At 36.3% G+C, this 72,089-nt stretch overlaps 2 protein-coding genes across 2 annotated transcripts; one reads left to right on the forward strand and one right to left on the reverse strand.

Moving 5' to 3' along the window:
* Window positions 1–31,031: 31,031 nt before the first annotated feature.
* Window positions 31,032–32,402, reverse strand: LOC127129207 (protein LURP-one-related 15). Its single transcript, XM_051058476.1, has 3 exons — window positions 31,962–32,402; window positions 31,638–31,865; window positions 31,032–31,562 (listed from the first exon to the last, which is right to left on the reverse strand). The coding sequence occupies exons 1-3, from the start codon at window positions 32,181–32,183 to the stop codon at window positions 31,419–31,421; spliced, it is 594 nt and encodes a 197-aa protein (XP_050914433.1). The 5' UTR covers window positions 32,184–32,402; the 3' UTR covers window positions 31,032–31,418.
* Window positions 32,403–70,077: 37,675 nt separating this feature from the next.
* Window positions 70,078–71,866, forward strand: LOC127127362 (pentatricopeptide repeat-containing protein At2g38420, mitochondrial). Its single transcript, XM_051056523.1, has one exon. The coding sequence runs from the start codon at window positions 70,084–70,086 to the stop codon at window positions 71,707–71,709; it is 1,626 nt and encodes a 541-aa protein (XP_050912480.1). The 5' UTR covers window positions 70,078–70,083; the 3' UTR covers window positions 71,710–71,866.
* Window positions 71,867–72,089: the final 223 nt, after the last annotated feature.

Consider the following 72,089-nt stretch of genomic DNA (forward strand, 5'->3'; position numbering starts at 1 on the left):
AGAGCAACAGAGTTAGGCTACAGACAAGAAGACCGGAACAAAACCTACTTATGCGCATGATGCATGCAATGCTTGCGCATATGTTTTGTTTTTATATTTCAAAGGAACTTTTAGGGTATTATTTGCAAGTTTTGAAATATTAAACATTTTGATCGCATATGGAAAATATCTCATCAAATATATTTGAGAAAAGAAGCACAGCATTGTCAATCATATTACAAGAGAAAAGGAACATAAACATCCTATGGATCCCTAGAAGCTCGGGATGTAGGAAGATAAGCTGCACAAAGCCTCTTCACTTCTCTCTCGTAGGCTGCTTCCATATCCTCTTTTTCTTTGGCTAGTCGATCATACTTCCTCTTCCAGAATTTGGAAGACTAAGGAAGTAGAGAAGTCTAGGCATCATCAGGATCATCAATGACTTGATGCTCGAGGAACTCAATCAGAGCATCCTTCTTCTTGATCTGTTGCAGCAACTCTTCCCTTTCACGGATCCAAGCACGTGAACGGTCTTCATCTCTCAACTCCTTTACTCCTTGATTAGGGAAGGTTGAAGGCCCAGCCATAATCATAGGTGTAGGTCTCGGATAGTCATAAAGCATGAGATACTCAAATGCTCTCTTCCTTACCCAAGTAGTATACGGTTCCAAAGCAATGCAGTTCTTCGGACCTAACTCATTCCTACCCTTCTTGTGGATCTTGCGCCAAGCGCGAACCATCCTGGCTTTCAAGCCTTGGGGATCTTTACCCTCCTGAAAGAACACACCTTCTAACAGAATGTTATTAGGTTTATCCTTTAGGGGGAACCCAAGCTGACGACGTGCTAACACAGGGTTGTAGTTAATCCCACCACATGTACCAAGAAGAGGTACATTGGGGAATTCACCACAAGAATCAATGATCTGGACACCGTCATGTGCACGATTATACCAAGAGATATCATCATTAGTGAGAGACATAAGTCTCGTAGACCACCGTAGACATCCCTTGTTCTCCTTGAAAGCGACCGTCTGAGGTAAGTGAGAAATAAACCACTTATACAATAGAGGCAAACAGCACACAATAGCGCCACCACCCTTTGCATTTGTAACACGGTGGGAGAACTGACTTTAGTTAAATGTTGCGGATAGCAAGAGTCGCCACCGACTTTTATTTTATCCAAAAGGAAAGGACATAAAAGAACAGGAAAGACCTTAAAAAGATTTTGAGTTCGGGGGGTAGGTTATACAAAGGGAAGGTATTAGCACCCTTTATATCCATGGGCTCTTAGTTACTTAGCTCACTTTGTTTGTTTGCAAGAGTGTAGTGTGTGATTAGAAAAATTTCTTTAATTACTTTGTAATGACCCTCGTATGGGTGTATACAAAGCCTAGTTTAGAAATTGTGAGGTGTAAAAGTAATTTTGAAAAGTGGGAGCAAGTAACTATGAGATACCTACCCTAGATTAAGTCTTTCGTGTTCTCGTATATTCTTTCAATGGTAAGACTGTCCCTATTATTAAGGAATAGGTAGTCATTACCTTGGATGTGTTTAAGGGACGGGCGTAGGGTCATCGTATGGTCAATGAAGGCAACATAAGGGGTGTCTTTAGCAACTCGTAGGGACTATCATCATATTTACCGAAGGGACAAGATCATTATATCGTAGGCAACCTCGTAGGGACTTGATCTTTTAAGTTTATAGGGACTTGATGATTTTTTTGTTTGAAGGGACTTCGCTTAAGACACCCCTATTTTCGAGGGACTTGACCATTTAAAGAAGGCAACCAAGAGGAATACCCTAGGAAGTACAGATGGCGATCAAAGATCGACTTACGTGTGTGAGTGTTATTTTTCAGATATTTGTCTTGAATTTAATTTTCTAAGTTCAATTATTTACAGTTAGTTTTTTTGCACTCCCTAAATTACTAACCACGCATTAAATATTTACAAAAATAAAAGCAAGAAAAATAAATTCCTAAACTATTACATGGCTATGGAACAGATACATAATAATCAGGCGAGAAAGAATAAATTTACAACTTATACATTTGTTCCTAATATTATAAATAAAACAAAATTAAAATAAGGAAAATAATGAAGCAAAAATAGAATAGATAAAAGCAAATAATAATAAAATAATAAATAAACAATGATAATAAAGCAATAATAAAATAACAATAATAATAAAGTGATAATAAAAAGGTTAGAATTTTAAAAGAAATTATTTTAAGTTAAACAAGTTAGATTTTTTTAGAAGTTATTAGAAAATATGAGTTTAAAATAAATTAGTAATAATAAAAGAATTTAAAATATATTAATGTACAAATTATAAAATAAAAGAGTTATATGAAAAATATTAAGTTAGTTATTTACAAAATAAATAAAGATTATAGAAAATATCAAATTATTAGATTAATAGGTTTATTATTATTATTCAATTAGAAAAATCGTCAATTAGATTTTATTTACAAAATATATAAGGATTTATTATTATAAGTAAGTAATAAAAAAAAGTTATTAAAATAGTTAGTATTTATTATTTATTTACAAAAAATATAAAGGTTATAGAAAAATATTAAATAATTAATTTAGTAGGTTTTCACGCCCTACATTACTAAACCACGCAGTTAATATAGGATCAATGGCAGGAATTTAAATGGCAGAAAAATAAAATCCTAATTATTACAACGCTTTGGTGCAGTTACATAATAAAGATGGCGAAAAGTAAAACTGAAAATATTACAAGTTAAAACTTAAAATATTACAAGGGCGAAGCAGTTACAGTGTATGAATAACATAAATATGAGCGAAAACAGGAAATAATAATAAGGTTTGTTAAGGTTTAAGAAAAGGTTTATGGTTTAGAGGAAACAACACGGTTAAAGTTTTAGGTTTGAAATTTAGAGTTTGTGGCGAAATTGTCAGGGTTTAGGAAAAATCAGGGTAGTTAGTTATGAAAACAAAATGTGCAGATCTAAATATATGTATATATAAAAAAAAAATGAATTAAAAAAAACAACGGCGTTGCTAGCGCAAAATTGCGATCATCGCAACTGGATCGGATAACACAAATGTCACGCCTCATACACGTATATGTGAAAACGGCGTATTGACACGATCCGATCCGAAAACATAATCAAATTATAACATAAAATAGAAATATATATATATATTTAACACACTAGTTACATATATGAACATGTATTTGAAACACAGTAACAAATATATCAACAAAATAGATAAAGTATATATCATATATAAACTATTACCAAACTGTGTGTACGATAGTATAGATCAACCACTCTCAGTTTCTCTTTTTTGTTCTGTCTTTCGGCCTCCCTCTATCAGTCATGATAGTAAATATATATAGGAACAAATTAGGTTAATGATAATGGGCCTAAGTTTATTTTGAAACCCAATATTAAATTAAAAACTGAATAAAGTTAAATAATTAAAATAGTTAAAATTAAAATAAAAACTAATTAACCTATTTATTTATTCTAGACCCAATATAAAAATAAATAGACTCAAAAAAAATAAAAGTCGGGCACCAAAATGCTCGAAAAAATAAAATGAACACGTCAAAACAATCAGCGCGAAATAAGTGACTCGGAAAAATACAGCGTTTGGTCGGATTTTGAAATAAAAATTATGACCGTTTAAACCGCTCAGACTGATCAACATATGACCAAGAGTAGTCGTGAAAATATTTTTAGCATGTCAAATTAAACCACGTGAACCGCAGATTAATGTTACCGACATTTGCAAACTTAAACTTGACATTTTTTCGTTGACTAATTTTAGGCACAGTTAAAAAGTTAATTTGACCAGTCTGTTTGTAAATTCCGAGAAATTATTCCGGCTAATATTAAGACAGAAAAAAATGTTATGCTATGAAGATGATGCAAATGAATGTGAAACAAAAAATTGGTTAGAGTTAAAAATAGAGGGCAAATTTTGGGGTGCAACAGCTGCCCCTGTTCAATTTTCTGAAACCTGAGGAGTTAGATTGGCCTGTGTGCCATTCGTGACTTGGAAGGTTGAAGGGGATTGAACACAAAAGCCCAAAAATTTGCACTCGCCGGTGCGTAAAGTAACACTGATGACTGATTGTATATGCTTAAGTGGGCTTGAAGATGCCACTTGGAAGAACTGGAAATGGGCTTATAGATGCCATCCATAATATCAGGAGGTGATAATATCTTGATGTTGATACTGGATATCAGTACTAGGTCTTCGTATAGGCCGTCTCTGAATCGTATCTAAGAACATACTTTTAATTTAAGTGTCAGAACCAAATCTTCGTGGCGATTTCTTTCTGAATTAAGTATCAGCACTAGACCTTCGTATAGATCGTCTCTGAACTGTTTTGAATTGTTGAATAAACCAGTAGAAATAAATCTTCGTGATGATTATCTCTTCTGGAAATATCCTGGATTAGGGAATAGATCTTCGTATAGACCGTTTGCCTAATATCCAAGAACAAAAGAGTGTCAGGATGAAATTTCCTGAAAATATCCTGGACTAGGGAATAAATCTTCGTATAGACCGTTTGCCTACTATCCAAGAACAAAAGAATATCAGGATGAAATCTCCTGAAAATATCATGGACTAGGGAATAGATCTTCGTATAGACCGTTTGCCTACTATCCAAGGACACCTTGAGTAATGATTAAGTATCAACACTAGATCTTCGTATAGATCGTTTCTGACCTGTTGTGAATTGTTGATAGTATTTTATCTGTATATAACCATCCTGCAAGGAAAAGGTTAGTTTATGCAATATGTATGCATGCATGGCATGGTGCATCTAAGTAAATGTATTATGCACTTATGGATATGCCATGGTATGATGTAAGTGATGTATGTATGAATCATGCGGCCTGAAGCGTCCGGATATCTTTGTATAACAACTGCTGGCTAGGGAAAATAAATCCCGATTCGTTGCTGAAGAGTATGAGGAACTCGTTCCCGTCTTGTTTGATAGTATAGTATTTGTCACTTCCCGTATTCGTTCATCGTACTTCTATTGAAGGAATAAGTTCCTGAGTATCCCGACTGAGGATAAAAGAGATGGACATAAATTCAAGGGGAGACGTAATTCGAAGCATCTATAAAGATAGATTTGCTCTACTGGGGATTTGTAGTGGGGATGAATCGGCGAAGCTTCGTTGAACTACTACCCTCGTTCGTCCTTAGTAAATACTATTACTGCATTTTATGCATTTCTGGTAGACATCAATCGTATTCAAAAGCATACATACATTCAAACACAACCAATGGACGTTTTCGCTTATGTAAATAGAGTAAACGTAAATCTGGATTCAAAGATGAAATTTTATTTATATCACAAAGTGACCTATAGATAGGCAAGTTTGTACAAGGAGACAGAAATCCTAGTAAGAGGAATTCGTCGTAAATTTTTTATAAAACAAAGAAAACAGCTATGTGAAAAATGATCCTATTGAGTTTCAATTCTACTATTGCCATTATCTTCAAATATCTCATCTTCTGCTGTTGAGACAGAAACGATTGGATTGATCTTTATCTATTTGAACTTGATTTAGGTAGCACCATCAGTTGAAGTTACATGAGTGATCCAAACGAGACATAATCATACGCTTTAATCCCTAACTTTTGCCTGGATTGCCCTTTCAGGTTTTCAATCCACCGGGATACCCTTTTTTGCCCAAGCCGCCTTTTCAGGTTTTCGACTTGCCGGGTGTACATTTTTTTTTATATATATCCCTAATTTTTGCCCGAACCCTTTTGGTTTGCCGGGATGCCCTTATTTTTTCCTAGGCCAGTCAACCTAGCGGGTCTCTTTTTATGCGTAGTATTTTTTAACTATGTCTGCGTTTACAGGCTGTGGAAAGTCTTCACCATCCATAGTAGTAAGCATCATGGCACCTCCTGAGATTACTCTTTTGACCACAAATGGTCCTTCATATGTAGGAGTCCACTTGCCCCTAGGATCACCCTGTGGTAGTATGATACGCTTGATTACCAAGTCACCAGCCTGATATACCTTTTGCTTAACCTTCTTATTGAAAGCTTTGATCATCCGTTTCTGGTACATCTGACCATGACAAACAGCTGCCAACCTCTTCTCATCAATCAAATTTATCTGGTCGAGTCGAGTCTGAATCCATTCATCCTCGTCTAAACCTGCCTCTTTCATGATTCTTAAGGAAGGGATCTGAACTTCAATGGGCAGAACTGCTTCCATACCATAGACTAAGGAGAATGGGGTTGCCCCTGTTGAAGTACGTATTGTAGTACGATAACCATGAAGAGCAAAGGGTAACATCTCATGCCAGTCTTTGTATGTTACTGTCATCTTTTGTATGATCTTCTTAATATTCTTATTAGCAGCCTCCACGGCGCCATTCATCTTTGGCCGGTACGGAGAAGAGTTATGGTGTTTTATTTTGAACTGCGTGCAGAGTTCAGCAATCATCTTGTTGTTCTTCCGGAGAGAGCAGGTTTCTCAGATGTATATTTGATAAGATCCATCTTAGAAATCAATAAAGTGGTATGATTCAACATATACTGTCTTAGTCGGCGAGCAGCCTAAGCCAAAGCGTAGCAAGCTTTCTCGAGCTGGGAGTATCTTGTTTCATAGTCGGTACCTTTTGCTAAGGTAGTATATTGCATGCTCTTTTCGACCAGACTCGTCATGTTGCCCCAACACACACCCTATTGAATTTTCTAACACGGTCAAATACATGATTAGAGGTCTTCCTTCAACTGGTGGCATCAGATTTATAGGTTCTTGGAGATACTTCTTGATTTTGTCAAAAGCTTCTTGACATTCATCATTCCATATCATCTCTTGATTTTTCAAGCGAAAACCTCTACATAGTCACGTAACATCCGACTCAATCTTTCTTTGACACTGTTTTCCAAGCCTGCTCCTATTTTGACTTCTTTCTTGTCTACTTCAGTACCCAGATTTACAACCTCAATTGATTCCTCATGCGACTGTGTAACTTTCTCTTCTTGTTGTAATAACCTAGCAAGCTCTACAGGTACTTCACAATCTTCATCCTTTCCATCTTCAGCTTGATAGATCGGATTCTCGAAATTATAATTGGCAATAGTAGAACTGTTATCAACAGGATCCAGAGTGGATGAGGATCTGCATTTTAGTGATGTGGGTGTGTGTAAGAACACATAGCTGATGAAAATAAAATAAAAGAAAAACAAAGAGCCCAATATTTACGAAAATGAAACGTCCATTGATTTTTATTGAATGAAGTATGCAAATGAAATGACATCCCGAAACAAGCATACCATTGTGCCCCGGGTAAGGCACAAGGCTTAAAAATAACAACACAGTAATAGTATTTACTCCTGACTAAAGGAGATAGGAATAACGTCTTCAGTCTTCCAATTGTTGAGCCCATCACCCACAATAGGAAAAATCCAGTTATCCAGATTGTAGTCTTCACTATAGTCACCCACAGCATTGATTTGATCTTTCATGTTCCCTGGATTGGTGATACGAACAGCACGAGCACGACGAACAGCCTTCTGGGACTCTGCAGTGAAACCCAGACCAAACTTGTCAGACTTGTAAGGAATGTCGGGAAGCTGACCCCAAATAGTACAACCACCTTCTTCAACCACAGCTCTAGCATCTTTGAGGAAAGCCATTGTAGGAGGTACTCTGGTAACCATAGGAACTCTTTTAACCACAGGAGGAGCTTCAGTAGCGGGAACGACCCAAGGAACTACTTCAAATGTCTGGCAAGGAGTCTCAACATATTCACTTTCCACTTCAACACACTTAAATGTATTCACATGACTGACCATATATTCTTCCTCTCCATAAAAAGTTACGATCTTTCCCTTCAATGGATATCTCAACTTCTGATGTAGAGTGGAGGTCACAGCACCTGCCCCGTGGATCCAGGGGCGCCCAAGCAAACAAGAGTACGCAGGACGAATATCCATTACATAGAAGGTAGAATCGAAGACTTGAGAGCCTACTTTGATCGGGAGATCTATTTCTCCATGCACCACTCTTCTTGAACCATCAAAGGCTCTCACCACTATATTACTTGGTCTTAACACAGCATCTTCAGGAATGAGCTTGTTCAGAACCTCTTTGGGAAGTACATTCAATGAAGAGCCATTGTCTATCAACACATGAGACAAGGTAGTGCCCCTACATTCAATGGAGATATGTAAAGCTCTGTTATGGTTTCTTTTGGCAGGAGTCAAGTCAGCATCAGAAAAACCTAACCCATTATCATAAGTCAGATGTGCAACACAATTTTCAATTTGATCCACAGAAATTTCATTTGGTACATGAGCAGTCCTTAAGAATTTGATCAAGGCTTTAGCATGAGCCTTAGAACACAGCAACAAAGACAACATGGAAATTTTGGAGGGAGTATGCCCCAACTGGTCAACAATATCATAATCACTCTTACGAATGATCTTCAGCACTTCTTCCATCTGTTTAGAGAGATTTTCAGCAGTCGGTGCTTCAGCTTGCACAGGTTCAACCACGGGACCTTTGCCTCGAGCATCAGTACTTGGCTCAGAAGTGGAGGTAGTAGTCGGAAGAACTGTATTTTTTGAGGTAGCTGGAGGAGAGAAAATTCTTCCACTTCTGGTGATCTTACTAGATCCAGCAATATTATCAACATCAAGGTTATCATCAGTAACAGGTGTATCAGTCAAAGGTTCCTGCTTAACACCATGGATATAAATATCAGAACCGTAATTCCAGGGTATAACTTTATCAGAAGTGTAAGGAATAGGGCCAGGAGTGGTAATAATCATGGGAGGCACTCTAACTTCAGCAACAGTCTTCACCAGGCCTTCAACAGTAATTTTGATAGGACCCGTGGAAGTGATCTGGACAGTCTGTTCAAGAGCCATTTCTGCTGAAATAAACAGCGAGAAGATAAGATACCTGTTCATAAGAAACCTGTGATGCAATAATATGGTATGTAGATGCTTATGCAATGTTTTCAAGGACCGTAGGATTTAAATTTGTTTAAACCACCAAAAAGTAAACTTTTATTAGTAATAAACTTGTTTGCCCCTTGGGCTTACAATAAAAATGAAATGAATACAAAAAATGGGGTTTTAAGTCTCCCATGGACGTTTCCTCTTTGTGTTGAGGTATGAGTTGAGATTCCGCTCCTCGTGAAGTTGTTTTGTTAGCTCCAGGATTCTTTCCTGACTTGCCTTGTAATGAGTCTCAAAAGTATCTCTTTGCTCCTTCAACTGGATCCAGGACCTCTGTAACTCTTCCATGTCAGTGGGCATGTCTGGATGAAGAATGATGTAAGAAGTATCTCCTTCAGCAACAGGCTCCATGGTAACTGGCAGGATATCAGGATATGGCATCATAAGAGTCTGAGCACGAGATCGTACCCATCTGAGATATGGTTCCATAGGAATAGTGTACTTGGGTTCCAGAGTCTTGCTGTCAACCTTGTTCACTTTACCCCATGCTCGTATGAACCTTTGACGGTAACCTTGAAGATCGTTGTCGTAGTCGAACACAATACCCTGAATAAGCATGTCATGAGGACCATCAGTTCGAGCATAACCAAACTGACGTAGAGCTAAAGAAGGGTTGTAGGTAATGCCCCCTCTTATGCCAAGGAGTGGCATATTAGGGAACTCCCCACAACGGTGAATGATGGTAACATTCTCCATAGATCTAGAGCACCAATGAATATCTGAATGAGAAAGTGACATAATCCTCTTGGACCACCTGAACCCTTGTTCATTCTTCATCACTGATCGAGGAAGGTGAGAAATAAACCACCTAGATAATAGAGGTATGCAACACATCAGAGTTCCTCGTGCCTTCGTAGTACGGGTATGAAGAGAGTGTAAGATGTCTCCAAGTAATGTAGGCACTGGATTGCGAGTCAGAAATATGTTTATGGCGTGTACGTCTATGAACTGGTCTGGATTGGGGAACAGTACTAAGCCATAAATCGATAGGGCTAAGATCTCCTCAAAAGCATCATAACTCATAGCCTTCAGGAATACTTGAGCTTTCTCCATCAATACCTTAGCAAGAATACCCTTAACTCCACTCCCTGTTTCTAGGACAATGTCTGATTTCTTTAAATGTAAGGCTGCAGCAATGACTTCAGGTTTAGGCTCTTTTTCCAAGCCTGTGAAGGGTTTCTGATCAAGAATAGGTATACCCAGAAGCTTGGAGCACTCTTCCATTGTAGGAACCAGCTGATAGTCGGGAAATATGAAGCAATGATGTTTAGGGTCAAAGAACTGAAACAGGACACTCATCATGTCTTCATTGAACCCTGAAGTGACTAGATCCAGTAGGTGACCATGCCTCTTGATGAACTGGGAGTTTTCAGAAACTTGAGAGACCAATTCCTTAAGCTTAGGAGGTATTCCTACAAAGTTGATCCGGATAGTATTCCTACGAGCAGAAGCCATGACTTGCAACAAAGAACAAAGATAAATCCTTTGGTCCTTGAAATGGTTAGCGAAAATGCTATGCTTATGATGCATGATGATGCTATGATGTTATGCTCAATCACAAACATGTGGCACACACAAACAAGTCACACAATAGCCCTAGGTTTGAAGGCTTGCATGAGGTTTAAAGGTAAGTACCCTCCCCTGAAGTTTAGTTGGTTCATCCTGTCCTACAAAAGTAACCAGGTTCTAAGGGATCTCAAAATCATTGATCCTTCACAAGGGTGGTTGTTCAGTAGGCAACTTACTTGCCAACCAAAACCCTCCAAGTTTAGGATCTCAATGAGTGTAGTATCGAGTATCAACCAACTTCAGTCTTCACCAAAGCCGGTTATCTCACTACTTTCTAAAGGCCAAGATGGGATGACTAGGGTTCTAAAAGTCAGTTAGTGTATTGACAACATATGGCAGCCTCATATTATCCTCAACTTGCTTAAGGAACATAAGCACCAACCAAGAAGTCACACTAACTATGGCCATCAGATCAACCATATCGATATACGCCGTACAGTTTCCTTGGTCTATTGCCATTTACCTAAGGTACACTAGATCCGGGTTAGGGTCTTTCACACATAAGAGCACCCAACAGATAAGTATAAAGCAAACGAGGCAAACAATTTTAAAGTGATCTAATTCCTAAGGGTACCCCTCTTTTATTAAATCCCCAGCAGAGTCGCCAGTTCTGTAACACGGTGGGAGAACTGACTTTAGTTAAATGTTGCGGATAGCAAGAGTCGCCACCGACTTTTATTTTATCCAAAAGGAAAGGACATAAAAGAACAGGAAAGACCTTAAAAAGATTTTGAGTTCGGGGGGTAGGTTATACAAAGGGAAGGTATTAGCACCCTTTATATCCATGGGCTCTTAGTTACTTAGCTCACTTTGTTTGTTTGCAAGAGTGTAGTGTGTGATTAGAAAAATTTCTTTAATTACTTTGTAATGACCCTCGTATGGGTGTATACAAAGCCTAGTTTAGAAATTGTGAGGTGTAAAAGTAATTTTGAAAAGTGGGAGCAAGTAACTATGAGATACCTACCCTAGATTAAGTCTTTCGTGTTCTCGTATATTCTTTCAATGGTAAGACTGTCCCTATTATTAAGGAATAGGTAGTCATTACCTTGGATGTGTTTAAGGGACGGGCGTAGGGTCATCGTATGGTCAATGAAGGCAACATAAGGGATGTCTTTAGCAACTCGTAGGGACTATCATCATATTTACCGAAGGGACAAGATCATTATATCGTAGGCAACCTCGTAGGGACTTGATCTTTTAAGTTTATAGGGACTTGATGATTTTTCTGTTTGAAGGGACTTCGCTTAAGACACCCCTATTTTCGAGGGACTTGACCATTTAAAGAAGGCAACCAAGAGGAATACCCTAGGAAGTACAAATGGCGATCAAAGATCGACTTACGTGTGTGAGTGTTATTTTTCAGATATTTGTCTTGAATTTAATTTTCTAAGTTCAATTATTTACAGTTAGTTTTTTTGCACTCCCTAAATTACTAACCACGCATTAAATATTTACAAAAATAAAAGCAAGAAAAATAAATTCCTAAACTATTACATGGCTATGGAACAGATACATAATAATCAGGCGAGAAAGAATAAATTTACAACTTATACATTTGTTCCTAATATTATAAATAAAACAAAATTAAAATAAGGAAAATAATGAAGCAAAAATAGAATAGATAAAAGCAAATAATAATAAAATAATAAATAAACAATGATAATAAAGCAATAATAAAATAACAATAATAATAAAGTGATAATAAAAAGGTTAGAATTTTAAAAGAAATTATTTTAAGTTAAACAAGTTAGATTTTTTTAGAAGTTATTAGAAAAATATGAGTTTAAAATAAATTAGTAATAATAAAAGAATTTAAAATATATTAATGTACAAATTATAAAATAAAAGAGTTATATGAAAAATATTAAGTTAGTTATTTACAAAATAAATAAAGATTATAGAAAATATCAAATTATTAGATTAATAGGTTTATTATTATTATTCAATTAGAAAAATCGTCAATTAGATTTTATTTACAAAATATATAAGGATTTATTATTATAAGTAAGTAATAAAAAAAAGTTATTAAAATAGTTAGTATTTATTATTTATTTACAAAAAATATAAAGATTATAGAAAAATATTAAATAATTAATTTAGTAGGTTTTCACGCCCTACATTACTAAACCACGCAGTTAATATAGGATCAATGGCAGGAATTTAAATGGCAGAAAAATAAAATCCTAATTATTACAACGCTTTGGTGCAGTTACATAATAAAGATGGCGAAAAGTAAAACTGAAAATATTACAAGTTAAAACTTAAAATATTACAAGGGCGAAGCAGTTACAGTGTATGAATAACATAAATATGAGCAAAAACAGGAAATAATAATAAGGTTTGTTAAGGTTTAAGAAAAGGTTTATGGTTTAGAGGAAACAACACGGTTAAAGTTTTAGGTTTGAAATTTAGAGTTTGTGACGAAATTGTCAGGGTTTAGGAAAAATCAGGGTAGTTAGTTATGAAAAAAAATGTGCAGATCTAAATATATGTATATATAAAAAAAAATGAATTAAAAAAAACAACGGCGTTGCTAGCGCAAAATTGCGATCATCGCAACTGGATCGGATAACACAAATGTCACGCCTCATACACGTATATGTGAAAACGGCGTATTGACACGATCCGATCCGAAAACATAATCAAATTATAACATAAAATAGAAATATATATATATATATATATATATATATATATATATATATATATATATATATATATATATATATATTTAACACACTAGTTACATATATGAACATGTATTTGAAACACAGTAACAAATATATCAACAAAATAGGTAAAGTATATATCATATATAAACTATTACCAAACTGTGTGTACGATAGTATAGATCAGCCACTCTCAGTTTCTCTTTTTTGTTCTGTCTTTCGGCCTCCCTCTATCAGTCATGCTAGTAAATATATATAGGAACAAATTAGGTTAATGATAATGGGCCTAAGTTTATTTTGAAATCCAATATTAAATTAAAAACTGAATAAAGTTAAATAATTAAAATAGTTAAAATTAAAATAAAAACTAATTAACCTATTTATTTATTCTAGACCCAATATAAAAATAAATAGACTCAAAAAAAATAAAAGTCGGGCACCAAAATGCTCGAAAAAATAAAATGAACACGTCAAAATAATCAGCACGAAATAAGTGACTCGAAAAAATACAGCGTTTGGTCGGATTTTGAAATAAAAATTATGACCGTTTAAACCGCTCAGACTGATCAACATATGACCAAAAGTAGTCGTAAAAATATTTTTAGCATGTCAAATTAAACCACGTGAACCGCAGATTAATGTTACCGACATTTGCAAACTTAAACTTGACATTTTTTCGTTGACTAATTTTAGGCATAGTTAAAAAGTTAATTTGACCAGTCTGTTTGTAAATTCCGAGAAATTATTCCGGCTAATATTAAGACAGAAAAAAATGTTATGCTATGAAGATGATGCAAATGAATGTGAAACAAAAAATTGGTTAGAGTTAAAAATAGAGGGCAAATTTTGGGGTGCAACAGCATTCCTCAGATGCAAAGAGAAATAGGTATCACCCAACAGAGTCGGAACGGGATTAAGAACAGAAAAGATCCTAATAGCGTTCACATCCACAAATTTGTCGATGTTGGGGAACAATACCAACCCATAGATGAGAAGAACAAATATGGCCTCAAAGGCATCCTCACTCATGGCCTTTGTAACACCCCGATAAAAATAAGATAATTATTTAATTTAAGTTAATATTATATTTATTAATTTAATTAAATAATTGGAATTATTGGATTATTATTAGTATTATTATTGGAATAATAATTATTGGAAAATATACATAAGTTGGAAATAAGAAAAAGAGTCCCATTTGATAAAGAAAGGGTTTCACGTGAAAAGCAGAGAAGCGGCTGAAAAGAGGAAAAAGGGCAAAGAGACAGAGCAAGAGGAAGAAGGTTGGAGAAGAGAAAAGCTTGAAGCTTAAAGATTCGCCGGATTAACTCAGGTAAGGGGGGTTTATCGTCGTTTAATGGGTATTATGGGTTAACATGTAATGGGTAGTGATAAACCGTTGAATTGACCCTAATTGGGATGTTGAATGCTGAAAAATTGTGTTAGATAAGTTGTGTTAAAGCTGTAATTGAATCTGTAATTGGATGGGTAGTGATTTTCCGAAAACGTAGCTTTTTACGGAATTGGAATCGGAGGTCCGGAAGTCCTCCAACAGCGGAAAATGCGGAGAATTCTGCATTCTGCTTCGTGTTAGCGCAGGAACAGCTTTCTGTCCTGCGTTAACCGGTTAACCCAGGGTGTTAACCGGTTAACACTGTTAGGAATTGTGAAGTATTGTTGTTTTGCTTGCGTTAACCGGTTAACCCAGGGCGTTAACCGGTTAACACTGTTGTGGGTTGTGAAAATATTGTTGTTCTGTCTGCGTTAACCGGTTAACCCAGGGCGTTAACCGGTTAACACTGTTGAGTTTTGCCAGAAAGCGTGTTCTGTGTTGCGTTAACCGGTTAACCCAGGGCGTTAATCGGTTAACACTGTTGGAAAAGTGAAAAATTAATATTTGAATAATGTGTGCATAATTGGTGTTTGGCCTATATTGGCGTATGATGTAATAGGGATTAATTTCCGCTGTTTTGAGCAGTATAGGTATTAGTGGAGTGTGCTAATACTGTGATTAATTATTTGACATGATATGATGTTTTGATACGTGTGTTGATGAATGTATGATGGTATGCATAATGCTGTGAATGTATATGTTATGTATGCAATTGTGGATGGACTGTTTATGGCTTAGAGTGTGAGCATATGTCCATTGTGGATTATTGTTGATGATTCTGCATTGCTAGGTGATTTAGCATGCATATTGTGGCCTTTATGGTGGTAGCTAATTCCCATGGTGAGGAATTAGTGAGTTAGTCATTATGGACTGTTGTTGATGTTTGCATGCTAGGTGAATTAGCGTGCATAGCATGGCCCTTGGGGTGGTAGCTAATTCCCGTGGTGAGGAATTAGTGAGTGAGTCACTAGGTCTCAAATGAGTGGGACTAGTGAGCTTGGTAGCCGTATCTGGGTTTGATCGGTGAGGTGAACTATATGTTCACGAATAGTCGGTACCGCATGCATGGAGTCTCATTTCATAATGTATGTATGGCGTATAATATGAATGGATGTATTCCAATATTATGCGTGTGTTTGTGTTGGCATTGAGTATGAGTATGAATTGTGTTGGTATTGAGTATGATATTTGAGTTGATGTGCCGTTACTGAATGTGTGATATGATTAGGGTGATTAATGTGTTATTTACTTAGCATTACGTGATATTTTATAATGCTTATTATATCATTTGAGGAACTCACCCTTACAACTATTTTTCAGGTAACGAGCAGTGATTGAGTAGGAGCTAGTGCTTGAAGTCTAGTGTAGTTCCTTAGTGGGTCATGCTCTGATAGATGTAACATCGGGACGGGATGTTTTACCTTGTTGAATAATTTTACATGTAATGTGTTACATGTTTTGCATGATTGATTTGATTTCTATCCGCTGCATATTGTGCAAATGCTTTATGTTTTGAATTAATAAAAGAGCATGACAGTTATTATGGTGAATGGTGTGAAATGATTGTGTGACACCCTTAATTGCATAATTACTCTGATTGATATATTGCTATTTTAATTAAATATTTGGGGTATTTTAGAAGGGTGTTACAGCCTTCCCATACACGGTAGCTTAAGCGATGAGGAACTCAGAAGGGAGACCTTGAATTCCACTTTTGGTAGTCATATGAGTTTCAATCAGGGATTCATCTATGTGCAACAAGTCAGCTATCTCTCGAGAAGTAGGAACACTCTCCAAGCCACTGAAAGGCAACTGATCCAGAATAGGAATTCCCACAAGATGAGCATACTCCTCAAGGGTAGGTAATAGCTGAAAGTACGGAAAAGTGAAGCAGTGATACAGAGGATCATAGAACTGCACCAAAGTACCCATCAACCCTTCATCAACCTGAGTAGTCAGAAGAGGCAGAAGCTTCCCGAAGCGAGCTTTGAAACCCAAGGGATCTAATACATAGGATGTCAGATTCCTTAACTCTATCAGATCGGGCTGTCTGAAGTTGTACTTCTTTGTATGCCTTTTTTGTCTTTCCATGTCTGAAAATTTTGCAAATAAACCCCTTAAGTTCCTTGAAAATTTTCTGATTTTTTGATGACATGGATGCAAATGGGTGCATGAATGCAACAATCACACTCAAGGATCAAGCAAAGCACACCAAACAAAGGTCATGGGAAAGCTCATAGCATCCTTAATATCAATCATCCATTTTGGTGGATTATGGTTTACACCTTATCAACACCCAAGTTCCACTGATATTAACGATACATGAACGGATCAACCATGAATCACGGGTTTGTTGCGAGTCACGAGCATGGAGTCTCGGTTAAGAACCACCCAAAATGGAGTGTACTAGGGTTTAAACATGCCGAACATGTTCTACCAGAGGTTCCCATAGTCATCATTCCATCTTTCGAATATTATCGGAGGAACGAATACTCGTATTCCAAAAATATTCTCAAGAGAGACTCTTATGAGTGTAGTATCGCGTAACAATCGCATCAAATCTTACATTTGAACGACTTCCGCACTACGTCCTAAAAATTGGCCAAGATGGGCTTGGTAAACTAAGGTCCTTGGCTTCTAAGGCACATATTGGAAAGATAATGCCTAACCACAAATAACTTGTGTGACATTATTATCCCAACATGACCTCCACCAAGTGAATGGACTCGCAAGTCAACTTGCTAAGGAATAACTCCACACAAGTCGACGAGACTATGCCTTCTCCTATCCTAATGTGCACTCGAGTTCGAGTATAGAACTCATCTCACAGAGATCACCAAGCAAACAAGCAATTGATATATCAAGCAATTCAATCATTACAAACAATACAGTAATCCCAAATAGCACCAAAAATATGTCATAAACAATAAACAAATATAATACAACAAAGTGTGAAAAGTAGGCAAACCCACCAGGAACAGTATTCCCCAGCAGAGTCGCCACTTTTCTGTAGCGGTGTATTCGTCACCATCGGAAATATTGACTAGATCCAAGGTAAATCATACAAAGTCGAGTCGCCACCGCACTTCTATTTATCCAAAGGAATGGCTAGAAAGCGAACAAAAGCCTATAAAGTTTTACAAACAAAACTAGTAAAAGAGGGTCAGAGATCTGGGTAAGGGGGTTGGTTATGTCATGGGAAGGTGTTAGGCACCCACAACATCCTAGGTACTCCTAGGGAGCCCTTTTCACAACTTGTTGTATTGTTATTGTTTATGAAATTATTTTGTGCAAACATGATTGAAGAGATGAGAAAAGAATATACAAGTTTATTATTTTTGTGTGTTTGGATGGATGAAACCCATTGCCTACGTACCTTTTCATGATAGATAAGGATCAAAACGGCGTAGTTCGGCTAAAAGATTTCCAAAAGATGAGTGGATTGATTTTAAACAAAAGCCTTAAGGTCTTTCGTTATCAAAGGGAGAAAACTCAACCTGAACAACCACAAGTCCACCATGTGAGAGCAGCTTCAACGTGCTAGTGAGGGGTTACCCTATAATAAGCAGGGAAGTTTTACAATTCAATCACTAAGGACAAAAGGTGAGATTCACATCAACCACTAAGATAACTCAGATCTATGGCTAATGCATGAAAATTTTGATTAAGAAGTGATCATTGAAATCACAAAAGAAGCACATTTGAGTGGGTTGAATTAACCAATTAGAAGTATTCACAAACATGTCAAAGTTGACTTAAAGTTCAGTTCAAAATAAGTATTATGAAAAGAAAGTTTGAAAATCAAAGGCATAAGGCCTAGGTTTCTAGTTTTGAAAACAAGTCAAAATGTTTGCACAATAGTTTTCTGGTTTTGGGTTAAGGATGAAAAACATGGATCAAGGTTAAGCATGCAAGAGGTGGGTTAAGGGATAAAGCCACAATAGGAGTTTCTTTCTCAAGATCATAGAAATGATCCAAGTAAGTTCCTTTTGAATAGTCAAGTACAGGGCAAAAGCAAGATAAAACATGTATCAGAGAAAACAAGCAAGAGGAAACAAGATGCCAATAGCTGGTCTTACACTCGACTCCAAGGAAATGGAATGCCAATCAATGGTCTTAAATCCAACTCCTAACAACACAAAGGAAACGAATGCCAATGGCTGGACTTACAATTGGCTCCTCAAAGGACAAGATAAATGTCACAAAGTATGAGCAATGATCATGGTAATGATATACAAGTAATGCTCAAAAATGAAAACAATGCACAAAGGCACACACAAACATCAATGCACAGATGAACAAACAATCACACGCTATACACAAACAAAAGGCTTTACACAACGGGTGGGCTTTAGTCAAGGGGTCATATCAACCTCGACAAACAAGCCAGCTGTATAAGTGTAAACAGAAGCTCTTAACCACTAACATTGAGAGTTAGGGTGAGCAGATGAAATGGGAAATGAGGATTAGACCTCATGGCTCTTAACCCTGGCCAGGGTGAGCTCAATACAATGAAAGTGTGGGGATCCAGAATGAGGAATCCTATTCCACATGACTGACTCATACAAGATTTTGGGTGTTTATTCAAAAGCATCAGCACGTAGTGCGAGCATAATGAAAGACTCAACTGAATAGCAGGGGATTGATTGCAAATCCCTTTTATCTGCCAATTGCCTCTTCACTTAGGAGGTCTTTACATGTAACCATGCCTCATTGAGGTCTTTAGCACAAAATTAAACAATCAAGAACATGGCCTCTTAAGGAGGGCTTCAGACAGGTGCCTGCCAAAAGATGGCAGGACTTCCAGACTACATGGAGAAGAGAATGGTTGCCTAGGTGGTATGCCAACCACAAGCAAAGCAAAGCTCAAGTAATGAGCTAAAGCGGCTAAAGTACCTGTACAAAAGGCTAGTCAATTAGTAACTCAGACAAACAAACAGAAAATAGACAAAACCAATCAACAGTGTTACACCAAGCAAAGTACAAAGTGCAAGCAACTCAAATTGTTTCATCATTCACATGACCTACAAAACAGCAAGGTTAGTTAACCAAAGTAACTTGCATCTCAAGTAATAAGATCACATCAATCATTATGGCTAATTGCTTGAACCTGAAATACAAAGCTCAAAAAGTGAGTACAAACCACTAGTACAAAGACTAGGGTCAAAGGCATAGCAAAAAGTCAAAACAGAAGTTGATATTCAACATGAAGCATATTTAATCAAACATGAACATGTCCTAAAAAGGACCAAATCAAAATCACAAGGCCAAGCCATCTAATGAGCATGATAAGGCAAAGGCAATTACAAAGCACACAATTGGACATCAAGAATCAAAATTCCATATTAAAACAGAAATGAATCAAACAATCATGAAAAATTTTATGTGCACACAACATGTTAAACACAAGCATCATGCAAAATATTAGAATCAGAAGAGATCAATTGACATATCAATGAAAATGAACAAGTATGACATCAAATTGTGTGACACACATTGTCGCACCATACATTCATGTGTCTAAAACAGAGATGAAAAATGATAAAAATACCAAACCAAGCCTCAAAAGTCAAGCAACATGTTAGGAATCAGCATACCAAATTTCAAATCAATTGGCCAATGTATGAGCATTTCACAATAGAATTGGTACAACATGTCACATTTGCATACATGTTCAAATAATCAAACACATTTAAAATTCCAGAAATGCACAAATTCAGAAATTCACATCACAAAATAAAAGACATTCAAATGAACATGTAGCAAAAAATTGGAAGTGATTTGGATTCATTTTCTAATTGTTATGATTTTTTGAAGTTGGATGAAATAAAATTGAAATGTCACATAAATGCATGTCAAAAAGTAGAGGGAAATGGAAATGATGCTGAAGTTTGAAAAAAGTGCTGCCAGAGGGAATCGAACCATGTAGCAAAAATAATCAAGCGCTGGGAAAAATAAAATTCCAAAACGTTGGAGCCAGGGATCGAACTAGGTATGGAAATTGGAAATGCGCTGAAGAATAAAAATCCACAAAAACTACACAGCCAGGAATCGAACCGCGTATACACTCGCTTTTGGAATCAAAACGTAGACGTTTCAATAATTGATGTGGCGCCTAGTCAGCAAGTCCAAGGCCACGCGAGCGAGTCAATGGAACGAGAGCCAATGGATTGGCCAACAGGCGCATGCTTGGATGCACACGCGGACAAAACCCTAGCGCCTCACACCAGTTGCAGACGGCGGAGGGAGCGGTGGTTTCCACCGTCTTCTTCGTAGAGACGGCGGAGCTACAGTGAAGATCAACAAAAAAAAATTCTAGAATCACATAAAATTCATACCAATCGAAAGCTTATCTCATGCACATTCCAAATCCAGGCTCAATTAACATTAATTCTTCCTAACCAGTGCAAATCGAAGAGAAACATAATTGCATTCAAAACTTCTACTCAGCATAACTCAATCAATACTCAACCATTTCAAATTCTAAAAGCATCAGGATAATCAGCATGAAAAGATCTACAATATCATGTGCATAAAATGAAGAAAGGTGATAATCGAATTTTAACCTCTTGAAGAGCAGAATGATGAAATCGTGGATTCAAGCTCTTAAAAGTGTCCAGATCTTCTCCTTTACTCTTGTTATGAAGCTTTATGCACCAAGAAGCGACTGAAAGCATTCAAATCCAACTCAATTTCAGAACTCCATCTTCATGTTCATGTGCTTGTATGGCTCGAAATCCAGCTCAAATGAACAGTCCAGATGATGATTCTTGCTCAGAATTACACAGGGGTCACGAATATGCAAAGAGATTGAAGGTTTGTGTCAAGAAATTTGGATTTTCGAAGAGAGAAAATTTGGAATAAATTTGGAAATTCTCAGATCTGAGTTCTGTTCTCCTCCAATGAAATTAGGGTTTTGCTTTTATATGGTGTGTTAATGATACTGAAACGAAAATTAAGCCAAAGCTAAACATGATTAGTGAAATAGGAGGTGTAGTGAAAAAAATGCAAGTGAGCTTAGCATGTACATGCTACACGTGAACAGTGCCATGCTGGGCCTTGAAATCACTTAAAATCAGCCAATAATCAACATGGAATTGGTATTTTGTATGCATGATCAACAAAATTCAACTTCTTGATTTTCCCTTCAAAATGTTCATGCATGGACAAATGATCATGTGAGCTAATTTCATGCAATGCAATGTTTGATTTTGAAAATATTGGTCATAAGGAGCATGTTGCAAAAAGAGTGGACCAATTTGGAGTTTTGGATCAAAAGTTATGCCATGTTGAACTTCCATGCACACTTGGCAATCATTTGATCATAATTCTTCAACCATTCATCAGATACTCATGATCTTGGACTTTTTGGAAATGGGAGAGAAAGATCTTCAACTTTCATGTTCAACAAAATTTCATTTTAAGCTTATTTCATGTTGGAAAGTTAAGTTGAATGTGGACTGAAAACTTGCCATTTTTGGAAATTTGAAATTATAGGTCACTTTCCATTTTGGGAAATTTTTAACTTGACCTCAAAATCTTCAATATGGATGTTTGAAATGTCAAATGAACCTTGTTTGAACATGAATGAAGTGTCTCAATCACCTCCCTAACCTCAAAGTCCTTAGTTGACTATGCAGTGGACTGTCTGGGTCTTCAGATGACCTGAAAATGCTTTGATGAATTTGAATCTCCAACACTTGGGAAGAATGCTCCAAAATGGAACCATAACTCATATAAGCTCATAAAAATGACCATATGGTCCACATCTCAAGAAAATACCATCATCTCTTGCACAAAGGATGCTTAGGAAGTGCTTGACCTGTGTTTGCTTAAGTTGCAAGTAACAAAGATTAATGATATATTTTTGTACTTTTTGTTAGTAAATGAAATGATAAAAGCAATGATATACAATGCAAGTATGCCTGGTGATCAAAACCACTCAAAAGAGATCCCTACCCAAAGGGGAAAGGAAGCCAAGATGCTCAAAGATCCTTGAGGCTATGCAATGCAATGCTTATGATGCCATGAGGGATCTTAGGGACAAAATTGGGGTCTTACAGTAGTAAAAATTAAAAAAAATTCAATGTTTTACTATGCAAAATAGCAAAATTATATTTTATCATGTAATGTGAGCGGCTTTTGATTTACCTTCTTTCCTCGTAATAACATTTTTTTTAAATACCACGTGGAAATTAAAAAATAAAAAATACAAAAATTATAGGGGTAAATCGAATCTCATTAACATTGCAGGGATATCGTATATTTAACCTTGTAATTAAATAAATAAAATAGTTACTATTATTTTAATCATTAAAATAATTCTAAATTACTTATATCAACTTTCAACTCTTCCTCTACTATCCACCAATACCTTCACGCCCCCATTCAACACATAAACACAACACTTATTTAATTAAAACACATAATAATTAAACAAATTATGTAAAAGTCACAAATAAATCAATTAAAGTAAATAAATTGAAAATAGAGTGTTACACGCTGCCCACTTGACTAAGGATATCATTGTAGATCAATTTGATGGTTTTGTTGCTAACATCACAGTTGGAAGCTACATAGGCTTCAAAGATGATGAGTTTCCGTCAAAAGGGATAACACATAGTAGAGCCCTACACATTTCAATGAAGTGTTTGGAGACAATCTTATCCAGGGTGTTGGTGGATACATGATCCTCATTGAATGACATGCCAAATACTACCTTAATGAAGTTGACTCTAGAAGGAGTGTCAATGAAGCCTATCGCTCTGGTTGTAAAAAAAATTGATGGCTCTAAGAGATCTGTGATTAGAGAAGTAGATCTTCCCATAAGGATCGGTCTACACACCTTCTCCATCATCTTTCAAGTTATGGACATTCATCCAGCGTACAATTGTTTACATGGAAGGCCTTAGATTCATGCTTCAGGGGAAGTTACCTCGACGCTGCACCAGAAGCCGGAGTTCATCACTAGTAACAAGATGATAATAGTGGGTGGAAAGGAGGACATCCTGGTGCGCCATCTGTCTTCATTTCACAACATTGATGTCAATGGAGAAACGATTGAAACTCCCTTCCAAGCTTTGAAAGTTGTAAGTTTTATGGCAACACTACCAGTGGAAGAGCCTAACAAACTTGATCGCTCAATGGCATATTGGAAAGGTGTCAAGGCTATTTTCGAGGATGGGAACTGTTTACTGTGAAAATTGGTAAACAATCTCTTGTCTCAAAAAAGGGTTTACTTTACAGGACCAACCAGTGAATCCTAGGACATGAGCTCTTGTTAAATTATATTTGAAAGTCTATGAACACTTCGACAATGCTCATAATTTGATAATGGTGTTTAAAGTTTAAAAGTAAAATGCAGAATATGTAAATAAAATGCAACAAAAGAGCTTCAAAGTAAATTGCAATGAGAAATAATAATTGATAAACTGCCAATAATTTCAATTAAAATGAAAAGATGGTGAATCATACGTACATTCTCAATAATCTCGTTTCTCAGATACACTTAGATACTTAGAGTAATTTATGAGTATTTGTATAATGATTGAACACACGGAAATCCTATACACTAAGACTCATATTTATACTAAGTCGAAAATAACCGCTATCAACTGTCTTTTCTCCAGAAAATGACACGTTTTGGTTGCATGTCCTCATTTCTCCGTAGCTTTACATGCGTCCTTCTCAGATAAATAGATAAGGGCAAAATATAGTTATCATCCTTATTCAAAATTCAAAATCTTTCGTCGAAGGCAATGTCAGTATTGGTTCTATCGAAATTATGGTCTACACCCAGAAATATTTCTAAGTTTTAAAACCAGCATCTCCCTCTTATACACAAGATCTCTTCGACAGGATTTCCCTCTTCGACAACATTTCCTTCTTTCCGTCAAAGTTGAAACAAACAAAATATTTCTTTTGTCCATCATACTTAATCCAACCTTGGTGTCAAAATCTCAGCTAACAAATTGCCCCCCAAAAATGTCATTTTCGACCAAACAGAGAAAAAGACATTTTTTGAAAGTCTCTTTCGACGCCACAAACTCTCCATCTTCTATGACGTCATGATCATCATGACACCTTTTCTTAAAAGTCTTCTCAAAAGCATGCGAGAATACTTTTTACAATCATCACTCCTAGCTCCTAGGGGATCGTGGGCTAGCTCAACTGCCACCATTCCATCACTTGTTCTCCGATTGGCACATGTCCCACTATCCTTTCAACCATTAATTCTTTGAAGTGAACCGCTTCTACTTCACTCATCTATAAATAACGAATATCACCCCTTTGTTAAAATTTTCCCATTCTGAAACCTCTCTTAACAAAGAAAAAGCTACTCTCAAACTCGTCATCTTCCACAAAACAAAAACCCAAATTTTCTTCAAATCCACTGCATCAATAGTGTCTTCTACCAAAACTACTAAAGATTCAACAAAGGCTACAAAAGAGTCCAGGAATTCATCTAGTCTCTCTCCAGCTCACAAAGTATTAGGACCAAAAGTTGTGGGTAATCAACAATACATACTTGAGCCTCCACTTGCTAAAGAAAAGAGAAAAATCTACCAATCGCATGTATTAATTCCTATTTCTGTTTATGGTAAAACACGTGATATGTTAGGACCCTTATCAGATACAAATTCTAATCCTGATAGCCTCAGGGAGTTTTTCCCAACATATCATTGTTACGAACCTATAGCTAATGGGAAGAAACCTAGGGCTAGCGATGAACCTAAAACTGCTGAAAACCCACACCCTAACAACCAAAGTATGCCTTCGATAGAAAAACCCATCGACCTAGACTATATGAATAATGGTTTTAGGGTATTTCTATCGTGTTCTTTATTCAAAGACCCCTCAAATTATCTAGGCTGGTTAAAATAGATAGAAAACAAGATATCCCAAGTCTGGAAAAACATGGGTATCTTAGACATGATTCAATTGTCGAAGGTTGGACCAGGATATTTCCAGTCTATGTTAGTTTCTTCTCTGTATTTTTGGGATAACACCCATAATAATTTTCATTTTCCCTGTGGTATGATGACACCCAGACTTTTCGACATTGTTGCCGTCACTGGGCTCAAACCAACTGGGAAAACTTACGATCCAAACCTTATGGCTGAGGATACTATTTTTTTCAACACCACCAAAGTTGTTTTCACTACCTATATAACATACTACCATGATAAAAACTCTGTCGAAGTATCTGACCAAGAACACATTGCCTCCCTCGCCCTCTGGCTATCTCGCTGCGTCTTTTGCTCCAAATCTCTTCAACTAGCAAAGAAATTCCTGACTATGGGAAACCAACTTCATGCTAGACATAACCTTTGTCTCAGTGAAATGATCTTGGCTAGCCTCTATGACTCCCTAGGGGAAGGCGTCATAACTCTCAAGAATATTCAACCCAAAGGAAACTTATTACTTTTTGGTCCTTTTTGGTTGCTGCAACTATGGTTAAATGCTACCTTTGAAGCATCTCTTCCCATTCAAAATCCCATAGATGCAGAGGTTGAAGAGATTAAAAATAGGAGGGTTGAAGGAACGCGCCTTGCTTTGCTGACTCCTAGTGATGAAGGAATGAATCTACAATAAACCTTCACATGCTATTTGATGATGTTCGCCAAACGCTATAACTTCACTCCATCCATGGATCCCTTCGCCCACAAGATGTATGGCCCTGAATGGTTCACGATAAAGTTCCTTTCTCCATCGGAAGACCAAGAAGCGGAATCCATTGCCATCTGGGAGGCATCTCTCACCCCCAGGCTACTGCTAACCAGACTCAAGAAATCGAGGAACCAATTCACTCTCTTGAGCTACCAACCCAATCTTGTCTCTCGACAATTTTGACTTATTCAAATTATGCCAAATCCACTCTTAGCCAAAAAGAACTCCCTTATCCTCTATAACATGATACACACAGATGCCCAAACGGACAAGCTCATAGCTCGATACTCTGGAAGAATACAATCCACTCATGTTGCATTCAAACCATACTTTCTCTGTACCCAAGAGCTTGATACTTAGTGAAGAAATTATTATACTGAAGAAGTCTTCGATGTTCCTGATTTTACTCAACATGTGACCAAAGTTTTCACCTTTGTGCAGGACAAAGCCAAGAAAGGTATTTCAACTCATGTCAATGAAATCCAAGCATTCCAAAAGTACTTTGAAACTACCTATAGACCTGATGATCTTATTCAAACCATCAGTGAAGTAGAAGTTACTCTAAAAGAGAATTTTTTCAAAGAAAATGGAGGATTTAAAACTACCTTCATTCGTTAAACCTGAACAACGATACGAACTAGCTTTTAACATGCATCCCCAAAAATTTCCTTGACTTTCCAGTGTTGAGTTCGGCGTGGCTTTTAGCCATCTGTTTCCAGATTGGTTTGTTTGTGGAGATTTTGTAAAAATTCTTTGGCAAGAATCACAAAAACGTGCCCAACGGATGGTTCCGACTAAGCATACTCTGGACAGTTTCAAAGGACATCTTCATATTAGCATAAAACATGTTTTCATAGAGTCTCCAATACACGAAGGTGGAATGGGAGGTTTTCCGTCTTCATTTATCAATTCCTTAATTTTCTCTTATTTATGATAATCGTCTTGGTTTTATTTCAGCCGTGAAAATACCTGCCAAGAAAACTAGTTCCGCGAACAAAGTCGTCGTTGAAGAGAAAGATGAAAGAAACACCAACAAAATAACAACAACAAATGTATACTTCAAATATTGTTATTATTTTTTCTTTATGTATTACCTTTATGTCTTTTTACTATTTTGAGACGTCTTTGCTTGCAGGCAATTCAAAAATCACCACCAACGCCCAAAAAACGAAAGCAAAAGGAACTCCAAGTTCAAATAACCGATTCAGACGATGGTGATATCTCCCCGGATACCATAAAACCAACCAAGAAAAAGAAGCAAATAAAGACCTCTGATGCTCTTTCTTACCCAAAAATAAAGGCTACCAACACCTCAGCGAAGAAAGCTTCTACTTCAAGGGTATCTTCTACTTATCTTGAACCACCAAGAAAAAAGACTGATAAACAACTCGAAAGCGACAATTCCAGCCCCGGGGCTAAAGGTCCTAAGGTAAAAACTTTACCTTAATTTCTCAAGTTATTAATTGCTTCTCTCGGCTTTCGACTCGTCCATGTTTGATTTGTTTTTCCAGGGGGTTGTAGATTGCACAGAGCAATCAAACATCAAACAAATAATCTCAGTAAGTAGTAGTGATCCTTCTCATCACCCCACAAGCACTCCCTTTTATCACCCCACCAGCACTCCCTCTTATCATCCAATATCTCCCAAAGATTTGACAAAAGAGACTACAGATGAAGTGGACAAGCCTATTGAAGAAATGCAAAAGGATCATACCAGTGGTTCTGAGCATGGGGATGAAAAAAAGGAAATTTCTCCTGTTGAAGGGAAAGTGGATGAGGAGATGCAGGATGTTGACGATGTCATCAAAGACATATCTGAAGATGGCTCTCCAATAATTGCAAACCCAAGCACTGATAGTCCAAATGAAAAAGAAGAAGAGGATCATTCTATGTTCAACCTTCACATGGATCCTGATGAGAAAGAAGATGAGGAACAAGATAATGAACCAGAGAATGAGCAAAATAAAGGCATGCCCAAGACCAAGCCAACTTTTGATGCTGCTAAAAGGACCATAACACCTTCCACCGGAAACACTACCACCCTCTCTTCAGAAGAGCTCAAAGCGCTGAAAAAGAGAAAACCAGTGGAATACCTTAAGGCCATCATCAGTGCAAGGGGTAGTTCGACTGAGAAAAGCCCTAGTACTACAACAATGTCAAGTGGTCAATCTACCAGCAAATCTGGTGATGAATTGCTCCTCAAAATAAAATAAAAGACCTTCGACATTGATCTGTTCCAACTCTTGGAGAATGACACTACTGCCTGCTTTGTGATCAAAGATCTCCTGAAATCGGTTGACATCTTGAACGCTTCCCCAGAAGTTGCAGATGTCATCATGGATCTAGGGTTGTTGATTTATCAAGTTATTGCGGAAATTAATCGTATAAGGGAAGCTTTGAACAAAATCCATAACAAATCAGAAACCCAAGCAGCGGAATGGGACGATGTCATTGAAGTTACTACAAAAATTGCAGAATTGGAGAAGGGCTCTGAGCAGAACCAAAAGGAGGTCGAAGCTTGTGAAAAAAACATCGAGGCTTGGGAGCAACAGATAAAGGAATTGCAAGCCAAGATTACCAAGGCCAAAGAGCATAAAGATGAACTCCAAAAGCTTGATCAAGAAGAATTGGCCAAGGAAATCCAAGTTAGCATGCATCATGTCAAAAGGGATCAGAAACTGGAAAAGGAAATTGACAACCTCATTTCAAACAAATATGTTTACGAACGGCACTTGAGACTTCAAAAGTCGAAGTACAACAAAATGAAGGCTTCTCTTTCCTTTTAGTTTTGTTGTAATTGTTGAATTTTGACTACGAAGGATTTTTTGTTTTTCATGTAATGACTTTAAGCCCTTCGTGGTATTTGTATAATGACTTAGCCTACTTGGCATTATTCTTTTCGACTTTCCATTTTGGCTTCCATTGTTGAGTATGAATTATTATGTCATTATTGTTGATGTATGTTGTTGTTGAGTTTACTATAATATATGTAGATTATTTGTTTCACTAACCCTTCATTGAACATGCATTCATTTAAAGTGATTTATAAAATAATAATTTGAAAGATAAGTTATCTTTGAAATACAATTTAGATCAAACATGTTTTTTCGAATTGCATCCATCTCGTAATTCATCTATATCGCTCTTTAACACGTAGAACTTGGTTTATTGCCCCCAAATTCTTCAAAGCAACAGTTCGTTCTCTATTAATTTATATTGCAAAACATAAAATTTGTTGAGAAATTAAATCATCTTCATCGCTTTCATCATAATAATATTCATCATTGATTAAAATAATGATGATGATAGCGATGATGATGATTCATAATTAGTCCACATATTGATGTTTTGCAAATAAACTAGGAATGAACGGTTGCTTTGAAGAATTTGGGGCATTGAATCAAATACTACATGTTAAATAAGAGATGAATTATGGTATGAATGCAATTTGAAAAACAGTGGTTCGTTTAAATTATTTTTCAAGAATAATTAAAATTTTCAAATTATCATATTCTACATCAATTTAATGGTTGTATATGTTTAGTGATGTGTAAGGAAAAACAAGCAATCTACATATTTTATAATAAACTCAGGGTACTTTTCACAACAATTATTTTCTGTAACCGTGGTGAAATGTTAATTATATTCCAAATAGATTTTTGTTGCTGTTGGGTTTCGAACCTATGACCTTAATATATATCACAACAATTGTTTAATATAACTATTGCGATAGGTAGCGCGCTACCTAACTTATAACCACAATCACGCGCCCGTTATGAAAACCATCATACATACAATCACACGCTACCTAAAAACACACTTGAAACCGTCATTGTATGTGTTTCACAACCGTCATTATATGTATTTTCCGTAGTAGTGATAAAAAATCCACAACTAGATACATTCTTATGTAGAAAGAAACACCAATCTCTCGATGTTCTAAGAAGGAAACAATTGTGGCACTCTCTTCTTGCAAGGCAGAGTACATTGCACGTCTATGTGTGTGTGTGTTAAACTGAATGATTGATGAATTTGATGAAGGACTTGTGCAACAAAGAGTATGAAGTTGTGACTTTGATGATAAATAATATTTATTTTATAAACCTTGCTAAGAATCTCATTGCACATGGGAGAAGCAAGCATATAAAGATGAGATTTCACTACTAGAGAGAGCCTGTAAGTGAAGAAAAATTGAAGTGAAGACCAAGTGAAGACCAAGTGACCGATTTGCTAATAAAATGAGTAACAATTGAAGTGATCAAAAGGATGAAGGAGCACCTGAGTATGGAAGACTTGGAGGACTTGAATTAATGTGGTCTCTTGAGAAAATAATATAATTCAAATTGGTGCAACAAATTGTAGTAAATGTGCAACATGTTACGGCCATTTCCTGCCGCATTCAATTTCAAGCAGAGATTTGGCACAATAGCTTGCAGTAAATGTGCAACAGATTGCACCCCTTCCAATTTTTGTATTTTTGAGGTAAAGATTTAGCGTAATGGGTTGCACTAGATATGCAACCGCTCGCACTAAATGTGGAATCTGTTGTTGCAGGAGTGAGAAGTTTGTTTTTCTCATTAGTTGGTTAACTTTATTGTTTTGTATGATGGTTTAAATGCCCATGTTTGATTATTAATGTTACAATGTCATATTTTCACCATAATTTTTTTTTAGTTCTCTCGTTTTCTCTATTATTCACCGTTGTTCTCGTGATTGAGATTTCACCATTATAAAACAAACTGACTAAGGCGAAGACGCAGATAGTCGTTACAAGGCGAAGACGCGGATAGTCGTTACACAGATGATATGGACCACATGTATATGGTGTTAAATTTTGCAAGCATTTACACTATTCGTTGAACTCTATACCCCTTGGTCACAACTCAAAATGACAACCTCTCCTTTACAAACATGTTCAAGACCTAGACACGTTTTTTTATAAAATTAACAACCATCATAAACATAGCTCATTTTAACGTAATTCTAACGTAATTGATATTGTCCGAACAAAAACAATATATAGCTTTTATCTGTAATTTGTAAACCCTTAGTTGATGACCTAAATATACCTTTAACTTACAGCAATTTTTATTGGTTATATTTGACAGAAATTTTAAATAACATGAATATAAAACACTAATATTATAATCAACCATTCTCTTCATCAGCGTTAATCTCGTCAAGAATCACGATTAACGACACTATGAAAGCGTAATCAACATTAGGATAAACTGTGACCATGAAATGGTCTTTACCAATCAAAATACTCTTAACAGTGTGCTTTTTGTGCATCTGCAATAACAAAAATTGATTTATTATTAGCACTACATACTTAAATAAAAATTAAAAATAAGGAAAAGTAATTACCTTAGCAACAATGTTGTTAGATTCACCAGCATAAACTTTGCAAGATCGTTTCAACCAACTACCTTTGATTTTAAAATCACAAACATGTTTTTTTGTGTTACTAGCTAAAAACACATCTAGTTTGGTCTTAAACTGGATTAGAGATGATCTCTTCAATGTAAATATAAGATTTTTAGCGTTTGTGCTTTCACCCCTATAAGCTTCCCACCGATCATGCATAGTTACTATCTGCACACATAAATCAGATCAGTTGGTAGCTGTGAAGACACATCAAATATAAGAGTACTAATTCGAACTGGAAAAAAATAGAGGATATAGCGGAACCTTGCGACGTAGGGTGGTGATGGGGTTACCGGCGGCATCAAGCAAGACACGGCGGTCACGGAGGGTTAAGAGAGATCCTTTAACTTTGAAGACAATGTTGCCGTTGACATCAGTGACGGCGAAGTTTCCGTCTGAAATTGTCATAACCTTTTTCACGACGGCGAGATCAAGCGGATACGGAGCACAGTATTGAGGGCCGATTATGGTGGTTTGGAATGCCATGATGATGATGCTGGCTCTTCAATTTTGCTTTTGTGATTAAATCAGAGTCCTTTTTGTTGTTTTGGTAAATATTTGTGAGAAGATTTGGAATTAAACTTTCTTACATAATAATTTGTTTTTATGACTTTAACCAATAACAAATACATTGTAGGTAGGAGGGAACAAGAAGAGTAGTACAAAGATGCTATTTTATGTTATGAAATATACCACGAAGGTGGTTTGATGTTATAGATATGCCGTGTGAAAGTTACAAGATGCTCTCTTTTTATATTTAACTAGATTGAGATTATAACTTTTGAAAATTTTAAAAGTCAAATTGATTTCTTTTCCTTCTTTCTAAAATAACAAATACATCAGTGTGTATTGTTGAAAATGATTTGTTGATTTTGTTTGAAAATTTTAAAAATCAAATTGGTTTTTTCTTTCTTTCTAAGATACCAAATACATCAATGTGTATTGTTGAAGACTTAATTTAGGACTTATTCTTCTTCTTTCTTTACTATTACAAAAAAAAAAATACATTTAATTTTGGTTACCTATGCAAGGTAATGAATGGCTTTTATCTCTTAATTTTAATATAATCGAGAGAAAAAACGTTGAACCTATAATGGATTCAATCTTAACAACTACATATTTGTATTTTTAAAAGACATCATTTTACTTCTCAATTATTTATATAACCGAGAATATATATATATATATATATATATATATATATATATATATATATATATATATATATATATATATATATATATATATATATATATATATATATATATATCATTTTTAACAAGTATTGTTAATATATAAAAGAAATATATATTTTATATTTTATTAATATACAAATTTATTTATTTTATATTTATTTTCGTTTCTCTCTACAAGTATAAAGTTTGATAAATTATGAATTCGAATCATCTTCACCACTCTAAATTTGGGGTGGCAAATACTGGTGTCCCTTTCCATTTGAAACTTGTGAAAGAACAAATGTTGAGTATTGCATGCATTTATTTCTGATATAAAATTAAAAAAAAAAGATTAAATAAATAAAATAAATTTGCAGTTACATGATAAGAGATTATGTTAGAAAACCAACCTTGAACCAAATTTTTTTTCCCGCTCTTGCAATCCATCACAAAAATCTTTGGCAAAGTAAATACATTATCACCAACCACATATTAAATAAACCTAATTTTTTCTGCTCTTGCAATCTATCACAGTTATACTTTTACTTTGTAAAATCTCATGGCGCTCTGATTAAACATAGAGGATTTCACAACAACGTTTGTGTTTCACAATAATGTTTGGGTTTCACAATGTAGCATCCTATATATACATGGGTGGTGTTCGCCTTTTGATTAGGCGTAGATGGTTTCTTGTGGACTGATGTGTTGGCAATATCTTGAGCGATGTTACTTTATAAATGGACGACAAATATATCTCGAGAGAAAACTGAAATTATTTTTTCCCTCCATTTTGTAATAAACTGAGGTCTAATATTATTTTTTTAAAAATTAAAAATAACCTAATGTAGGGACGTGTCCTCTCAGTTACTAAATAAACCAAGGTAATATAAGTAACTTTGTATATTAATAAAACATGAAAATATAACAATATTTCCTTTTACAAATTAAACATTAGCAAGAGGTAGAACAACAACAACAACAACAATAACAATAACAAAAACAAAAACAACAAAAATATTATGTGAGGTAGATAACAAGAGCAGAAACATGATTTGTTAAAGATGTGAAAAATACAAGAAGGGGGTTTGAATTGGGTTTTGAAAACAATTTTTTTTACCAACTCAAGAACACCACTTAAAAACTAAGAAGAATGAGATAAAAACACAAGTATTTTTATCATGGTTCGCTTGAAACTCAAAGTTATTTCAGTCCACCCGCCAAGGTGATTTTGCCTTATACACAAGGACTTAATCCACTATAATCAACTGATTATAATAATCACAAAGAATAACATTCTTTGTCTTGTCAAGGATCCAACTATACTCTGGTCTCCTTAAGGAATCACAAACAACAAGTTTGAATCAATGGTTTTGTGTTACAAGATGCTTTTACACAAGCAGATTTTACACAAATGAAATGCAAACACTTAAGGAAAAATGGTGTACAAAATTGATAGCTTTTCATGTAGAAACAGACTTGTCAAATAGTGTAGTCTCTTCAGCAGCGTTTCTTCAAGTCTCAAAGTCCCACTTATATAGCATAATAAAGAGACCGTTGGAGGGAAAATGGGGATACCAAATAGGGCGGTTGTCCACTGTTGGATTGGTGAAAGGAGTGATACAACGTACATCCCTTCGCCCATAAATTCAGTGACAAGTGTGATGTGTAACACCCTTCTAAAAATACCCCAAATATTTAATTAAAACCACAAAATATAATCAGAGTAGATATGCAATTAAGGGTGTCACACTTGACACTTCACACCATTCACCAAAATATCCTGTCATGCTCATTTATTTAATCAAAATAAAACATTTGCATAATTCGCAGCGGATAAAATCTAACAACAATGCAAAACATGTAACACATTACATGTAAACTTGTTCAACAATCAACAATGAAAAACAAGTAAAACATCCCGTCCCGATGTTACATCTACCAGAGCATGACCCACTAAGGAACTACACTAGACTCCAAGGACTAGCTTCTACTCAATCACTGCTCGTTACCTGAAAAATAGTTGTAAGGGTGAGTTCCTCAATCGATATAATAAGCATTATAAAATATCATGAAATGTTAAGTAAATTAACGCATTCAATCACCCTAATCAGATCACACAATCAGTAACGGCAATATCAACTCCAAAATCATACTCAACACAATCACCAAAACAACTCGTATAATATTCGAATACATCCATTCATATGATACGCCATACATACATACATTATGCAATGAGACTCCATGCATGCGGTACCGACTATTCGTGAACATATAGTTCAACCTCACCGATCAAATCCAGATACGGCTACCAAGCTCACTAGTCCCACTCATTTGAGACCTAGTGACTCACTCACTAATTCCTCACCATGGGAATTAGCTACCACCCCAAGGGCTATGATATGCACGCTAATCACCTAGCATGCAAACATCAACAACAATCCATAATACTCACTCACTAATTCCTCACCATGGGAATTAGCTACCACCATAAAGGCCACAATATGCAAGCTAAATCACTTAGTCATGCAAACATCAACAATCATCCACAATGGACATATGCTCACACTCTAAGCCATAAACAGTCCATTCATAATTTCATACATGATAGATACATTCACAACATTATGCATACTATCATACATCATCAACATATTTACCACATAATCATATCATGTCATACCACATAATCAATCACAGTATTAGCACACTCTACTAATACCTATACTGCTCAAAACAACGGGAAATGATCCCTACCCTATCATACATCAGCTAAATTACATTACTCAGCTGAACAACCAAAAACTGCACAACAACAGCACAGAAAAATCACAATCCTGCCCATACGCGTATTGCCTAGTCCCATACGCGTATGGCCCATTTCTCAGCCAATCCCATACGCGTATTGCCTGCCTCATACGCGTATGCTACGCGTACCACATCCTCATACGCGTACCAACAGAGACAAAACTACGTTAAAATCATCATCTTCTTCATCCATACGCGTATTGCCTAGTGCCATACGCGTACCAGACCATCTCATACGCGTATTGCCTAGTGCCATACGCGTATGACCAGAAACCAGAATTCCAGATCTGCTATGGTTTTCTCTGCTACGAGATTCTTCAGATCCAACCTCCCACAGTCCAATTTTACACAGTGTTCGATCATATTATCTAACACGAATCATACCCTATTCGATTTCACAAATTCTAACATTATTACATCTAATCCCTACGAATTTCCTTCAATTATAATCCAAATTTCGTTCATCCAATATTTCACCAATTTCAGCATACATCATTCTAATCAGGGACAAATCAATGGTTTATCACTACCCATTACATGTTATCCCATAATACCCATTAAACGATGACAAACCCCCCTTACCTGAGTTAATCCGGCAATCCTTCAGCTTCAAGCTCTTCCTCTCTTCAACCCTTGTTCTCTGGCTCTTTTTCCCTTTCTCCACTTTAGAGTCGTTTTTCTGTATTCACGTGAAAACTCTCTTTTACCAAATGGAACTCTTTATATATTTTCCAACTTATTATTCCAATAATAATAATCCCAATAATAATAATCCAATTATTTAATTAAATTAATAAATATATTATTAACTTATTTTAAATAATTATCTTATTTTTATCGGGGTGTTACATGATGTATAGTATTGTCCTTTTTCCCATGATATCAGGTAGTGGAAGGAATATTTGATTTGTACTATGTACTATTTATTTACGTATCCATTTGATCTTATCTTCAAACTCATTGGCTTCTGATGAAAGTTGATGAATCATGAAATGAAGAAACATACAACTGGATTTAGAAACTTCAGAATCTTCAATCAGAACCTTGACAGCGTCATCAATCTGGCTTGAGATCTTCAGTATCCTCAGAATCTTCAGTCAGAACCTTGATAACCTCAATGTATAGCTTGAGATCTTCAGAATCTTCAGCTAAGATGCAAAACTTCAAAAGCTTGCAATTTTTCAGAAGCTTGACGATCAGAGTCACGTCCAGAAGCAGAAGCGGAGAGAACGTTGCAGCAGTAACATAACGTCTCTTCAGAAACTTCTCAGGAGTGAATCAGCATAGAAGCAAAAAGAACATTGCAGCAGCAACTTGATATCTTTTAGAACTTCTCATGATTAGTGAAGAAGCGGAATTTGGAACACAATGTTCAGAAACTGATAATATTGCACGCCATATACTCAGAATCAGAACTGGATGTTAAAGCTACACAATAACGAACCATTAGGGTACCAAAAAAATTCTCACACAAAAACAATATTGTTATCATCAAAACTCAAGGCATAGATGCATAACCAAATCTTGTTCTAACAATTTCCCCCTTTTGATGATGACAAAAACATATATTTTGATGAATAATTTTGTCCAGGGTAATCACAAAAAGATACATATTACAAAAGCACAAAGCTCCCCCTGAGATGTATAATCCTAAAAAGATAAAATCAGAATGAAAGAGCACTTTCTTGATTAACCTTTTTGAAGTACCAGAATGATCTTCCATCAGAATCTGGGTTGTCTTCAGAAGTTGCTTGAACTTATCCAGCGCACTGGTTGTCAAACTCAACATTCGGATGAACTTCGCTTCAGAAGCTTGGTTGAACTCTTTTGAAGAAGCTTCAGAGACTCGTTCTCTTTGCAATTCTCTTTGACTCTTTGGAAAAGCTTTCAGAGCCTGGTTACGAATTCTTCTTAAAGAGCTTGATTTCCAAGTCTGATTACCATGGAATTTACAATTCCTCAGAACTTGATGCCAAATTTTCAATTCTTCAAAACTTGATGCCAAGTTCTGATTCTTGGTTGAAATCTTTCTCAAACAACAATGTTAAAGCTTCATACTCAAAGAGTAGACCATTTCAGAAACTGGTAACTTAAGTTATGATCTGAAAAACTTCAAGACCTTCTAATGTTTGAACCTATCCCTGCAAGACAATTAACAAACTATTCTTTAAAGTAGTTGTTATCAGAAACATTAAAAAATGTTAGGGTTCTGATTCAAGAATATAGGCATATCAAAATTAATTACGATTTTCCCCCTTAAATATGTTTCTCCCCCTTTGTCATCAATCAAAAAGATATAGACAAAAAATAATGGAAAGAAACAAACATGATTTCATTAAGTAGTGCCATAAGGAAGAAAAGAGTACAATCATGTTACAGAAATAGAAAAACATTTAAACAAAATTTAAAAAAACATAAAAAGTGAAAAAATATTTTGAAAAAGATCTAAGGGTTCTGCGGAGGAAGAGGCGGAAGTCTGGATAATATCAATTGAAACAACATTTCCTGCATGTCCAGACGTTCTTTAACCAGAGCATTCTCAGCTTGTATATCTGCATTGGTCTTTAGAAGCACTCCAGAAACAACCTTAGAAGAGGTTCCAGCAGACTGTTGATTATTAGAAACCTTAATCTATTGTTCTCCGAAGCAACCGGCTGAGCAGCAGCATCTTCCATGACAAATTTTGGATGAGCAAAATCTACCTCAGCTACCTGATATCTTTCAGAGTCAGATACTTTGGGTTCAGGTTCAAAATTAAACATGCCTTCAGGAGTACCTTTAGACACTTGGTTACCAGAATCTCTCGAAGAAGATAATTTTGATCTTGTTATATTTGGATTTTCGGTGTGGGGAGCAGAAACAGTTAGAGATGGAAGTGGAATGGGTGATGAAGGCAACTGTGAAGGAGGTGGTGTTTATGGTATCTTTTGTTGTTGATGATGTAATTGAGTTTCAGAAACTTTGAGTTTCTATAACAGGTTCTAAAATAGTTGTGTTTGTGGGAGGTGTTTGTGAAATAGGAATGCTTTGAGAAGAAGATGGAAATGATTATGTTGGTAAGACCCGTTCAGAAATTACAAAATAATAACAAAAAGATTTCTAGCCTTATGAAGCTTACTAGGAGTAAGTGTGTCAAAAGCTTTGGATGGCTGTTGGATAACACCAGAAGTGTCCTTCATAAGCATTGCTTTCTGGCACTCACTGAGAGACACCCCATCTTCATCCAGAAAAGTAGCACCTTTCTTCTTCTTCTTCTGAGGTCTTGAAGAACCTTCTTCACAAGACTTTTTCTTCCTCTTTTCATGCACTTCTGGGTAAGTCTTTGGTAAGTTAAATGGGTCAACCAATGGATTTATTCCATCTTTGAGAAAACTCTCAAGGTAATATTCTAGAACGTTAAGAGGATCAATCTTGGTGAAGATTGGAAAGTTATCAACCAGAATCCTCATCCCACAGATATTATCCTTTGAAGGAATGTGTGATACGGTGAACTGACTTTGTGTTTTTTCTTTGAAAAGCAATGTTGCAGATAGCAAGAGTCCCCACCGACTTTTCTTTTATCCAATAAGGAAAGGCGGAAAAGAACAGGAAAGACCTTGATTAGATTTTGAGTTCGGGAGGTACATTATACAAAGGGAAGGTGTTAGCACCCTTTGTATCCATGGTTATCCATGGGCTCTTAATTGCTTAACTCACTTATGTTTTCCTTGTTTGAGAAAGTGTTTGAGAAATGTGGTGTGTTTAGAAAATATTTTGAAAGGAGAGTTTAACTTTGTAATGGTTCTTGTACGAATGTATACCAAGTGTTTATCTTGTTTGATTTTGAAAGATGTTTAGAAAAATATAACTCGGCGATGATTCTGGTGCGAATGTATACCAAGTGGTGATTTTCTAAAAGATGTTTTAAAAAGTGTGAGGTGTGAAAAGTATTTTAAGCTGTGAGCAAGCATTCAAGAGTTATACCTAACCAAGGTCTTTATAGGTATTTCCTATCCTTAGAAGGGTAAAACTGTCCTTACTATTGAGAAGTAAGTAGTCTTATCCTTTGGATGTAAAGGGACATCGTGGGGTCGTCGATTGGTCATTGAAGGCAACATTTGTAAGGATACCTTAGCATTCGAAGAGACGATCATCATTTAATCGTAGGCTACAACGAAGGGTCATCGAGGGACAAAGTCATATATTCGAAGGCAACGTTCGAGGGACAAGGTCATATATTCGAAGGCAACATTCGACGGACTATGATTTATCTTGTAGGGACATTAACCTTTTGATCGAAGGGACTATGACTTATCTGTTTAGGGATGATGATGATTTAATCGAAAGAGTCTTTGCTAAGGGTATCCCCACATTCGCGAGACATGACCGTAATATCGTAAGGCAACAAAGAGAGGGTTACTCTAGAGGTGCAAGTGTGGAAATGATATATTATCTTGAATTAATTTATCTAAGTTTGATTATTTATCTTTCCATGCAATCCTATTAGCATACATCTAGACAGTTATATTCACAGTATGGAAAAATTAAAGTGCGGAAAATAAGACTACGCTATTACATGGCTTCGGGATGGGGGTACATAATTTAAAAGGGGATATAAAATATCTAAATCTTAATTAACGAGTACAAAATTAAAAGGGCATACAAAATAATAAAACCTAATTAAACTAAAAAGAAAGAAATAAAAAAAAATCCTAATTAAATCTATTACATAGAAAGTTCATGACAAATGAAATAAATAAACTAAATTTCAGAATGAATTAAGAATATTTTTAGTCTATAATAATAGAAACTTTTTTTTATGAATTTATGGAAAAACTTAGACTAAATTGATAGAAATTTTAAAAGAAAAGAGGGAAAAAAATATAATTAGATTTTTATTATTCAAAATAGTGGAAAGGGAGTAAACATAGTAAAACACTGAAAAGCTAAAAAATAGGTCCTGGAGGCTCAAACTCAGGACCTCTACGTTGCAATGAGGGGGGAGCTACCAACGAGCCATGTTGGTCCATTCGTTATTTATTCGCCTTCATTAAAATATATATTAATTCTACATGGATTTTTCCATTTTGACACAACACCACCATGCATGTTACAGCTTTCTCTCTTACGGCAAGCTACTTTATTTTTTCTCATGCTGTTTCTTTCATGTGAATACAACAAAGCTGTAACTTCATCTTATATCAAACCACACACATAAAATAAGATCATATGTAATCATCATGCAATAATAAAAATAGTCATGCACAAATCAAGAAGCTTATATTATTTTACTCATGTATTAGTTCTCTTTACTGCAAGTGATAATGATAAAACAAACCTTACACATACATGTTAAAGACAACCAATGATTTATATTATCACCATTATATCATCATCATCATTATTATGTAATAACAGCATGTGAAATAAACATAATCATGCTAGAAACAACACTCATATAATAATAATTAAATGGCAGACATAATTCTTTAATCATGCAAACAGAATTTCTCCAACATGCTATGACATATCAAGAACGGATGCATACTTGAATAAAGCAATATCAACATCCACCAAACCATGAGTATATCATCTCAATATATATATTAAACCAATATTATTCATGCATGAATTAAGGAGTATTGCAAGGTAATCATGCTGGATGCAAATTCCATAATGAACACTTACTGGGGATTTGATTCTTCTAGCTTGCTCACTGTATGTGTGTTGTTCTTATTCAGACTATGAGTGCTTTATGGTTGCTTCTCTTTTCCCTGCCCGTGAATCTTCTTGCTTCTGCCTTGCCTTGTGTATCTTCTTCTCCTGTATCTCTCCTCTTTTTCCTCTTTTTTCCCCGCTGCAGCCATATGAAGTATTTATAATGGTGTGGATTAGGGTTTAACCTTGCTAAATATTTAGATCCCTTCCTATACTTTAGGGTTTAACCTTGCTAAATATTTGGATCCCTTCCTATACTTTAGGAGAGTTAGGGTTTAACCTTGCTAAATATTTATTAAATACAAATATTATTATAAGTAATAAATAATTTAAATAAAAATTAATTTAAATTTTAGTTACATAATTGAATTAAAATTTAAACCTATTTCTATTTTTACTTTCATCATTTAAAAAAAATCAAAATTATTCTTACTTATATCAACCAAAATTATTTTATAATTTTTGGGCTTAAAAAAATGTTACTCTTATAAATAAGTTTTATTAAGTAAAAAACGTGAATTACTAAATAAATACTATTTATAAATAATGAATAAATGGAACATGAGTCACTAAATTATAAAAAATAGTTATTATATATTAATGAGATTTAACAAATAAAATTAATTTAAAATTTTAATTATACAATTAAAATTCAAATCTATTTTTATTTATTATTAAATTAAAACTATTTTATTTATATACATAAAATTTATTTATATCATACAGATAACCAAAATTATTATTATTTTTTATATCTGTATCACATAATAAATAAATTAAAATTTATAATTTATATAAAAATATATGCTAATGAATGAATGCAAATGTGAAATGAATGTCATGCATGAAGCAATTTATCATAAAAATTAACAGGCAAATTTTGGGGTATGACAGCTGCCCCTGTTCAATATTCTTAAACCGAGAGAATTAGAATGGTATGTACGCCATTCGTGATCTGGAGGTGGAAGATTATTGAACACTTAGAATGCCCCAAAAGTTTGCACTTGTTAATTAAAAGATAGTCTTGATGGAGATGGGCTTAAAGATGCCATCCAGAAAGTTTGATGATGAGAGCTTCAGAGTGCGTCGTACATTAGACCATATCTGAAGACATGGGTGTCACACTGGGTCGTACACTAAACCGTATAATGAGTCATCCATTAGGTGATATTAGGGTGAGCTGAACCTGATGAGATAAGGATCAGAATGGGTCATACGCTAGACCGTATCTGAGTAGCAGAGTGAGCCATTCGTTAGGCTGTATCTAGAGAAATAAAGATCAGAATGGATCGTACGCTAGATCGTATCTGAGTAGTAGAATGAGTCGTCCGTTAGGCTGTATCTGGCGATAAAAATTAGTCGCACGCTAGACTACATTTCAGAATGTATCGTACGCTAGGTAGTATCTGATGAGAAGAGGCAGACTGGGTCGTACACTAGACTGTATCTGAGTTGCAGAATGAGCCGTCCATTAGGCTGTATCTGAGGATAAAAGATCAGAATGGATCATACGCTAGATCGTATCTGAGTAGCAGAATGAGCCATCCATTAGGATGTATCTGATGATGAAAGGGGTAGTCATACGCTATACTACATTTCAGAATGTACCGTACGCTAGGTAGTATCTGAGGGGATGAATATCCAAATGGGTCGTACGCTAGACCGTATTGGAACAGTTGAAGGAACCATACGTTAGGCTGAATCAGAATGAGTCGTACGTTAGGCTATATCTGATAATATTTGTATATGTTATATTTGTAATAAATGTCTAGGATGGGCTTAAAGATGCCATCATTAGGAAGATATCAGAATGCTTGTCAGAATGAATATTCATATGGATTATATCTGAAAGATGTATCTGAATCTTGAATGTAATCGATAAAGATATCTGTCTGAATGAATCTTTATTTTGACTGTATCAGGAGGATAATTAACTTGGAAAAAAAAAGAGTTAGCCTCATGCCATGTCATGATGCATGAGATGTTTTATGCTCTTGAAAATAAATGCGAACATTGCATGCATGTATATGCTGTGAAATGATGCATGAATGAATTATGTGTCTGAAAATTTTTGCCATGAGAAAATAAATCCCGATATTCTGGTTGGAGATATTTGTATTGATGACCCTTTCTTAGCTGGGGATATTTGATTTCTGTCTGATGGTAGAAATATTCAACAGAACCTGACTGGGGATAAAAGAGATGACCAGTCTGTCTAGTAGTGCCAATTTCTTCTGGGAATAACTGGATTTGCTGGGGAATAGGATTTGCAACCGGATTTGTTAGAACGCATGGTTAAACCTTATCCTTGATCCTAAAGTCTTTTAGTAATTGCTATTTCTATTTTATGCATGTATTTTCGGTAAACATCAATCATATTCAAATGCATATATTAATTCGAATTAAATCAATGGACGTTTATGCAAACAAAACGGAGAAAGTAAAACAAAAGTATCTTTTTGGAAATAAAATTGTATTGATTTTGAAAGAGGGCCTATAAACAAGCAATTTTAATACCAGGAGACAGAAATCCTAGTAAGAGGAAATTGTCAAGAAAGCAAAGAAAAAAACAGCTATGAAAAAAAAAGTCCTATTGATTTTAATTCTACTACTGCTAGTATGTCTTCAAGCATCTCATCTCTTGCTGTCGGGTAGAAGTGATTGGCTTGTTCAGTCTCTTTGACTTTGGTGAAGCTGACCGAGAACGGGACATAGTCATACGCTTTAATCCCTAATTTTTTCCTGGACCGCCTTTTCAGGTTTTCAGTCCACCAGGATACCCTTTTTTGCCCAAGCCGCCTTTTCAGGTTTTCGACTTGCCGGGTGTACATTTTTATATGTTTATCCCTAATTTTTGCCCGAACCCTTTTGGTTCGCCGGGGTGCCCTTACTTTTGCCTAGATATGTCGACCTAGCGGGTCTCTTTTATGCGTAGTATTTTTTAACTATGTTCGTGTTCACGGGATGCGGGAAATCTTCGCCATCCATTGTAGCAAGCATCATGGCTCCACCATAGAATACCTTCTTAATTACAAATGGCCCTTCGTATGTGGGAGTCCATTTGCCTCTAGGATCACGTTGTGGTAGAATGATACGCTTTATCACCAAGTCGCCAATTTGATACACCTATCTCTTGACTTTTTTATTAAATGCCTGGGTCATGCGCTTCTGATATATTTGTCCATGACAAACAGCCGCAAGTCTCTTTTCATCAATCAAATTTATCTGATCGAGTCGAGTCTGAATCCATTCATCTTCATTTAAGCCTGCATCTTTCATAATTCTTAGAGAGGGAATCTGAACTTCCATTGGTAAAACGGCTTCCATTTCGTAGACTAAAGAGAAAGGAGTTGCCCCTATCGAAGTGCGTACTGAAGTACGATAACCATGAAGAGAAAATGGTAACATCTCATGCCAGTCTTTGTATGTTACTGTCATCTTTTGTATAATCTTCTTAATATTCTTATTAGCAGCTTCTACGGCGCCATTCATCTTTGGCTGGTACGGAGAAGAGTTATGGTGTTTTATTTTGAACTGCGTGCAGAGTTCAATAATCATCTTGTTGTTCAAATTAGTACCATTATCAGTGATAACTCTTTCAGGGATGCCATATCGACAAATAAGACTATTCTTGATGAACCGGGCCACCACATTCTTGGTGACAGAAGCAAATGAGGCTGCCTCTACCCACTTCGTAAAGTAATCAATAGCAACAAGAATGAAACGATGTCCATTAGAAGCAGTAGGTTTAATCTCTCCAATCATATCAATGCCCCACATTGCAAAGGGCCAAGGGGCTGTCAACACGTTCAATGGAGCAGGAGGTACATGTACTTTGTCCGCATAGATCTGGCACTTGTGACAAGTTCTGGAGTGCTGGTGGCAATCAGCTTCCATGGTAGACCAATAATACCCTGATCCTAGAATCTTCTTGGCCATCGTATGTCCATTAGAATGAGTCCCAAAAATACCGTCATGCATGTCTTCCATAATCTTTTCTGCTTCCTTTTTATCCACACAGCGAAGCAAAGTCGAATCATGATTACGTTTGTATAATACTCCATTACTCAAAAAGAATTTAGCGGAGAACTTCCTCATAAATTTTTTGTCATTGATGGATGCCCCTTCAGGGTATTCCTGAGTTTCTAAATATCTTTTTACTTCGTGGAACCAAGGTTTCTCTTCTACTTCATCAACATTAAGTTCATAACAATATGTTGGTTCATCTAATCGTTCAATGGTGATCATGGGAGCTTCATTGTCCCATCTGACTCTGAACATAGATGACATGGTAGCCAATGCGTCTGCCAACTGATTCTCTTCTCGTGGAATATGTTCGAATGTAATCTCTTCAAAGTATGGGATTAATGTCAACACCCGCTCTCGATAAGGGATGAGATTCGGATGTTTAGTGTCCCATTCTCCTTTGATCTGACTGATTACTAAGGCTGAGTCTCCGTACACACTCAAAAACTTGATTCTCAGGTCTATAGCAGCTCTGAGTCCCAAAATACATGCTTCATACTCCGCCATATTATTGGTACAATCAAAACATAGTCTAGCAGTGAAAGGCGTATGGCAACCCTTGGGAGAAATAATTATAACACCAACACCATTGCCCAATGCATTAGAAGATCCATCAAAAACCATAGTCCATCGGGATCCCAGTTCGGGTCCTTCATCCGGTCCAGGTTCTTCATAATCAGTAACAAGCATAACATCCTCATCAGGGAACTCAAAATTCATAGATTGGTAATCATCAACTGCTTGATGAGCCAAATGATCAGCTAACACGCTTCCTTTGATTGCTTTCTGGGTAATATACTGGATATCATACTCTGTTAAAATCATCTGCCATCTTGTTATTCTTCCGGAGAGAGCAGGTTTCTCAAATATATATTTGATAGGATCCATCTTAGAAATCAATAAAGTGGTATGATTCAACATATACTGTCTTAGTCGGCAAGCCGCCCAAGCCAAAGCACAGCAAGTTTTCTCAAGCAGTGAGTATCTTGTTTCACAGTCGGTAAACTTTTTGCTAAGGTAGTATATTGCATGCTCTTTTCGACCAGACTCATCATGTTGCCCCAGCACACACCCCATTGAATTTTCTAACACGATCAAATACATGATTAGAGGTCTTCCTTCAACTGGTGGCATCAGAATTGGAGGTTCTTGGAGATACTTCTTGATTTTTTCAAAAGCTTCTTGACATTCATCATTCCATATTATCTCTTGATTTTTCCTCAGTAATTTGAAGATGGGTTTGCAAGTAGCAGTCAAATGGGAGATAAATCGGGCAATGTAATTCAAACGTCCCAAGAAACCTCTGACTTCTTTATCTGTACGGGGAACTGGCATTTCTTGAATAACTCTCACCTTAGCCGGGTCAACCTCAATTCCTTTACCACTGACAATAAAGCCCAAGAGTTTACCGGATCTTACTCCAAAGGTGCATTTGTTCAGGTTCAATCTCAACTTGTATTTCTTCAACCTCTCAAACAGTTTGTATAAATGATCGAGATGTTCTTCTTGAAGGAGAATTGCGGTCCAAAACGCAGCGGAAATTAAAATTTTCTCCTTTAGAGATCCTTACGAATGGTCATGATCAGTGATAGAATATTTACCTCTTGTGACGATTGAAACCTTTCGTGCAGATCTCTTGTGACGATCAAAACCTTTGATGCAGATCCACGGAGCGATCACGAACGTTGAACAATGACAACGTCTCTACTCAGTCCACACGAACGGATTCCTTCAATCTCAGTGCTAGCTGGTACGAATGAAAGCTTTGAGTGAGAGAGAGAGAGAGAGAGAGTGAGAAAACGAAAATAATGCAACCGCTATCAATGCTTCTGCACAAGGGTTCTATTTACATAACCACTTGTGTGGGCTTCAAGCTAAAAGGCCCACTTAAGTGTATTTTGGCCCATATCTTATAATATGTCCAAAATCACTTAAGCCCATGGTACCTTACCATATTTCGTATTCTACTCAAGTACATCGTACCTTACGATGTTCTATAATTCACTTAAGGGCACCGTACCTTACGGTATTCCTTAGCTACTCTATCTCTCATCAATCCGTCCTTTGTGTGTGACCCTGTAGGTTTTCGTGACGTTGACAATTATATTAAATCACGCATTTAACATAATAAACAGTGAGCGGTATCTAGCAACACATCACTGCTACCCAAGACACGAAAATGTCATGTGATCTGACAAAACCTTTTGTGATAATACTTATGTGTATAATTACCTTTTTGCCCTTATGTCTATATTGAACACAAGGCATAGATCGTGTCATCCTTGTCCAGTTCAATATTGGGCCCATAGACATTTATCCTGTTATACAGGATGGGCAAATTCCATATAGGTCACTCATATCCCTCAGCATGCTTCGTGGAGTACCCATCAACTATCTTTATGGTTATCCAGTTATGGACAACGTTGGATCAGCAATAAAGCACTCGACTCTACATCTAGGGTCCATAGTGGTTTCAGGTCGAAGAGTGGTATACACCATTATCACCATGAGAATAACTTATGACACTTTGCATAACTTTCTATATAGTATTCTCATAGCGGGTCAATCCGGTATAAATATTACTCTTAATATTCATACCTATGTTTAAGACTTGATAACTCTTTATCCATGATCCATGAGATGTGATCATCAGTCTACAAACATAATAGTCTTAATGCTTTAATGTTATCCCACTTCACACTAAAGCTCGACTACGGATACTTTAAGAATAATGTCCTTATGTTTAATGTGATCTCATGATTAAGTCATACTTGATACATTAAACAGACTAGCTATTCTAGGGACTTTATTAAACAAACGTAATAAAGAAAAAGCCTTTTATTATTAATAAATAATTCGATACAAGTACCAAAAGCATTGGCCTCTAGGGCTTACACCAACACTTCTTCAGTATGAGATCTGGCTATCATGTCATCCACATATACCTCTATTTCATGATGGATCATATCATGGAACAAAACCACCATAGCACGCTGGTATGTTGCCCCTGCATTCTTTAAACCGAATGGCATTACTTTGTAACAGAAAGTGCCCCATTGCGTCACAAACGTAGTTTTCTCCATGTCTTCAGGTGCCATCTTAATCTGGTTATAACCTGAGAATCCATCCATGAATGAGAATACCTTGTGTTAAGCGGTGTTATCTACCAGAACATCAATGTGCGGAAGTGGAAAGTCGTCTTTGGGACTTGCTTTATTCAAATCTCTGTAATCTACACACATTCGCACCTTACCATCCTTCTTTGGCACTGGTACCACATTAGCAACCCATTGAGGATAAGAAGTAACAGCTAGAAAACCTGCATTAAATTGTTTCATAACCTCGGCTTTGATTTTCTCAGACATTTCAGGACGCATGCGACGAACCTTTTGCTTAACAGGATGACAATCTTCCTTCATCGGCAAACGATGTACTACTATATCAGTATCCAGTCCTGGCATGTCTTCATAAGACCAAGCAAAAATCTCTACATAGTCATGTAACATCTCAATCAATCTTTCTTTGACACTGTTTTCCAAGCCTGCTCCTATTTTGACTTCTTTCTTGTCTACTTCAGTACCCAGATTTACAATTTCAATTGATTCCTCATGCGGCTGTATAGTCTTTTCTTCTTGCAGTAACAGTCTGGAAAGCTCTCTAGGCACTTCGCAATCTTCCTCACTTCCATCCTCGGCTTGGTAGATCGTATTTTTAAAGCCATAATTAACAGTAGCAGAATTATTATCAACAGGATCCAGAGTGGATATGGATGTGCAATTTGTTAAGTGAGTGTGTGTAAGAAAACATAGCTTATTTGAAAGATGACAGGCAAGATAAAGAGTGCAATATTTGAATGCAAAAAGTCCATTGATTTATTGAATGTGAATATGCTTATGAAAATGACAAAACCCTTAACAAATTAGCTATTGTGCCCCGGGTATAGACACAATGCTTTAAGAAGTTCAATTGTTCATAATAAAAATTACAAAATTTGAAACGCTAAAATAAGCAATAACAATTACTCCTGACTAAAGGAAATCGGGATAGTGTCTTCAGCCTTCCAATTATTGAGTCCGTCACCAATTGTTGGGAAAATCCAGCTATCCAAGTCGCAATCGCTATCAGCATCTTCTACAGCACTAATCTGATCTTTGACTATCTTTTCAGAACTGAACCCCAAGCCAAATTTATCAGACTTGTACGGTACATCGATCAGTTGACCCCAGCCAGTACGACCACCATCTTCAACCACGGCTTGAGCATCTTTCAGAGAAATCATAGAAGGAGGAGCACGAATAACCTTGGGCACACGGGAAGTTGGCTTAAGGGCAAGACTGGTCGGAGGAACCACTTCAAATGACCGAGAAGGAGTCTCAAAGAATTCACCATCCATCTCGATGTATCTGAAGGTATGCACACTACTGACAATATACTCTTCTTCTCCACACACAGTGACAATCTTTCCCTCTATTGGATACCTCAGCTTTTGATGGAGAGACGAAGCTACAACACTTGCCCCATGAATCCAAGGGCGTCCCAGCAAGCAGGAATAGGCAGGACGAATGTTCATTACGTAACAGGTAGTGTTGAAGACTTGAGGTCTTATCTTGATAGGGAGAACCACTTCACCATGGACAACACTCTTCGCACCATCGTAAGCACGCACCACAACGTCACTAGGTTTCAGTTCAATGCTTTTACAGTCAAGCTTATCGAGCACAGCTTTCGGTAGCACATTCAAAGAAGAGCCATTGTCGATCAACACATGAGACAAGGTGATCCCCTTACAGTCAATGGAGATATGCAGAGCTTTATTATGATTCTTTCCTGCTGGTGTCAGGTCAGCATCAGAAAAGCCTATGCCATTATCAACAACCAAGTTAGCAACATAATTTTCTAACTGATCGACAGATGTCTCCTGAGGTACATGAGCGGTCTTCAAGAATTTTATCAACGTATTGGCATGAGATCAGAAGATAACAACAAGGATAACATCGAAATTTTAGACGGAGCATGCCCCGGTTGTTCTACCACATCAAAATCACTCTTACGGATGATTTTCAGCATTTCTTCCATTTCCTGCTTGGCAACATCTTCGGTAGTAACTTCGACTGGTGTCTTTGACTGAGAAGGATTAATTACTGGTCCCTTTCCTCGAGTTTCAGGGGCGGGAGGTGAGATTTCTGGAGAGAAGATCCTTCCACTTCGAGTAATTTTACTAGTCCCAACAATGTCAACGTCATTAGGATTAGCAGAATTATCATCTTGCTTTATGTCGTGGATGTAAACATCACCTCCATAATTCCACGGAATGGCTTTTCTTGAGGAATACGGTACTGGGCCAGGTGCAGTAATAATTAGGGGAGCTACCTTGGGCTCAGCAGTAATCTTCACAGGCACTCTAGTAGCGGTAATCTTCACTGGAACTTTGGACCTAGCAATCAAAAATATTTCTTCAATAGGGTTTTCCACCTTAGGAATCTTTTCAAAGAGAATTATACGATCATCCATCAGTCGTTGAATACCATTCCTCAACTTCAAGCAATCATTGGATCGGAGTATACAGAGATCGCAATTTTCAGCACAACCTGGAAATAAACCAGCTTGCAATAATTTCTTCTTGATGATCAGGAGAGGAGATGCTAAGTCAGCTACATTAGTAATGTGAGAATTGTCATCCACAACATTAACAGTCTTGTCATGATTAGGCATAGGAGCAGTGATGACATTAGGAGTCTCCAGAGGATCAAATTCAATTTCTCCAGCGTCGATCATATCCTGAATCTTATTCTTCAACAACCAACAATCGTTTGTATCATGCCCGGGGCTATCGGAGTGATATGCATACCTGTCATTGGGATTATAACGAGGAGAAGTAGTGTTGGGATTTGCAGGAGGATCTCTAAGGGTAATTAAATTTGCTTTTAGCATACCCTGCAGTGCTTGTGCTAAAGTCATATTGATCTTGGTAAACTGCCTTCTTGGCCTGTCTTGTCTGTGTTGGAAGTTTTGAGATGGCGGTGCTGCAATCGTAACTGCTCCAACAGTATGGTCACGATTTTTCTTGTTATGACCCCTTTGACCGTACACAGCATTTGATTCATTCTTCCCCTGATAGGACTTTTTGGTGCTTGCAGAGGTAGCCGCCTGTATCTTTCCACTTCGAATGCCGCTTTCAACACGTTCACCCGTCAATATAAGTTCAGTGAAACCCGATGAGGAACTTCCCAATAGATGGCTGTAGAATGGGCCAGTCAGTGTACCCATGAACATGTCCACTAATTCTCGATCAGTCATAGGGGGTTTGACTCTTCCAGCCAAGTCTCTCCATATTTGAGCATATTCTTTGAGCTTTCTTTAGAGCCCATGGTCATATTCTGCAGCTGTAGCCGAGTAGGCGCTAATTCATAATTATACTGGTAGTACTTGTAGAAAGTTGTCGCTAAATCAGTCCAGGTGCGGATGTTAGAGCTCTCGAGCTGATAATACCACTCTAACTGTGTGCCAGACAAACTCTCTTAGAAGAAATGGATCCATAGCTTCCTATCAGTGGTATACGGCTGGATCTTTCTCACATAAGCTCTCAGATGCATCTGAGGACAAGACGCACCATCATACTTAGTGAAAGCGGGGACCTTGAATTTGCGAGGAATGACCACATCAGAGACCAGACCTAAGCTTTCGAAATCCAGACCGGGCGCCTTCTGACCCTCCATAGCTAGCATACGTTCTTCCAACAACTTATACTTATCATCTTTCGGAGAGTACTGTTCATTTTCATAATTTTCATAGTCTTCCTCAGGGTTGAAGGGATCAACATTCTCATCTTCCGAATCATTTTCTGTCTCATCTTCTTTATCCTTCGGAATTCCAATCTTGACTCCTGGAGCCTGTCCTTTAAGCCTTCTTCCCAGGTTAATGTAACTCACAAATTTCTTGTCTTTCTTCTTCTCGAGCAATAGAGTCTTCAGTTCCTCCTGCCCCTTGGATAAGTTCAAGATCATCTCCTGGAATTGAGCATTCTGAGCCTGGAGATCCTTGACAGTTTGTTCGAGGGCCATTTTTCTGTTTGAGAGGAAGACAGTGAGAACATTGATCCTTTAGAGTACCTGTTATGCAATGTTATGTTATGTTATGCAATGTATGAAATGTTTTCAAGGACTTTTGGAATTTAACTTTGCGTAAACCACCAAAAAGGGGAACTTTTATTAATAATTTCTTTAATCAATGTTCATTACAAGAAAAAATTGAAAGCTCAAGTCTCCCAGGGACGGCTTCTTTTTGGGCGGAGATATGCATTGAGACTTCGTTCCTCATTAAGCTGGCTGGTGAGCTCTAATACTTTCTTCCTTTCAGCACAGAACTGAGCTTCAAAAGTATCCCTCTCCTCTCTCAACTGGATCCAAGATTTCTTCAATTCTTCAACATTGGTAGGCATATCTGGATAAGGAATGATCTGAGGGGTACCTCCTTCAACTTTTGGTTCAACAATCAGAGGTCCGATTATAAGATATGGCATGATAAGCTCACGAGCTCTGGCGCGTACCCATCTGAGATAAGGTTCCATAGGAATAGAGTTTTTCTGTCCTAAAGTACTTATTTTCACCATGCCCCAAGCTCGTACAAACCTTTGACGGAGACCTTGAGAATCGTTGTCATAGTCAAACACAGTGCCTTGGATAATTATTTCATGTGGACCATCTCTTCGAGCATAACCAAACTGACGTAGGGCTAAAGCAGGATTATAAGTAATACCTCATCTTATCCCCAGGAGTGGTACGTTAGAGAATTCTCCACAACGGTCAATGATGATAACATTTTCTTTCGGTTGGGGACACCAATGGATGTCTGAATGGGAGAGCGACATTATCCTTTGAGACCATTTCAAATTTTGCTCATTCTTCAAGACTGATTGAGGAAGGTGTGAAATAAACCACCTAGATAATAAAGGTACGCATCACATGAGAGTCCCTTGCCTTTTCATAGTACGAGTGTGAAGGGAATGCAAAATGTCTCCAAGCAAGGTGGGCACAGGGTTATGAGTGAGAAATATCTTAACAGCATTCATGTCTATGAATTGATCCGGATTAGGAAATAGCACCAAACCATAGATTAGTAATGCTAGAACATCTTTGAAAGCGTGGACACTCATAGCTTTTAGGAATTCTCGGGCCTTATTTATCAGAAATTTGGCAAGTAAACCCTTAACTTCACTTCTTGTTACCCAATTAGTTTCAATGTCGGACTTTGTCATGTGTAAAGCCGCGGCAACCTCTTCAGACCTCGGAATCTTTTCTAAACCACTGAAAGGTGTTTGATCAAGGATAGGTATCCCAAGCAACCTAGAAAATTCTTCTAATGTGGGTACCAACTGATAATCTGGGAAGGTGAAGCAATTATGTTTAGGATCGAAGAACTGGAATAGAACTTTCATCATATCTTCCTTGAAACCGGTGGTAACTAAATTGAGGAGATAACCATGTTTCTTGATGAACTGAGCATGATCGGGAAGTTCTGACACTAAATCCTTGAGTTGAGGAGAGGTCGCTACAAAATTGATCCGGATGGTCTTCCTGGAAGCCATAGCCCTACAAAACATAGCAAAGTTAAATCCCTAAGTCTTCGAAATGGTTAGTACAATGCCATGATGTCATGATGTTATGATGTTATGATGTCAAGTAAGTAACAAGCACAAACAAGTCACACCACAATCATTCCTAGGTTTTAAGGCTTGCATGAGTTCCATAGGTAAGTACCCTCCCCACTGAAGTTTGGTTCGTTCGACCTGTCCTAGAATAGTAACCGGGTTCTAGAAGGATCTCAAATCATTGACCTTTACTTAAGTCCACTTCAGTGCAACACCAAGCGGTTGACCAAAATTTCCCTAAAGTCCAATCTCAAAGAGTGTAGTATCGAGTATCAACCAACCCCAGTCGGAACCGAAGTCAGTTATCTCACTACTTTCTAATGGCTAGGATGAGTCAATTAGGGTTCTAAAGGTCTGGTTAATGCTTTGATGACACCACGCAGACGCCAAATTTTTCCTCAAGTAAACATGATGAACATCAGGACATCCAAAGTGTCACATTAACCGTAGCCATCATTTTAACCATTCCAGTATACGCCGGACAGTCGCGATGATCTCTTGCTACTTACCTAAGGTACACTAGATCCGGGTGTAGGATCTTTCACTCAAGCATAGAATACCCAAACAATCCCTTAAAAGTAAATCAGACAAAGAAACAGTTCGAAAACATAAGTGATCTTATCTTTAAGGTAACCTCTCTTTTTAAGATTCCCCAGCAGAGTCGTCAGTTCTGTGATACGGTGAACTGACTTTGTGTTTTTGCTTTGAAAAGCAATGTTACGGATAGCAAGAGTCGCCACCGACTTTTCTTTTATCCAATAAGGAATGGCGGAAAAGAACAGGAAAGACCTTGATTAGATTTTGAGTTCGGGAGGTACATTATACAAAGGGAAGGTGTTAGCACCCTTTGTATCCATGGTTATCCATGGGCTCTTAATTGCTTAACTCACTTATGTTTTTCTTGTTTGAGAAAGTGTTTGAGAAATGTGGTGTGTTTAGAAAATATTTTGAAAGGAGAGTTTAACTTTGTAATGATTCTTGTACGAATGTATACAAAGTGTTTATCTCGTTTGATTTTGAAAGATGTTTAGAAAAATATAACTCGGCGATGATTCTGGTGCGAATGTATACCAAGTGGTGATTTTCTAAAAGATGTTTTGAAAAGTGTGAGGTGTGAAAAGTATTTTAAGCTGTGAGCAAGCATTCAAGAGTTATACCTAACCAAGGTCTTTATAGGTATTTCCTATCCTTAGAAGGGTAAAACTGTCCTTACTATTGAGAAGTAAGTAGTCTTATCCTTTGGATGTAAAGGGACATCGTGGGGTCGTCGATTGGTCATTGAAGGCAACATTTGTAAGGATACCTTAGCATTCGAAGAGACGATCATCATTTAATCGTAGGCTACAACGAAGGGTCATCGAGGGACAAAGTCATATATTCGAAGGCAACATTTAAGGGACAAGGTCATATATTCGAAGGCAACATTCGAGGGACTATGATTTATCTTGTAGGGACATTGACCTTTTGATCGAAGGGACTATGACTTATCTGTTTAGGGATGATGATGATTTAATCGAAAGGGTCTTTGCTAAGGGTATTCTCACATTCACGAGACATGACCGTAATATCGTAAGGCAACAAAGAGAGGGTTACTCTAGAGGTGCAAGTGTGGAAATGATATATTATCTTGAATTAATTTATCTAAGTTTGATTATTTATCTTTCCATGCAATCCTATTAGCATACATCTAGACAGTTATATTCACAGTATGGAAAAATTAAAATGCGGAAAATAAGACTACGCTATTACATGGCTTCGGGATGGGGATACATAATTTAAAAGGGGATATAAAATATCTAAATCTTAATTAACGAGTCCAAAATTAAAAGGGCATACAAAATAATAAAACCTAATTAAACTAAAAAGAAAGAAATAAAAAAAAAATCCTAATTAAATCTATTACATAGAAAGTTCATGACAAATGAAATAAATAAACTAAATTTAAGAATGAATTAAGAATATTTTTAGTCTATAATAATAGAAACTTTTTTTTTATGAATTTATGGAAAAACTTAGACTAAATTGATAGAAATTTTAAAAGAAAAGAGGAAAATATATATATATATATATATATATATATATATATATATATATATATATATATATATATATATATATATATATATATATATATATATATATATATATATATATAATTAGATTTTTATTATTCAAAATAGCCCATTTTAATTAATTAAGTGATATATGAAAATTTAATTAATAAACTAGATTAAATTATATCCTAGTTTAAATAACTAATATAATATATTAATTAGAAAATTAATTAATTGGTTTTGGTGAATTAATTATAGTGGAAAGGGAGTAAACATAGTAAAACACAAAAAATAGGTCCTAAGGGCTCAAACCCAGGACCTCTACGTTGCAATAACGGGGGAGCTACCAACGAGCCATGTTGGTCCATTCATTATTTATTCGCCTTCATTAAAATATATATTAATTCTACATGGATTTTTCCATTTTCTCATGTTGTTTCTTTCATGTGAATACAACAAACCTGTAACTTCATCTTATATCAAACCACACACATAAAATAAGATCATATGTAATCATCATGCAATAATAAAAATAGCCATGCACATATCAAGAAGCTTATATTATTTTACTCATGTATTAGTTCTCTTTACTGCAAGTGATAATGATAAAACAAACCTTACACATACATGTTAAAGACAACCAAGGATTTATATTATCGCCATTAAATCATCATCATCATTATTATGTAATAACAACATGTGAAATAAACATAATCATGCTAGAAACAACACTCATATAATAATAATTAAATGGCAGACTGTCGCAGCCCGAAAAATACGGTATGCGAAAAAACAACCGGCGAGAAAGAAAAATGACAGAAGAGTCGCCACCGTGCGTTATTTATCCCAAAGGAGGGAAAGGAAACGCTTGAAGTAAACCGGAGAAAGGAAAGGAAAAGACAAGGTCTCGCAACCAAATCTTGGGTTCGGGAGTCGATTATGCGAAGGGAAGGTATTAGCACCCCTACGCATCCGTAGTACTCTACGGGATCCACTCTTGTTTGTTTCTTGTCTAAAGGGTGTGTGTTTATCTAATGTACTATTTACTAAAAGAGAGGGTCAAAGAAAATGACTCGCACGGATGTCGCATCCACTGCATACGTATCTCATCTGAATATGAGAATCAGAGTCTTCGTAGCTCGGCTACCTATGGGTTAAGGAGATGTGTGCTCGCTAAGACGTCGCGTCTTATACCTACGTATCTCATCGGGAATGAGAATCAGAGCAAAACGTAGTTCAGCTAACTACGGGAATAAGGGTCTCGATTGCGACTGGGGCAAGAGAAAGGGAAAGTCTCGATCGCAACGAGGGCGAGAGAAAGGATCGCAACGAGGGCGAAAGCAAACAAGGATTAGTTGTTAGTCGTTAGTCAAACTCGGCAAGACATCGCATCTTGTGCCTACGTATCTCATCTGAATATGAGAATCAGAGTTGCCGTAGTTCGACTCACGCACGCCGAAACAAAACAAAACACAAAAGGCAAACATGGAACCCGAATGCCAATCGCTGGACTTACATCAGCTTCCGAACCAAACAAACACAAAAAGGCAAACGTGGAGCCCGAACGCCAATCACTGGACTTACATCGGCATCCGAACCAAAACACACGCACACTGGAACCCGAATGCCACTCGATGGACTTACATCAGCTTCCAAGCACACAACAACCAAACAAGTTAATAGGGAGTCGGGAACTCGAGCTTATAACTGTCAAGCACACACACAAAAAGAAAGAAAAGGTGCCCGAAGAGGTCTCGCACGACCTCCTGCCTACGTACCTCATCTGGTATGAGAATCAGGGCGACGTAGTTCCCCTACATAGGGGTTGCCATCTGAATATGGACTTAGAAAAGGAGGACACCAGTTGTGTCAAAAGAGAGTGGGCAATGTGTTCACGCCCTAGCAGTAGGTGTCGCAGCTCGCTGAATCGAGTCTTAGGCAGTTACCTCTTTGCAATAGAACGGACTACATGCCACAAGATCGGAGACGCTCAGAAAGGTCTAAAAGAAATGGGGAAGCTCTGCCCTAGAGTTGTCATGCAATGTGTACTTAAGTGTTTGGATTTACAAATGGGAATATCTACCTAATGTTAGCATGCAAAGGATATGAGAATCCTACCTATGTTATCATACAAAGGGTTCTATCTAATGGGTGCTACTTAATCGGAACAAGAATCGACGAATGGAGCAAGGAGAAGGGTAGATGGCGATGCATGAAGCAATCGACTTACAAGGTTGATGGCGATGCATAAAGCAATCGACTTACAAGGTTGATGGCGATGCATAAAGCAATCGACTTACAAAAGGGTGGATGAATACGTGCTGGTTCTGTTAGGTTTTGAAAAAAATGATTACTCGACGTTGGATCGAGGTTTTGGTCTTGTTTTGAAATGGTTATCGGGTGTTCATTTTATTTCTTGTATTAACAGATGAATAAAGAATGAAAGAATATTATACATTTCATGGGAGAGGGATACATTTGTTATGAATGGGGGTTGTCATGGCAATCAAACCATATAAATATATGCCTCATACATCATACAAGTAGGCAACAGTTAATCAAACAAGTAAGATATAAACAAGTATATAATCAAATCAAATAATCAAAGAATGAAATAATGAAACAATAAACAATGTATGAGTGTAAGTGCAAGGGAACCGGCTCATTGTAAGAAAGCCCAAGAGTAAGCTATGTGAGGTTGATGGCGATGCTTAAAAAGCAATCGACTTACAAGGGTGTAAAAAATGGGCTCGATATTAAATCGAGAAAAGTATGATTTTTATAGTTTAAAAAAAAATGGTTTTGAACTAAATTAAAATACAACAACTTTACATTATTAACAAAATGAACATATGAGTGTAATAAAGGCATAAACATAAAAAGAAATGAAAATGCTAAAAGAAAAAAAATAATATAGCTAAAAGAAATAAAATGCCAAAAAATGCCACACATGAGTATTGAACCCACCCCACTCAAGAATATGAACACTGCCCTTCTCCACCAAACCACTCATCATTATCTACTACTAAGACACTACATTAAATATATGAACCGGGCTAAAAAACAAAAAAAAAATAACATATAAACATTTTTATGTTTTTATCTCTGTTAAAAACAAATTAAATTAAATAATAAAAAAAATTAAAAAGAAGGAAAACAAGAAAATGGAAATGAAACAAAAAACACAGAGGTTCGTCTTCCTCACTCTCTCTCACATTCTCACCAGAAAAACCATTCAATCGCTCTCTCGCCCATGTCGCTCAACCTCATCTCTCAATCTCCATTATTCAAACGCTCCTCACCTCACGTTTCTTTCAATCTCTCAATGAATCTCTCTCGCACTCGACCTTAAGCTCAGCGAATCAATCTCTCTCAACTCTCACAACATTTTCATCAACAAGCACAGGAGATGGATAAAAGGAAAGAAAGAGAAGTACTTACAAAGTGTCGCGGTGGTGGCGGTGAAGAACGTACAGATGCTGGCCTCCAGGTAATCAATCTTGGGATTTTTAGGGTCTCTTCTCAGATTTCGCCTCCCAGTTCTTGTTGTTTTCCTCTTCTTGGATTAGGGTTTTCTTTGGTCTCTTTTCCGCCTCTAGGTTTTTGTTTACTGATTCATTCTCCCTATTTATATTCCGTGAATTAGGGTTTCAAAAGGGTCCTTGATGTTCCAGAAAAATAACTCTGCAAAGCACTTTGGAGGCTCAGAAATTGGATTGCCCTATCCATGTTAGATTCAAGGAAAGGTATCCTTCACAAACTTTCTTCTCTGCTTTGACCTCATACCAATTTGGGATGTTTTTGGACTTTGCCCTCTGACTGTTGGTTAATGGTTTTGCACTTTAGGTTTTGCAAACTGACTGATTAATGTGTTCCCCCCTTATTTTTTTACCGCAATAAAAAATGGTGAGCTTGGTTTGACTTGGGATAATGGATATTTTGAAGAGTGATTGTTAATGGTTTTAATGCATAGACTGGCTGCAAACAGTTACATGTAGGTTGAGTTGCAAGGTAACAAACATGGTTCAACAGGTTTTTTGGGATTTTGTTTGGCTTGAGGTGAGCCACATAAATGAATCAATTCTTTTGAATTCTAATGAGTTTCTACACTTTTGTAGCAGAACATATTTAGCTTTCACCAATGTTTTGACTTTCTACAGGGCTTTCTCAAGAAGAAGAGTGAGTGGTATGTTGAATTGGCATCAACTGCGGTTGCTTGAAGTGAGCAGGGACTTATAAGGAAGTGTCCATGGCAGGGTGTTTTGGTAAGCTGTTTGTGATTCTATTGTGGCAAGATTTTGCAGCAGGTTTTTTTTGCTTTATGGAACTGAACCAAGTATCATTCAATTCATGCTCCATTTACTGTAACTTCTGATGGCTATTGGCATTCTGACTTGTAATTCCATCTTGGCAGGTTCGTTCATCATGGAATTGTCTACTATTGTTGGTCATGGCTATGCGCATGACAACAATGTCTCTACTTGACTATGGTTTATCTTGCAACCAGTGAACTGGTTTCCTGTTCTGGTGTCAACAGGTAGAGCCTGTGATCAGAGCTCACAAACTTCATTCATTTCTTCTAAACTCTCATATTCCGGTGAGACTTACTTCAATTGAAAGCGCGACCGACAATCATATCTCACCAGAATTCGAAGCTTGGGAACAACAAGATCAACTTCTACTTGTATGGTTATAATCTACCATTTTTTGTGCTATGCTTTAACGTGCCATTGCTGTTTTAGCTTGGTGTAACCAATGGAATGACCTTGATCTATACTTGTCCTGCATAGCATCCTGATGATCATTGTGTGCTGCAGGATTGGGCTGGGTTGTTGCAACAGGGCTAGCATGGATACTTGGCTAAAGGTTGGTCATCCAGGTGGTAAGTGGCTAAGCATGGTTTTTCTTATGTGAGGCTCATGTTGGTTTTGGTTGGTTAATGAATGAATGAAAGGGATTTTGACTGGCCGTTGTAGGTTAGGCTTTTAAGTGGAACTGGTTTATTGGCCTAAGTGATGCCCTGTTGAACAGGTTTTTCTTCTTAATACCAACTTGGTCAATGAATTGAATTTTGTGAATGAGTTTGGTGAAGTTCTAAATGTGAATTGCCATTACATGGAATTAGGTTAGTCACCTATTGAAACTGTTACAGGTTATGCCAATTTGTAGGTTTAGATTGATGGCTTGTCAAATCCCAATTCTGCTTAACATAATGCTTGTGATTACTTGTGATGTCCATTGTTGTTAGCACATTTGATCTGATTCTGCTCATGTTGATGCAGGTTTGGACATTACAATGATTTTGCTGGCAGGATTTAGTCAAGTGGTCGTGTGCACTGCAGGTTTTAAGGTTGAATTGTGGAACTCATCTTGACTTAATCAGGTTTATCATACAGCCAAAGGTTTCAGGTATGTGTAGCATAACATCATGGTTTGGGTTGCCACTTTCATCTGGCTTGTGCACTGATGTGCAATCTATCTGAACCTAAAGCTGCTAAAATCCATCCATGCCTATTTCCTATGTCCATGGTTATTAGCACTTGTGTGGATTGAATGAGTAGGCTAACTTATGAATTGTCATGCTGCCCTATATTCTGAATTGTTGTGGCCATAGCTATGTTAATGGCGAACTATGCATTTGTCCCATGGTTATAAATTAAACTGTGAAGTGGTTGCATGTGTTTTTGCAGGTTTGTCCATTGCCTTAATCCTGACCCTGCAGTTTAGCATTTGGTCTGGTTCTGCAGGATTTGCACCAGTTGGGTTCAGTGATGGTCCCAATAGTTGCTTGCTGCTAGGTTTTGTTGTTGAGAAAAGCTAGAGAGGAACTCCCACTATAGCATAGTAGTATGGTGAACTTCATTTTGATGAAGATGCTGAATGGTCAGATACAAATACCAACCAAAATTGGAGTTTCAAATGATGCATGTCTGGCCTTTAGGCATACTGCACCCAATTCCTGCTTGATTGTTATTTTCTGTTGTGGGCAGGGATCGATGGAGGGTTCAGGTACTGATAGCAAGAAATCCATGGAGCCAAAACAGGTTGGTGCGGAATATTCGCAGCTTGCTGTAAGAAAGTTCAAACTGGTTAGCAATTAACCTTCTCCAATAACTTATGGCCTGCTTGAGATTCAAAATATAATGCCAATTGATTCCTGCAGGTTTGGTCCTAGCTGCTGCAACTTTCATATGCTTTTCCCATTATTGTGAGTTTAAAGCCAAATGTATATGGGAATGTTACAATGGTCAGGTCATGGTGTTGCTGCAAGGCTTGGCTCAAGTGTGCTGCAGGATTGGGTATTACAGCAGTTGGTGCAGCAAGGCAAATGCAGTAGGAGGCAAGAAACTTCAAAGTTTAAGGCATGACCAAGTTGGCATTAAAGTGAAGAAACCAAATCCACAAAGTAAAATCAAGGCCAACATGGACATGAAGCATGGAACGAGGATTAGGGTCATGATGGAAGACTTAGGATTTTAGGATGCAAAGAGGTTGCGTTGACTTTGGTCAAGGTTGACCAAAAAGTCAACAATTGGTCAAAAATGCATTTTTTTTGTATTTTCTTGTGTAAATGGATAATGAATCAATTATTATGGGGAAATTTTTGGGTTTAGGGAATTTGGGTTGACTTTGGTCAAAGTTGACCAAAAAGTCAACTGTTGACCAAAGTCAACAATTGGTCAAAGTGTCAATTTTTGTGTATTTTTTGTATGGAATCAAATGTAATGAAATAAAATTGAAATGGATTAATAAAAATGGTTTGAAGTTGGTTTCACAATTGGTTTAATCATAACTTGAATGTTTGACTCTTGAAAAGAAAATAACTTGACTGGTAGTGAACGGAACCATGAAATGAGACCATAAGGTTAGGGTTTTGGCATAGTATCCATGAACCAATAACATGACTAGAAAGTGGCTTGAAACACAAGAAATTTGGTTGTTCAGATGACCCAGACCATAGATATATCCACAATCACAACACCATGACCTTGGATCAAAACCAAAGTAAAGTTAGGCCAAGCATGCCACACAAACATAAAAAAATTCAGGAGCAAAATCGGGGTATAACACAGACCTAATTCTTTAATCATGCAAACAGAATTTCTCCAACATGTTATGACATATCAAGAACAGATGCATACTTGAATAAAGCAATATCAACATCCACCAAACCATGAGTATATCATCTCAATATATATATTAAACCAATATTATTCATGCATGAATTAAGGAGTATTGCAAGGTAATCATGCTGAATGCAAATTCCATAACGAACACTTACTGGGGATTTGATTCTTCTAGCTTGCTCACTGTATGTGTGTTGTTCTTATTCAGGCTATGAGTGCTTTATGGTTGCTTCTCTTTTCCCTGCCCGTGAATCTTCTTGCTTCTGCCTTGCCTTGTGTATCTTCTTCTCCTGTATCTCTCCTCTTTTTCCTCTTTTTTCCCCACTGCAGCCATATGAAGTATTTATAATGGTGTGGATTAGGGTTTAACCTTGCTAAATATTTGGATCCCTTCCTATACTTTAGGGTTTAACTTTGCTAAATATTTGGATCCCTTCCTATACTTTAGGAGAGTTAGGGTTTAACCTTGCTAAATATTTGGATCCCTTCCTATACTTTAGGAGAGTTAGGATTTAACCTTGCTAAATATTTATTAAATACAAATATTATTATAAATAATGAATAATTTAAATAAAAATTAATTTAAATTTTAGTTACATAATTGAATTAAAATTTAAACCTATTTCTATTTTTACTTTCATCATTTAAAAAAAATCAAAATTATTCTTACTTATATCTACCAAAATTATTTTATAATTTATGGGCTTAAAAAAATGTTACTCTTATAAATAAATTTTATTAAGTAAAAAACGTGAATTACTAAATAAATACTATTTATAAATAATGAATAAATGGAACATGAGTCACTAAATTATAAAAAATAGTTATTATAATTTAATGAGCTTTAATAAATAAAATTAATTTAGAATTTTAATTATATAATTAAAATTCAAATCTATTTTTATTTATCATTAAATTAAAACTATTTTATTTATATATATATAATTTATTTATATCATACAGATAACCAAAATTATTATTATTTTTTATATCTGTATCACATAATAAATAAATTAAAATTTATAATTTATATGAGAATGTATGCTAATGAATGAATGCAAATGTGAAATGAATGCCATGCATGAATCAATTTATCATAAAAATTAACAGGCAAATTTTGGGGTATGACAGAATGCAATTTGGCTTTACTACCTTGAAGATGAGACGCATGCTCTTGATATTCTTCCCCCAAAAGATCTTTCCAGCATCCTTTACTAGCTCCTCCGTTAAACCACTGACCATAAGGTCATCCACAAGACCATTTTCAACCAGAAGGTCGGAAATTAACCTTCCATTTAGAATGAACCTTCTCTTCTTGGACATACTTCTAGTTCTATTTTCTCTAATAGAATCCCTGAGAAACTTGAACAAGATCACTGGAAGTGCCAATTTGAAACATTTTTCCAAGAAGAACAACATAAACTTCCGATTAGTGTTAATGTAATCAGAGGAGTTTGTATTGGGTCGGTGATGAATACAACCCATAATTATCTTGGACCAAACCCTCAACTTATCAGATAGGTCTTTAGAACTTGGACCTTTGCCTTCATCCAACTTTGTTCCTTATTTTAAAATAAGAGATGTTACTATATATTATCTTCTTGCATTAGTTTTTACATTGTAAACCCCTTTTCCACAACCATTTTGAGAAATTAGATCAGCGATGGATTTTTCAGTGACAACAATCTTCCAACTCAAAGTCATGTGTCGGATGATTCCTCTCAGGAACTTCGAGTTTTCTTGAAGCATAAGCTACAAATTGACGATTCTGCATCAACACACCTCCAAGACCCATCAAGAAAGTATCATAATACACAACAAAAGACTCAGTTGGACTTGGAAAAATATGAATAGGAGCCGACAACAACTTCTTCTTGAGATCTTGAAGACTTTCTTCGCGCAAAGCATCCCAAAAAAAGTCTTGACCTTTCCTCGTTAGATGAGTTAATGGCAAAGCTAACTTAGGAAAACCTTGAATAAACCTGCGATAAAAACCAGCCAACCCCGGAAAAATTCAAATTTCAGTAACAAACTTTAGAGTCTCCCACTATAGCACAACATCAACCTTTGAAGGAACAAGAGAAATCCCTCCGCTAGAAATCACATGACCAAGGAAACTCACTTCCTTCAACAAAAACTTTCACTTAGACAATTTAGCATATAACTTCTTCTCTTGTAAAATCTCTAATACCAACCTTAGATGATATGCATGCTCTTTATTTGTCTTCGAATAAATCAGGGTATCATCGATGAATACCACCACAAACTTGTCTAAATACTGATGGAATATCCTATTCATATACTCCATGAACACATCAGGAACATTAGACACACCAAATGGCATCACTGAATACTCGTAATGACCATACCTCGTTCAAAAAGTCGTCTTCGTAATATCCTTAGCCTTTACACGAATCTGATGATAACCAGATCTCAAATTAATCTTTGTGAAAACACAAGCACCTAATAATTGGTCCATCAAATCATCAATCCTCGAAAATGGATACTTGTTTTTTATAGTTACTTTGTTCAACTGATGATAGTAGACACACAATCTTATACTATCGTCTTTCTTCTTAACTAACAACATTGGCTCACCCTACAAAGAAACACTCGGACGAATAAACTTATTTTCAAGTATATCTTCCAGTTGCTTCTTCAATTCACTCAACTCTGAAGCAGACATCCTATAAGGAGACATCGACACCGGACAAGTACCAGATAATAATTCGATAGTAAACTCAACTTTGCACTCCGACAGAAAATCACTAATGTCTTCCTAAAACACTTCTAGGAAATTACAAACAAAAGGAAGATCCTAAACTACTCCATTGCCTTTGGCTTCTAACGAACCTAACATCACAAACACTTGTGCACCATCCTTCATAGACTCTCTTACTTGCTGAGCAGATATAAACATAAACTCTTCACCTCCATCGAACTCAGATTCATGATCTAGAGGCAAGTCGCAGACATCTTCAGGAAAAACATCAAGAATTACACGCCACTGGCATATTACTAGCCGCCATATTGCTCTTCTCACTCCGAAAAGCAACCCTCAATAATCTATGATAGTTCTCCCTCAAAGACATCCCAACTTGATCGGTAGATAGGAATCTCTAATCCACAACCTCTTCAGTTTCGGGAATAACACAACTTCGACATTGCCTGAACTCTTGCAATCAGCGGCTCGCTGAACCAACCCTTCACACATGCAGTAACACAGAGAAGCAGAAGCTTTTCCCCCTACTTGTTTCAATCCCGCTCCTAAGCGGTTAGAAAAACAAGCAAGCATCAACAGTGTTTCACACGCATGTCGTGTACTAAGGAACAAACAACATATAAAAACATGTTCAGATGAACCAACCTGCTCTAATACCAATTATGTAACACCCTATTTTTCCCGCGCATAAATATACGAAAATCAGAGTATTCAACAAAACAAAAATAGAATGTCACACTTTCTCAAATCCAAACATACATGCTCTGTAACACTTTAACATATAGTAAAAATAATCAACACCTTCTCTTAGGGTGTCTCTGCATGCTCACCTTCACTTAGGGTATCATCGTAGTGGAATTTCTCATCAAAAAAACATGTAATCAATAAATCATTTAATTTCAAAGACTTTATAACATAAACGAAATCATAAATGCAATCTCTTCAAAATCTCAAAACATCAACCATGAGAGTATACTTTAACTTTCTACTCAACACAACAGAAGATAAATCACAAACATTTCCCTCAGTGTTACATATCACAACACGTAAACTAAATGCAGAAAGAAAGAAAAAAAGAAACAACCTCATGCCATCCTCCACTCTAAGCATCTACTAAGTTACTTGCTTATTTGTACTCCGAAGAGGAGCACATACCACCTCAACAACAAAGGGGTGAGAAATCACAAACAATAATAATAGGCATATACTGCAAGGTAGGATAATAATACACCATTCTCCACATAATTTCATTCACTGTATATCTCATCACAATCACACACCTAAACTCATCAATCAATCACAACTCAACAATTATGCAAATAACTCATTATGCAACTCGACTCGACTATGCAATTTTTTGCGTATGTATGTGGTACCAACTTAACATTTTATTCTTCATATGAATCGGGTTCCAATCTCTATGAGCCCCCCTCTATGAGCTCCAAGCCGCCTCTCTGAGCTTGGGACAAGCCACTAGTCCCCTATCTGAACTACTAAACATGCCTCTTGACATAACTCTTATGATGCATGATCATATCATCAAATCAATGCATTAAGACCCCTCTCTGATCCTAATATAAATGCATTGACAACTCAAGTAATCCTTTCTATGGATTACATCACACAAAAATCATAAGATGTACATTATCAATCAACAATGCAACGCAAACATGCTAATAATTCATCTCAACAAAATTATATTTCAAACATGCAACAATACAATCAACATAACTCAAAATAATCCATATTCACAATATTCTCATATTTCATACTTATTCTCAACGCTTAATATCTCGCCATAGCAACATATTCAAACATTTCCACAACTCATAAAACATATTCCTCAAACTCGCACAACTTGACATTTAATCAATCAAATAATTTTTAATAATCATTCTCATAAATTACTCATGTTATCGCAACACATTCATCCTCTAAAATTATTACCAATTGATATTAGTTCGCGTTAGCTTTCCAATGCTTCGAACTACATCTCATTGCGAGTTATGAAACTCAAGTTATGATAAAAACAAAAACAAGAGAATTTCATCGCTGAAGCGTCTCGCTACGCGAGGACCTCCCCCACTAAGCGAAGTTTTCCTCGCTAAGCGATGGCGTACAGACTTGTAAAAAGCAGAATGCGATTTTTACCATTGGAGGACCTCCGAAAATTCAATTTCAATTTCGTGAAAAGCCAGACGCTCAGAATTAGAGTTAGACATACTACTATTATCCCATGATTAAAACCCAATTTAACACATAAACTCCATTATTTTCATGAAAATCATTGATTTGCAAAACCTTCGACAATGCAATAATGGTGGAAAAACATCAAGTATCAAAATAGAAAAATCAATCATGAATAGTGCACAAATTCCTCAATTATTACAGACAATTTTCATTATACAATCAGAATTCATCCACAACATACACCCTATTGGAGGTTAATGACCCATCTACCATGCCCCTCATGCATAAGTCCCATTGAAAGTTATTATCCTCCCTTACCGGATACTCATAGCAGCAAAATTATGATTTCCGGTAGAACTTCTTCTCCACTCCAAGTCCCTTCCTCTTCATAGCCCTTTGGTCTCTTTCTCTTTTCTCTGGTTTCTATGTACTGACAAAATAGGCTATTTCTAGATTTCTCTCATTATAATATATAGTTAGAACAAAATAACTCTTAATTATATTTTCTCCCCTACCAACAAAATAATTGCTCCTTCCTCCTATTAATTTTTCCTCAATTCTCACTTTCACCCCAAAAACTCTATTTTTCTTTTAATTAATTAAATCTAGTAAATTATTATTATTAAAATAGTTTCTAGTAATTATGTCTCACTTCTACTCATCACCTACAACTATCTCGAAACCTTTAAGTCAAGGGTACACACCCCACTCCCATACTTAATTAATCACTTACAATTAAATAAATATGCAAAACACAATAATTCAAATAATTATATAATTTAAGAATTGGGGTGTTACAGGGTGTAATGGGTTAATAAGGATCACATCGATATTCAATAGTTTATAGGCTAAGATAAAAGTTGTAACAAGTAATCTTCTGCTTTACGACACAATATGACATTGTCCACGCGCTAACACATAATTAGTTACACTCCATCATCTTAAATTTCAAAGTTAATTGATAATGCAATATGCACATGGAATTTATTTACACCTAAAAATAATTACAGTGTTAACCAAAATCAATGGACAATATATTTTAGGGTTAACTGATGGTTCCTAGGCGAGACAGAGTCAAGTGAGGACAAACAAAACTAAAGGTAAGCCAACCAAAATTTCCTCAAATCTATTGGGGTCTATCGCGGTCGTCAGAACTCTAAACTTGTAAAAAAATGTAGTTGGACTAGATAATTGGATGGTATGAACACATTCCATATTTGTAACATCATTTACTAAAGAATGCAAATATTGGGGAACCCCATGAACTTGAAAGGTTACCAACTTATAGATAGAGTCAACATAACATGCTGAGAGGTAGAAAGGTAGAAAACAATAGTCAAATGTGGAACATCACATATCCCAAAAATAGAGGGAACAATCACACACTACTCCTTTGAATAATTGAATGAGACATATTTTTAGTAGATCATAGTGTTATGGGCATGGCCAAAATGATAATTTCTTAAATAAATATCACACTCTTTAAATTTTAAACATTCAATCCATCTATACAAATTATTTTAGCACTTTATCTTCTTTATTTTACAAAACTAGACCTGAACTCTAAATAAGCATAATCTCACATGTCACAAAAATTCAAGACATTATATCTTCAACTATTTACAAAATTATATATTTTTTTCAAATTAACAATATTAAAATTATAAAAAAAAAATATTAGTGCAATCTTATGATGTCTAAATCAAATCAAATCCACTGTTTCATAGTTTTGCCGCATTCAGACATTTTACGCATTTGTAATCATTAAATTAAAATTAAACGGTTTAGATTTTAATATAATTTTCAATTTATTTTAAAATTAAATATTAAATTTTTAACTTAAACCGTCTGATTTTAATTCAATGATTGTGAATATTAAAAGTAGAGAAACATGGTAAAAAAAAAAAAAAAAAACTCTTAAAATTTGGGATTGAAACTTGATGTCAAAACAATCCATTTTTCGAACCAGCTTAACCCATTTCCACTGCTCTGCACTCTTTGTGGCATCACGAACAAGAGAGACACAGTTTCATTCAATTTGGTATCTTTATCCAAATCCGAAAATGGTTCGAAACCCTTTATCCAAATCTGCAAACAAATACCTCAGAAAATTCAGAAAATGGCCACACTCACCTTACAAAACTTCATGGCATCACAATTTTGGTGAACAACAAGCTATGCAAATTCTCAAACAAGCAACCACCACTCAACCCCAAACACAAAACAACAACAACAACAACAACAACCCTTTTCTTCTCTCCACTCTTATTCACTCTTTCAAAGCTTATGACACTGACCCAACTCCAAAAGCTTACTTTTTTCTCATCAAAACGTTAACCAAAAACAACCCTTTACACTTACATGAAATCCCTCATATTCTCAACCATCTTGAATATAATGAGAAATTTGAATCACCTGAGTTCATGTTTGTGTACCTTATTAGATTCTATGGTTTTTCTGATAGGGTTCAAGATGCTGTTGATTTGTTTTTCAGAATTCCTAGGTTTAGGTGCACACCAACTGTTTGTTCTTTGAACTTGTTGCTTTCGTTGCTTTGTAGGAAGAGAGAGTGTCTCAAAATGGTTCCGGATATTTTGTTGAAGAGTCAGCAGATGAAAATCCGGCTCGAGGAATCGAGTTTTCGGGTTTTGATCAAGGCGTTGTGTAGAATTAAGAGGGTTGATTACGCTGTTAAGATAATGAATTGTATGATTGAAGATGGTTATAGTTTGGATGATAAGATATGTTCTTTGATTGTTTCGTCGTTGTGCGAACAAAACGATATGACTAGTGCCGAGGCTTTGTTTGTTTGGGGGAATATGAGGAAGCTAGGGTTTTGTCCCGGTGTGATGGATTGTACGAATATGATTAGGTTTTTGGTGAAGGAAGGGAAGGGTAAGGATGCTTTGGAAATTCTGAATCAGCTGAAGGAAGATGGAGTTAAACCTGATATTGTTTGTTATACTATTGTTTTGAGTGGAATTGTTAAAGAAGGTGATTATGTGAAATTAGACGAGTTATTCGATGAAATACTAGTATTAGGACTCATTCCTGATGTTTATACTTACAATGTGTATATAAATGGTTTGTGTAAGCAGAATAATTTCGACGAGGCTCTTAAGATTGCGGTTTCTATGGAAACATTAGGATGCAAACCAAATGTGGTTACTTACAATACTCTACTGGGTGGATTGTGCATGAAAGGGGATTTAGAGAAGGCAAAGAGGGTAGTGAAGGAGATGAGGTTGAAGAGTGTTGAGATGAACGTGCATATGTATAGGATCATGCTTGATGGTTTGGTTGGTAAAGGCGAGATTGATGAAGCTTGTGTTTTGTTGGAGGAAATGTTGGAGAACTGTTTTTATCCAAGATCTTCAACATTTGATAGAATCATACTTCAAATGTGTCAAAAGGGTTTGATTACTGATGCGGTTGTGTTAATGAATAGAATTGTTGATAAAAGTTTTGTTCCAGGAGCTAAGATTTGGGAAGCATTGATTCTTAACTCAGGATGTAAGGTTGGCTATTCAGAAACCACATTTGTTGGATTGTTGAGCACAAAATAATGTTAGTTACAAATACAATGTGATGGATCTGATTTTGAAGTGTATGGATTCTCATTCTTTGTATTTGGTTGAAGATTTTTATCTTCATAGTTATAACAAAGTAGAGAGTTGAAATGTTTAAATAGGATATGGAAAGCAGAATCACCAATTGTTGTCAGTTTTTTCTTCTTCTTCTGTTTCATAAACTTTAAATAACCAAGCAATGTAGAAATGGAAACGTGTTGTCTGTAACTACTGGAAAAATAAACTTTAAATGATTTGCATGATAAGATAGTAAAAGAAGATTCAATTGTATAACTAAATATGGTAACTTAGATGGGTCTCAATTAGAATGATGAAATGTAGGGGACTCTGGCCTAACTTTTAAGACTTAAAAATAT

Source organism: Lathyrus oleraceus, chromosome 3 (assembly GCF_024323335.1).
Source record: "Lathyrus oleraceus cultivar Zhongwan6 chromosome 3, CAAS_Psat_ZW6_1.0, whole genome shotgun sequence".
Lineage (NCBI taxonomy): Eukaryota > Viridiplantae > Streptophyta > Magnoliopsida > Fabales > Fabaceae > Lathyrus > Lathyrus oleraceus.

Bases quoted from the DNA above. Each gene is read 5' to 3' on its own strand.
- LOC127129207 (XM_051058476.1), bottom strand. From the start codon at position 32,183: ATGGCATTCCAAACCACCATAATCGGCCCTCAATACTGTGCTCCGTAT. The intron at 31,866-31,961 runs GTTCCGCTATAT...TTATGTGTGCAG, and splicing joins TCACCACCCTACGTCGCAAG to ATAGTAACTATGCATGATCG. The intron at 31,563-31,637 runs GTAATTACTTTT...TTGTTATTGCAG, and splicing joins CTAACAACATTGTTGCTAAG to ATGCACAAAAAGCACACTGT.
- LOC127127362 (XM_051056523.1), top strand. From the start codon at position 70,084: ATGTCAAAACAATCCATTTTTCGAACCAGCTTAACCCATTTCCACTGC.